This window comes from Trachypithecus francoisi, unplaced genomic scaffold, assembly GCF_009764315.1.
Source record: "Trachypithecus francoisi isolate TF-2019V2 unplaced genomic scaffold, Tfra_2.0 Lachesis_group12, whole genome shotgun sequence".
Classification (NCBI taxonomy): Eukaryota; Metazoa; Chordata; class Mammalia; order Primates; family Cercopithecidae; genus Trachypithecus; species Trachypithecus francoisi.
Window position 1 is genome coordinate 11874259 of NW_022681457.1, and position 59517 is coordinate 11933775.

The 59517-nt window shown below is 41.1% G+C and overlaps 2 protein-coding genes across 4 annotated transcripts; both read left to right on the forward strand.

Annotated features, from left to right (window-relative positions):
• The first annotated feature begins 4803 nt into the window (after positions 1 to 4803).
• ZNF471 (zinc finger protein 471) lies at positions 4804 to 28537 on the forward strand. Of its 2 annotated transcripts, XM_033224571.1 has the most exons (6): positions 4804 to 4978; positions 8684 to 8771; positions 14061 to 14187; positions 16287 to 16382; positions 22311 to 27736; positions 28057 to 28537. In XM_033224571.1, the coding sequence occupies exons 2-5, from the start codon at positions 8739 to 8741 to the stop codon at positions 23933 to 23935; spliced, it is 1881 nt and encodes a 626-aa protein (XP_033080462.1). In that variant the 5' UTR covers positions 4804 to 4978; positions 8684 to 8738; the 3' UTR covers positions 23936 to 27736; positions 28057 to 28537. The 2 variants fall into 2 exon arrangements, with proteins under 2 accessions (XP_033080462.1, XP_033080461.1); XM_033224570.1 differs by lacking the exons at positions 4804 to 4978; positions 8684 to 8771; positions 28057 to 28537 and having other exon boundaries at positions 13460 to 14187; positions 22311 to 24891.
• Positions 28538 to 37065: 8528 nt separating this feature from the next.
• ZFP28 (ZFP28 zinc finger protein) lies at positions 37066 to 53532 on the forward strand. Of its 2 annotated transcripts, XM_033224574.1 has the most exons (9): positions 37399 to 37424; positions 37823 to 37914; positions 44437 to 44570; positions 44817 to 44943; positions 45118 to 45213; positions 46266 to 46429; positions 47070 to 47184; positions 47836 to 47931; positions 51346 to 53532. In XM_033224574.1, exons 4-9 carry the CDS (start codon positions 44910 to 44912, stop codon positions 53052 to 53054), a joined length of 2214 nt encoding a protein of 737 aa, XP_033080465.1. In that variant the 5' UTR covers positions 37399 to 37424; positions 37823 to 37914; positions 44437 to 44570; positions 44817 to 44909; the 3' UTR covers positions 53055 to 53532. The 2 variants fall into 2 exon arrangements, with proteins under 2 accessions (XP_033080464.1, XP_033080465.1); XM_033224573.1 differs by lacking the exon at positions 44437 to 44570 and having other exon boundaries at positions 37066 to 37424.
• Positions 53533 to 59517: the final 5985 nt, after the last annotated feature.

Below are 59517 nucleotides of genomic sequence, written 5' to 3' on the forward strand. Positions count from 1 at the left end.
GTTGGTGGGTGCAGCAAACCACCATGGCACGTGTATACCTGTGTAACAAAACTGCACGTTCTGCACATGTAACCCAGAACTTAAAGTATAATAAAATAAATAAATTCATATGCTTTTAAAAACACACCTAACAAAAAATGATACACTTGAAAATGAACTTTTTAAGTTGTAATTGTACATTCTAACAAGATAAAGTTAGTTACATAAAGCTTTTTCCTTTTTTTGGCTGTAAAATATGGCTCAAACTTGGTAACTTTTTTACCCTATGATGGATAGGTTTGCTACAACTGCTATAATAAAGTACCACAGACTGGGTGGCTTAAATAGCAGAAATCTGTGGTCTCTTTCTGTCATTTTCCCCCATGCATGTCTGTGTGCAAATTTCACCTTAAAATTTTTTCCTTTTAATTTTTACAATTTTCTTATTTTTAATTTTTGTGGCTACATAGTTTAGGGGGTACATGAAATATTTTGAGAAGTTTCCCCTTTTTATAAGGATACCAGTTAGATTAGATTAGAGTCTACCCTAATGACCTCATTTTGATATAACTAATTATATCTGCAACAACCAAATAAGGTCACATTCGGAGGTGCAGGGTGTTAGGCTTTCAGCATAAGAATTTGTGGGGACACAGTTTATAACACATGAGAAAAGCTTTTCTAAATGTCTCCATTTTACATCTTCTTAATATAGTGTTGCTAAAGCATAATCCTATTTTATGTAGCATCAAATGTTAAACTTATGTTTTTTGGTTTATTTTTGGCTAAGACAGCTTCCATGTGAGGAGAGGCATTTTAAAACGTACCCTGGATTTTTAAAAATCAGGTATGGTAAGGTGACAGACATGGAGACAACTGCCTTTGCATGAAGAGTTTATTCCATTTCCCAGCAGAAGGGAGCATGCCACACCATACAGAGCCACATGGGGATGTCTCAAGATTTGGTCAGGAGGCAGAATGAGTGCCTAGGCAGAAGGGAAAAAGCCTAGACCCAGAGCCTTTATCATGTTTTCTCTAGAAAAGGCAAAACCAGGCAGGGGGCAGCAATTTAGGATTGTCTAGTTTGATAATGTCGCCAGGCTCTGGGCTATGGGGGTAGTCTCTAGTTGTCTGGTCCTCAGGTTGGTTTAGGGCAGGGGAAATAATGGTTGGTGTATGAGAGTTAGATGACGATGGTAATTGGGGTTATGGGCTTTGGGTTGGTTGGTTGCATATGAAGGGTATGTTTATGGACAAGTTGTTTACTGCCTTTAAGAATTAGCTAGCTGTAGGAGGGGCTCTCCCCAGCCAACTACAGCTAGCTCTCCAACCCTAATATGTTGGAGCATAATAAAATATAGAAAATAAAAACTGCTTATTTCTAGAATAAGCAGGCCCATAAATACAGAAAGTAGATTACTATCCGCTTTATGTTGAAGGAATGGGAGGTGAGGAAGGGGATGGCTAAAGGTTATGGGGTTTCTTCTTGACGTGACAAAAATGTCTAAAATTGACCATGGCGGTGATTACACATGTCTATGAATATACTAAAAGTTACTGATTTTTACATTTTATGTAGGTGAATTATATAGCTTATGACTATATTTCAATAGAGCTCTCATTTTTTTAAAGATACAGTGGTGGGGTCAGAAGTCAAATTGAAGTAGATGACATTTTTCTTCCATATTCAGGAATCAGTTGAATGATGAAGACCCTTAGTCTGATCTACTCCAAGAGAGATTTTAGCTGGGTCCCATCTGTTGCCATTTGGAATATTAAATAGTTTGCCAAGGATAGAAACTAAGTCTGTGCAAGAACGTATAGTCAGAATGGTCACGCTTCTACACCTCCTCCTCCCCACTCACTTCTTCCCCAAGTCATTCTTTGATTCCAAGGGCAAGGTGAGCTACCTGTGGAATGTAAGTATGGACTATTTTTTTGTCTGTCCTGAATGCCAGCACTTTAGGAGCAGTTAAAAGTAGATTCAGTAACATGAGAATATTAGAAAACCTGGTTGTAGGCTACAGTGTCATATACTAGACAATCTCCTTGGTGTTACCCTAGAGAATACCCAGTCTTCATTAGTTAAATACATCTCTGCTGCACTCACTGTGAAATACTGGACGTTGAGTTGCCCATGTGGGAAGCAGCTGAATTATAATCACTTACAATTCAGAGGGAATATGGATTTGATGCTTACTTTTTTTTTTTCCTTTTTTTTGTGAAATTTTGGTCATGATGGCCCATAAACAAAAATGTGGTATATATAAGGTAAAAATTAGATAAAGAAAACATTATATATGTAATGTAATGATAATTTAATACATAGTATGATAATGGAAATATCCCTTACTTCCTTGGTGGGATGAATGAGGACAGAAGAATCAAAATAACCTCTTGTTACTGGTTGAATTTTGGCTGCCCCAAATTTTGCATGTTGAAGTCCTAACTCCCAGTATCTCAGAATGTGACTGTATTTGGAGATAGGATTTTTACAGAGTTAATTAAGTTAAAGTGAGTTCGTTAGGGTGGGTCCTAATGCACTCTGACTAGTCTCCCCATGTCTCCATGGGTTTTCTCTGGGTACTCCAGATTCCTCCCACATCCCACAGATGTGCACAAGAAGTTAACTGGTAGGTCTAGGTTGTCCTAGTCTGAGTGAGTGTGGGTGTGTAGTAGGCTACACCATCTAGGTTTGTGTAAGTACACTCTGTGATGTTTGCACAACAAGCTTCTTAGGAAATTGCCTAAGAACCCATTTCTCAGAATGGATCTCCATCCTTTAGCAGTGTAGACTGTATTTTCTTTCTTTTTTTTTTTTTTGAGACAGAGTCTCACTCTGTTGCCCAGGCTGGAGTGCAGTGGCCGGATCTCAGCTCACTGCAAGCTCCGCCTCCCGGGTTTATGCCATTCTCCTGCCTCAGTCTCCCGAGTAGCTGGGACTACAGGCACCCGCCACCTCGCCTGGCTAGTTTTTTGTATTTTTTAGTAGAGACAGGGTTTCACCGTGTTAGCCAGGATCGTCTTTATCTCCTGACCTCATGATCCGCCCGTCTCGGCCTCCCAAAGTGCTGGGATTACAGGCTTGAGCCACCGCGCCCGGCCTAGACTGTATTTTCATACTGTAAATAGTCCCCTTGTGGTAGGTTTCAGTCTACCAGTATGACATCACTGAATGTGGAGTTAGAAAAAAAGGTACAGTTCGTGGCTTACAGTTCCTACAGCCCTTTTAATTTCCTAAATGACTACAGCAATAAAGTATCTTTTGTTAAAATATCTGGCCTTTTGTTGCTTGGTTCCTGAAAAAGCTCCAGAACAGCTCCAGAGCCATAAAGGTGAAAGACAGTATTTCAGCCACACATGAGTTTATGTTAATGAGGTGATTTTTAGAAACTCACAAGATAATCCCAATATATGGGGGGAGTGGTGGCTAGTTAATTGCCAGAGGAACCAGCCATGTACTCAGAGGGTTGGAACTCACAGCTCCACCCTCTACTTCTGGGAAAAGAGAGGCTGAAAATTGAGTTAATCGCCAGTGGCCAATAGATTTAATCAATCACATCTACATAATGAAACCTCCATAAAAACCGAAAAGGCCTGAGTTCAAGCAGCTTCCAAGAAGGTAGACAAAAACACATCCTCATGCTGGGAGGGTGGTGCACCCCAACTCCATGGGCACAGAAGCTCCTGCACTAGGGATTCTCTTGGACCTTGCCCTACATGTCTCTTCATCTGGCTATTTATTTGTATCCTTTAAAATATTTTTTATAATAAACCAGTAAACATAAATGTTTCCCTGAGTTCTGTGAGCCGCTCTACCAAATTAATGGAACCCAAGGAGCCGGTTGTGGGAGCCCCAATTTATAGCACATCTCTCTGAAACACAGGTACAACAATCTGGAGGTTGGAATTGGCATGGGAAGTGGGGGACAGTCTTGTGGGACTGAGCTGTCTAACCTGTAGGATCTGATGCTCTCCAGGTAGCGTCAGAATTGAATTGGAGTAGAGGTCACCTGGCTGGTGTCTGCTGCAGAAAGGTTGTTTTGAGATGGTAAGACATTATAAGAGACAATAGAAAAAATGTATACGATACAACCTTCTCTGTGTTATATTTCTCCATAGCCCTTTTTACTGTTCATCAGACTGTTTATCTAACTCATGAATTTGTGGCTTGTCTCTCTCCACCTCAAAGTAAATTATATAATAAGAGGGCAGGGATTTTTTTTTCTCTGCTGTATCCCCCTGAATTGCTTTACTTTATTTGTCTCACCTTCCCATACCAATTCTACAGTTTTCCTAGTAAGGGCTAGCCCCCTAAAACAGGGACCATTTCCATTCTGTTAAGGGGCGGAACGCGGTTCAATCCTAGCGGACTGGTTCCAAAAACTTCGTGTTATTCACTGCCTCTGAGCAGTGATATTCCCATTTTGCAGCTGAGAGAGGTATTAATTTGCTAGAGTCACAACACGGTAGGGGTTCCAAGTCGCTGTTCTTATTCCAAAATAAGCTTAGCACAGAAAGATAATCACATTCCCACGGACAGAAGGCCGCGCTCCGAATAACATCACGATCATAGAGGCACAGACAGCGTCACAAAGCCCCACACATGCTCACACCGAAGGCTCAGCCATCGCGCGCTTCACTCCCAGTCCCCAGAAACCGGTAACTAGGGACTCTTCTGGTCTCTAGGCGAAGGGGAGGGGTGAGGGAGAACGCAATCTTTGCGCCTGCGCACACTACAGCTCTTACCCGCCGGAAACCCTGGGTCACGCCCACCTGGCATAATCACGTACCGCGCAGGCACCGCCCGGTCCGTCTCTAAGGTCCCTCCCACTCCCACAGCAGCCCGAGGACAAGCCCCTCAACGCTAGGCCACGCCTCGTCTCCGCCCCACACGTCCGTCCCCTGGAGAGAAGTTGGCGCCTGCGCGATGGAGGTTCCGGCGTCGACTCAAGAAGTCCTTCGGATGAGAGCGTCTGGGTGCCAGACGAGGCCAGGGGTTTGTTTTGGGTGGTCTGGGAGTCCGAGCCCGAGGGCTGGGCCAGGAAGGGCAGGCGAGGCGGGCGGCTCAGACCCGGGTCGCGAAGGCCCAGCCGCGTCCTCTGTCCCCAAGACGACTACATTTCCCAGAGGCCAGCGCGGCGCGCGTACTCGAGTCTGCGGGGCGGAGGCCGCGGCTCGGGGCTGCTGGGCGTTCGGGGCGGCTTGGGGCGGCGGGACCACGGGAGTGAGCTGTGGGAGAGAGGGGGGTGTGCCTGTGTGTAAAAGATCAGTCAGCGTGTGAGGCTCCGTGAGAGGGTGCGGTTTCTGTGTGTGTGTGTGTGTGACAGACCGAGAGTCCAGAGTGTGAGACCAGGGTGTGTTCGTGTGACAGAGCGAGACGGGTCAGTGTGAGAGACCAGTGAGTGTGAGAGAGATGGGGGTGTGCCTGCATTTGAAAGAGAGCGTGTGAAGCTCACTGAGAAGATGCGGGATGTGTGGGTGTGTAAGTGTGTAACAGACCGGGTGTCCAGAGCGTGAGACCAGGATGTATTCGTGTGAGAGAGCGAGACGGGCTGGTGTGTGAGAGAACAGTGAGTGTGAGAGAGATGGACGTGTGTCTGTGTGTGAAAGACCAGTCGGTCGGTGTGTGTGTGAGAGAGAAGAATCACCACGTATGCGAGACTAGACCGTACGAGGCCAGAGTGTGAGACTGTGGTGTGTTAATGTGTGAAAGGGAGACCAGTGAGTGTGAGAGAGATGGGCGTGTGTGTGTGTGTGAAAGGCCGGTCGGTCGGTGAGGCTCAATGACAGGCCAGTGTGTGTGTGAGAGAGAGAGAGAGAAGAATCACCATGTATGCGAGACTAGACCGTGCGAGGCCAGAGTGTGAGACTGGTGTGTTAATGTGTGAAAGGGAGACCAGTGAGTGTGAGAAATGGGTGTTTTGGGTGAAAGACCCGTCAGTGTGTGAGGCCGTGGTTTGTATGTGTCTGACAGACTGAGAGAGACCAGAGTGTGAGACCAGAGTGTGTTCGTGTGTGTGAGTTTCTCTCTCACAGCATGAGTGTTCTCCACAGCCTGACACCAGTGAGTGTGAGAGAGATGAGCATGTGGCTGTGTGTGAAAGACCAGTCATGTGAGGCTCCTTGAGAGGCTGGCGTGTGTGTGAGAGAGAAAGACTAAACTGTGAGAGTCTAAAGAGTGAGACTATGGTATGTTGGTATTCGTTTGTGAGAGAGAGGGAGGCCATCAAAGTAGAGTGAGACTACGTACGGTATGTTGGTATTAGTTTGTGAGAGAGAGGGAGGTGATCAAAGTATGGGACAAAGTTATGTTTCCTGACATACAACTTCCAAGATCCTTGCAATCTCCAAAGTATTAAGTGTCTTTTTGCATGCTAATGATTGGTGGGCTGGCAGCCTGTAGGTAGATCATGGTAAGGGCTGGTCATCAGAACAACCTAGGCAGGATTAGGGGGTTGGGATTATCAGTCCCGTCCTCAATCTCCAGGGAGAGGAAATGGAGCCACGCGTTAAATTGATCACCAGTGGTCAGTGATTTAACCAGCCATGCCTAAGTAATGAAGCTTTCCTAAAAACCCAGAAGGACTGAGTTCATCAGACTTCCAGATAGCTGAACACTGGAGTCTCCTGTAGGATGCGCCCCTTCCTATATAACCTTTTCCTATGCATTTCTTCACCTGTATCTTTTGTAATATTCTTTATGATTATAAACGTGTTTCCCTAGGTTCTGTGAGCTGCCCTAGCAAATTAATTGAATGCAAGGAGAGGGTCATAGGAACCCCAATTTATAGGCAATCAGAAGCACACGTAAAACAACCTGGGGCTTGCAATTGGCATTGGAAGTGGGGAGCAATTTTGTAGGACTGAGCCCTCAATATATGGGATCTTATGCTACCTCCAGGTAAACAGTGTCAGAATCGGGTTGCCCTAGAGGTCACCCACCTGGTATTCATTGAAGAATTTATTGCTTGCCTGGTGTGTGTGTGTGTGTGTGTGTGTGTGTGTGAAGACCCCACACATCTGGTCTTAGAACTGTTTTGTGTTGTGAGAGTAGAGTAAGAGAAACAGTTTGTTTTTCATCTTTGTCAGCTGAGTGTGTTATCAGGGACTGGATTGTGAGAATCCAGAGTGCGAGACCAGGGTATATCAATGTGTGAGAGAAATAGATGTGCCTGTGTGAAAGATTAACAATATGAGGCTCCCTGGAGTCTGAGAAAGATCATGTGTGTGTCTGAGTAAAAGCAAGAGACTAGATTGGGAGAGAATGGGGTATGTTGGTGTGAGTGTGTGAGAGACTAGAGTATGTCTCTGTCTGGCCTGGTAGGTAGTGAGATGGTGTATCACAGTATGAAAAAGATTGGAGTGAGAGCGACCAGTATGTATTTTGTGTGCATGAGATAAAGCAGTTGGAATGTGAGAGATCAGAGTGTGTTTGTGTATCTGTGTGAGATACTGGTGTATTTGAGTAATTGAGGCCTCTTTGAAAGATACCATTGAATATGTATGTATGAGAGAACATCATGTTTGTATGTGTGAAAGGGGGACAGAGAGACTAGTGATGTGGTTGGGTGAGAACCATGGTATGTTATCCAAAAGGCTTTACAAATATAACCTCTGTGAGGCTGTGAAGCATGAATGTGTGAGTGAGACAGAGATAGGGGACAGTGAGCTGTGTGTGTGAGAGAAGTAAGATTAGGGGTATGTGTAAAGGTGTTGGTGAGTCACCGTGTGTGCTTATATTCATGTCCTCAGACAATGGAAATGTGACTGTATATGTGCTTGTTTTGGGGTGCTTGTGATTGTGTCCTCTGTGTGACCAGGAAACTTGTTAGTGTTTGTATGTCACCCTGTATACCTGTAATTGTGGCCCTGTATGACTGCTTTGTGTGGGGAGACTACTTGGAAGATTGATAGGATTGGATTGTTTATGAGTGTGGCTGTTTGGAATTGTGTGTTGCCGGGATAGGAAACATGGAATAGAATTCCTGTCCACAGTCCAAGAGTTTCAGTAAGAAGCAAAAGCTGGGGTGACTGAAACTCGTAACTGAAGCAGGAGACACCCTCAGTTCTGTGTGACAGGAGGGTAATCAAGGGGCTGGGACAGAGGTGAGAGTGAAAGTGGCAGAATTGAGTGCTAAAGGTTCCATCGTTTCAGGGTGAGGAAAGTGAAACATTGCCAGGGATCAGTGCAGGGGTGCAGTGGTGGGAGTTGAGTGAAGAAGGAGAATAACCCTGGCCTCTAGTGGCACTTGGGAGTCAGATTTTCCTTTTTCTTTTGTTTTTTCCCAAAAACCCCATCCATCTGGCCCAAAAAGGAGCCAGATTTTCAAAGAGTAGACTTTCAAAGCATGAAGCAGAGACCCAAGAAGAGAATGACTCCACCTTTACCTGTAAAAATAGAGGAAATGACTATTTTGTAGGATTATTTCAAAAATGAAGCGAGATAATCTAATCTACGCAGAGTACCTAATACATCTGAATGGGAAGGCAGGTCTTTGAAAAAGATTAAATTTAGGACCTCAAGCATGAAAAAAACAAAACAAAAAAAAACAGTTATGAGTTACAGCCCTTCAGTGGCCATAGGTTGCTCATACCCAGTTATGGGATCAACCAAAGCTGGGAAGAAGAAGACATTTTTAGGCTAGTGATTCTGGGAGTGCAGCAAAGGCCTCATCTCTCACTAACCTTTCCCTTCCTTCAGCCTTGCCTTCCCAAGACACTGCTCTTCAAGAGAAAGACCAGAAGAGAAGGCAAAAATGAGTGTTGAAGTAGTAAAAGTCATGCCCCAGGTTAGTTGATATTTTCTTTCTCTTCATGAAAGGCAGTCTTGCTGTTTAGTACTTTGCAATGCTTCTTTTGTTTTGAAAATTCCCTGATTAACAGTCCAAAAGCCTAGTTCCCACTTCTCTCAGAGGCCACTGTCTTTAACTCTAATTACCTAATGAGTGAGTAATAGCTTAGTATAAAAAGTCATGGAGGCGCCTGTGAGATTCCTCTTCCCACTTTGTGTACATTTTAGATTTGGTGCTGACTCTTGTGTAAAGACTTGATTTATGTTGTATGGAATATATCTGTGAATATCTTAGTACTAGTGAGTTGGGTTCCAGGTTAAATGCGCATCCAGTGCCTCCCTGTATAGAGAATGCATCTACCTGAATTTTTGTCCAAATCTCTGAGTATGTCCTTAAGATAAATTCTTTAAAAGATTTTCTTTACATTTTAAGTATGAATTACCAGCCTCATTTGTTCATCTGAAAAAATCTTATTCTACTTAATTTTTGCAAATTTTATACATTTAAATAGGTGAGATGTTCACATGGTACAAAATTTAAAAACAAATATCACCCTTACCTCCCAGTTCTTTTAAGAAGTTATTCTCAGCTTGTATCTCATTCACAGCTATGTTTTATGACTCTGTGTGCATACATAAATACTTTCTTCCCTTCAAAGTTAATGGTGTTTTGTGTCCTGTTGATAAAATTTTTGTCTACCTTTAGGTCCTATTTTTCTTCTAAGATTTGTTTTATCCTTCACAGTTAAGTTTCTGGTAAGCTTAGACTTGATTTTTGTGGTTTTCTATCATGGTAGGGCTGAAATTACATTCACTTTTTATGTTAAATTTAATTTACATTAAATTTTTACATTAAATGTATAATTTATAATAAGTGAGGCAGAGATTTATTTTTTCAAGTTGGCACAATGGCATTAATTGAATTATTCATCTCATTCTCACTAATTTGAAATGCCACCTATACCATGTACTAACCTCCTGTGTATATTTGGTTCTGTTGCTGTACTACACTCAGTTTTACTTGAATTTCTGCTTTTAATTTTTTAATTTTTAAATATTATATTGCACATGTATAAGGAACCATGTATACAAAAGGAACCCTTAATTCTCCCACTGTGAAATTCCCCTTCACATTTTTTCTAAGTGGAAAATGTGTTTTCATGACATACATGAGTGTCAGATGTCCATAATTAGTGCTTAATTAATTTAATTATATGCTTCATATCAAAAGTTACGTTAAATTAATTTTGAAACACTGCTTTTTTTTCTTGCGCTGTCAGAGTTCATGAGATATTAAAAAATATTTACATGGATTCTGGGCATCTGTGTCTTCCTCAGCATTAAAACCATTTTGTGAATTATCTAACATAATTTTCCAAAGATACAGACCTTTTATGGTTTGTGTGCCTGATGTTGTCATTAAAATTCTACCTGAAGTCACAGGCACCATTTAACACAACAGAATTATTCCCCTCCCATTTGCCCTCTAGAAGTAAGTTGGTATCTCCACAATACTACTTACTGTCTTTAGTTTTGATATTTAACCTCATACTCCTGAATAATGTTCCATACACTGTTCCATACACTATTTCTTGATTATTTTAGTTTTTTTTTTTTTTTTTTTTTTTGAGACGGAGTCTCGCTCTGTCACCCAGGCTGGAGTGCTGTGGCCGGATCTCAGCTCACTGCAAGCTCCATCTCCCGGGTTCACGCCATTCTCCTGCCTCCGCCTCCTGGGTAGCTGGGACTACAGGCGCCGCCACGTCACCCGGCTAGTTTTTTGTAGTTTTTAGTAGAGACGGGGTTTCACCGTGTTAGCCAGGATGGTCTCGATCTCCTGACCTCATGATCCGCCCGTCTCGGCCTTCCAAAGTGCTGGGATTACAGGCTTGAGCCACCGCGCCCGGTGATTATTTTAGTTTTATAAATTTAGTAACCTACTACTATAGATGATAAAGATGCAGTCCATTAACCCCATCACCTGAAATGCACACACACATGCTGATTTGATAGACTGAACATTATTCACTATTTTTGTTTTAAGTCAGTGTTCAGGGTAGCTTGGTGTCTTTCATCAATTTGGAAATTTTTCAACCACTGTCTTTTTAAATATTCTGAAACTTTCCTGTTTCTAAGATTACAATTATATACATGTTAATTATTTTTCACACTGTTTTACATGTCATTTATGCTTTAATTCTCTCTTTAACTCTCTAATCTCCTGTTAAGCCCATAATGGAATTTTTAACTTCTGTTATAGAATACTTAGTTCTAGAATTTCTATTTAATTTGTAAGTTTCTATTTTCTTCCTGAATTCACTACCTTTCCTTTTAATTCCTTAAAAATATTATCATAATATTTTGATAGCCTTGTTGGATAATTCCATTATCTGAATCTCTTATGTGTTTCCATTTTCTGATTTTTTGAAAATTATCTTGATTTTTGTCTTAAATGCCTCATTTTGGGTTTAGTGCTAGACTTTATATATTTTTAAAAGATAATTTGAAATTTTGATGTCCTCCTCTTGAGAAGGTTTACTTAAAAGATAAATTTTAATTTTTAGAATAGTTTTATATTTGTAGAAAAATTGCGGAGGTAGTATAGAGAAATCTTATACCACACTAAGCTTCCCGTATTAACATTTTACATTACTGTGGTACTGTTGTTAAAATTAATGAACCAATATTGATACGTTATTAGTAACTAAAGTACTTAGTTTAGATTTTCTTTCATTGTTTCAACTTTTTAATTTTTGTTTTCTTTTTTTTGAGACACAGTTTCACTCTGTTACCCAGGCTGGAGTGCAGTGGCAGGATCATAGCTCACTATAACCTACCTCTCCAGTTCAAGCAATTCTCATGCCTCAGCCACTTGAGTAGCTGGGATTATAGGCATGCACCACTGTGCACAGCCAATTTTTGTATTTTTGGTAGGGATGGGGTTTTGCCATATTGTCCTTGCCATGCTATGTAAGCTGGTTTTGAGCTCTTAGCCTCAAGTGATCCACCAACCTTGGCCTCCCAAAGTGCTGGGATCATAAGTGTGAGCCACTGCACCTGGCCAGGTTTTATCTAATGTCTTTTTTCTGTTCCAGGATACTATCTAGGAAATTACATTACATTTAGTAGCCATATTTCCTAAGACTCCTCTTAGCTGTGATAGTTTTTCATACTTTGCTCATTGATGACCTTGTCAACTTTGAGGAATACTCGGTTATTTTGTAGAATGTCTCAAATATGATGTTTTTTCATGATTAGAATAGGGTACTGTGTTTTGGGGAGGAAGATTGCAGAAGTAAATTTCCTTTTTCATCACATCAAATCAGGGGTGCACACTGTCAACATGATTTATTACTGTTGATGTTAATCGATGTTAATTAACTTTGAGGTAGTGTTTGTCAGATTTCTCTATAATAAGGTGACTCTTTTTTCCCTCACTTTTCTGTACTGTACTGTTTGTAAGGAAGTCACTATGCACAATCTACACTCCAGGAGTGGGAAATTATGTTCTACCTCCTTAAGGGCAAACATAAATCATTTGAAAATCTCCTGAATGAGATATTTGCTTATTTTTCTCATTTATTTTATTTAGTCTTAATTAATTTAGTCACTTATTCAGTCTTAATCCTCCTGGAAATTTCATAAATTATCTGATACCTTGCAATAAATGATTTTTTCCTTAAAAAGAAAAAAAGAATTACAAGCTCTTCAGATACTATCCATTGGGATTTACTTCATTGGTTATAGCATTATCAGTTAAAAACATCACTACATATACGTGTGTGTATATATATATAAAGTTATTTCATCGATATTGGTAAAATTCTGGTGGTATATATACCAGATTATTAACCATGAGTACCAGGATCAAAAGCAATCAGTTTTTTTTTTTTTCCTGTGGGAACAGCCAAAGCTCCTCTGTCCTTAATAGTCACCAAAATTATCCTACATATTGGAAAGAATGTGAGCACCTTTTGCTTGCATTGAGAAATTCATCTCATTTATAGGAATATGTGAAATGATGGTTCTTAGTTCTCAACTTACTAGAAAGTGAAAACTAGAATTCAGGAAAACTGAGAGTTCACAGAGAAACTTAAACAATTTTGTAATTCTTTTATATGAAAAATTTATTAAACATTTTTCTAAAGGTATGTATATCTTCTGAAGTCCCCTACATTGAATATCTGTTTAAAATTTGCTTTTAAACACTAATCTTTAGAACAAAGACGTGATACAGAGATTACTGTTTAAAGCAAATTAAAATGTTGTGCTCCTAACCTTGTCTTTATTTAGTTATATTTTTGATAACTTTGCAAATCAGGCACTAAGATTAAGAAGATTTTCGGCCGGGCGCGGTGGCTCAAGCCTGTAATCCCAGCACTTTGGGAGGCCGAGACGGGCGGATCACAAGGTCAGGAGATCAAGACCATCCTGACTAACACGGTGAAACCCCGTCTCTACTAAAAAATACAAAAAAAAACTAGCCGGGCGAAGTGGTGGGCGCCTGTAGTCCCAGCTACTCGGGAGGCTGAGGCAGGAGAATGGCGTAAACCCGGGAGGTGGAGCTTGCAGTGAGCTGAGATCCGGCCACTGCACTCTAGCCTGGGCGACAGAGCGAGACTCCGTCTCAAAAAAAAAAAAAAAAAAAAAAGAAGATTTTCATTTTCAGTGGAAATAAATCTGAAGGTGAAAAATGCCCACAATAACTTTTAAAATTTCTTACAACCTGCTGGTGATTATAACTGGTCATTAATTTTTCTCTAAGAACATTTAAAAGTTATAACTTCAATTTCATTTTGTTCTGCAAGTGTGGGTTTACCAACCGTTGGTGGAAAACACAGTATTCACTGATGCAGACATAAGAAAATTGCATTCTTAAAGATATTTTTATTATTTAAGAAAAAAAAATCAGCCACATTAGTTCAATGCCTTTCTCCTGTCCCTGCCAATAAAACTTGGATCCCATGGAGTATCATTTGAAAAATATCAATTTAGATATTCCTTTTATGCTTTTGAAGATTCAATACAGGTATGTGTTCTTCCTTGAAGCCCTCTTCACTGCCTTGTAGTTATGCACCCACATTTCCCTATGTTCGGAATTGGTTGGCACCATTGTACCCAATGCAGTTAAACACTTCCATAAGTACTATTTTGACTTGGATCTTCATATTTTTGTTTTTTCTCTTCTATGAGTTATTTCTCACATAAAGTAGAGACATCTTGGATCAACTCAGAGTTATCTTTGGACATGAGTATTGGTCGGTTAAGAATATATTTGTCACTTCAGGACTTAGTGACATTCAAGGATGTGGCAATAGATTTTTCCCAGGAAGAATGGCAATGGATGAACCCTGCTCAGAAGCATTTATACAGGAGTATGATGTTGGAGAACTATCAGAGCCTGGTATCACTTGGTGAGGATCTTTTCCCTCCTGCATAATCTACCTTTAAGGAACTTTTATGTTTTTGTATATCATTAAATTTGTTTTTATTATATGTAGGTCAGAATGGAATCTGGGAATGGAATCTGAGAAACAGAGGATATTGAGGGACTGAAGAAAACTTGAGATTTAGAGTTAGTGAATTTGGTGAATATCAGATATTCCATGCGTACACCCTTAAGGCAATTGGGAACACAGGACACAATGTGAATCTCACCAGTCTCCTGGCTTCCTTGTTCTCTCTCTCCTGCAGAATTATTATCACCGCTAGACAACAACAAGGTTCACAAAGAATATATAGCTAGATTACTATAAATTCAGAATATCACTTTTAAAGTGATATTTTTAAGTGATATAGAATATCACTTTTAAAATCTGTATCTTTATATTAACTTGTGATAAGTAACAAACTGAAAACACAAACTGAAAATGGCTTCAGATCGCTTATAGTTAGGGAAATTCATATGGCCCTTTCTTCTAAGCACTGGGGCCACCTCATTGGCTAGATTAGCTTTCTGTTCTCTAGAAGCCCTTTTGATTATGCTTGTGGTTCATTGAGCTTCTTGAAACTAAATTTATGTCTTAAACCAAATTTAAGAAATTTTTAGCCATTATTTCTTCAAATCTTTTTTTCTGTTCTTTTCTGTTTTGGGACTTCAGTTACACCTATGTTAGATTGTTTGATATTGTGCCCTAGGTAACTAAGGATTGTTTCACTTTTAAAAATCTTTGTTCTCTGTTTTAATTTCTCTCTCTCTCTCTTTTTTTTTTTTTTAAGACAGTCTTTCTCTGTTGTGCAGGCTGGAGTGCAGTGGTGCAATCTTGGCCCACCACTTCCCAGGTTCAAGCAATTCTCCTGCCTTAGCCTCCCACGTAGCTAGGATTACAGGCGCCCACCACCATACCCAGCTCTTTTTTTTTTTTTTGAGACAGAGTCTCACTCTGTCGCCCAGGCTGGAGTGCAGTGGCTCCATCTCAGCTCACTGCAAGTTTTGCCTGCCGGGTTCACACCATTCTTCTGCCTCAGCCTCCCGAGTAGCTGGGACTACAGGTGCCTGCCACCATGCCCAGCTAAATTTTTTGTATTTTTTTAGTAGAGATAGGGTTTCACTATGTTAGCCAGGATGGTCTTGATCTCCTGACCTCGTGATCCACCTGCTTCAGCCTTCCAAAGTGCTGGGATTACAGGTGTGAGCCACTGTGCCCGGCCTGATTTTTTTATTTTTAACAGAGACAGGGTTTCACCATGTTGCCCAGGTTGGTCTCGGACTCCTGACCTCAGGTGATCCGCCCACCTCAGCCTTCAAAGTGCTGGGATTACAGGCACCAGCCACTGTGTCCAGCTCAGATTGGATAATTTCTGTTGATTCATAGTCGAATTCCCTGACTCTATCCTTACCCTCAGTGTTTGGTTAGGTGCATCTAGTGAATTTTTAAGTTTCAGATGTTATATTTTTTAAATTATATAATATTTATTTGGTTCTTCTTATAGTTTCTTTTCTGAGATTTCCTGTGTGTGCATTCATTACAAGTATATTTGCCTTTATATTCTTAAGTATTGATATAATAATAGCTGTTTTAAGATCGTATGCTATTTCTTCTTTGTTATTGCAGTGTGAGCGTCTGTTGCTTTTTCTAATGGGCATGATTCATTTTTTCCTTACGTCAAGTAATTTTGAATTTTTTCATGTGTACTGTAAATAAAACATTGTAGCCTCTGGATTCTGTCATATTCCCCTAAAGAGTATTTTTTTCTAAAGCAGGCAATTATCTCAAAACTTCAAACTCTTTTTAAGGACCTTTTAAAATACCTCATTTACTACTGTGTGATAATATTCAGAAAATATTGGGCTAAATTTCTGCCCTCAAGCCCCTTATAAAATAGTTCTCAGAGTTAACTGTTAGCAGTCTTACTAGGCTATTCCAGAGTTTTATGTAGTCTGTCCTTCAGATGTGCTTTATCTCTTACCTAGTATTCCTACTATATCATTCCACCAGAATTAAGGAACTGGCTTACAGTTCTGAAATAACCCAAAACATGACCAATTTTCATGTCTCTTTTTTTTATGTAGGTCTTTGTATTTCTAAGCCGTATGTAATCTCCTTATTGGAGCAAGGGAGAGAGCCTTGGGAAATGACGAGTGAGATGACAAGAAGCCCATTCTCAGGTGAGTGTGGAAGAACCAGAGAGGGGAATCTTTTTGACATCATGGCTCAGCCATTTTTAGAGGTGATACCTTCTCACTTACGCATCTCAGAAACTCTACATCAGCCTTACAGGCCTGGGGAGAAAACTGAAACTTTATGCTTAACATGGGCCCCTCAAATATCTTCTACTTGACTGTTTTCTCTCTAAGAACTAAGATTCTCTAGAGATTAGAGAATCTTAAATCTCTTAAGATTTTTGTCTTGCAAAAATCTTTATCTAGCTCCTTACCATCCCTTTTCGCTTTGCCATACAGACTTATATAAACTGTGTTTCTTAAATCTTTTCTTAACTCTTGAATTAGGTACTGCTTACAAATTATAATGTACCCTTCTGTTCTTTCATTCCTTTCCTGTAGCAGATAAGAAAAATCTAAACCCTGTTAGCCTCTTCCTGATCAGCTCCCTCCTACTTCTATAAACTCATTCTTTATTACTTTTTAGCTTTTTCATTATACTTTAGTCCAGAGTTTGCTAAATTATGTGAGATACCGAGGGTATGTTTCAATTGAGTTACAGGTATACCAAGCTACTGAGTCTCTCAAGAGCCTTGGGAGACTAGCTGGGTCCAGAGGTAATTCCAAATCTGATTGCCTCTGAGTCACAGGAAGTATCATTCTTTTGCCTGCTCCACCTGTGTTTTACAGATGTCATATTGAATGAGTATTCATCTAGCCCATGGGTCAACTTTTCTGAACTCATGAAGCTTTTTACTGACTCAGGCATTTGCATTTCCAGTTTCCTCTACCCAGAATGTTCCTCTCTTGGGTCTGTCTATCCTGAATATCAAGTCAGAGCTAAAAAATCATCTCATCAGAGGCCTTCCCTAACCACTTTATGTAATGAACATTTCCCCATCCCAACCCATAACTGTCCAACAAGCCACTGTTTATTTTCTTCCTAATACTCAGGAAAGCCTGCAATTAACTTGTTTATTGCTCAATGCTTATATTCTGCCTCTCCCATTGAAATTAAAGTTCCAAAAGACAAGGGCATATCAATATATGCCCTTACAATTATACCTTTAAACATTATCCTTTCCCTTATGTAACAGTGTTTGATCTTTACATTTTGGAATAATTTGGATCCTAAACAGTCTGTGTCCTCCAAATACAATAGTCCCCCTGTTAAAGGTTTTGCCTTCTGCAGTTTGTTACCCACAGTCCACCACTGTCCAAAAATATTAAATGGAAAATTCCAGAAATAAATAATTTATATGTTTTAAATTGTGCACCATTCTGAGTTGTATGATGAAGTCTTGCACCTTTCTGTTCTGTCCTGCCCAAATCATGAATCATCCCTTTGTCTAGCACATCCGTGCTGTATGCCCTACCTGCCTGTTAGTCTCTTAGTCTCATCTAGCTTTTCAGATCTGTTGTGTGTAGTAAATATAGGGTTCAGTACCATTCCAGATTTCAGGCATCCACTGGGTCTTGAAATTTATCCACTGTGGATAAGGAGGGATGACTATACCCACACATCAGAAGGGAAATAGACCCTGCTTGGATGCACTTTATACTTTGGTTTTTATGAAGATTCCATCTGCCTTAAATAGAGAAACAGAAAAGAACTTTCCTAATAATTGGCCCTGTGAAGAACAAGTAGAAGAAGGGAAAAGGAAGAAGCTATAAGTCTGGTGGGATGCTGAGTCAATGTGTAGATATAAGTATTATTGTATGCATAAGATATCTTAGTGTCTGTTTAAAAAGGCCAGAAAATTAGGAACAACCATGGCTCTCTGTAGGAAATTGGAGTTGAAGACAATCTTCATGTGACAAAAAAGTAAAATGTGAGAAAACAGTAGATGATGGACTCAGCTTTCTGTGTCATTTTCTAGTATTGTTATCTTCAGTCTATCTATGTAGGAAAAATTATAGGTGGTAGTTCATTAACCCCACATTGCCTCAAGTCTTGAAGCATGGATCTGAATGTTTGTGTGCCCCTGAAATTCATGTTGAAATTATCTTCTCTAGAGTGATAGTGGTAGGTGGGGACCTTGGGAGGTGATTAGGTCATGACGGCTCATGAATGGGATTATTACCTTTATCAAAGGCCCAAAGGAGCTTCCTTGACCCTTCCACTGTGTGGGGAAACAGGAAGAAGGGACCATCTGTGAGAAAGCCAGCCCATGCCAAATCTGCCTGGGCTTTGATCTTGGATTTCCCAGTCTGCAGATCTGTGAGAAATAAATTAGCCATGCCCAGCTAATTTTTTATAAGTATATTAGTCTGTTTAGTTATAAGTGTTGTTTGTAAGTGTATTAGTCTGTTCTCAAGCTGCTAATAAAGACATACCTGAGACTGGGTAGTTTATAAAGGAAAGAGTCTTAATTGACTTATAGTGCCACATGGCTGGGGAGTTCTGACAGTCATGGCAGAAAGCAAAGGAGGAGCAAAGTCACTTCTTACATGGTGGCAGTCAGGAGGGAGCTTGTGCAGGGGAACTCCCATTTACAAAACCATCAGATCTTGTGAGACTTATTCACTACTACAAGAATAGTATGGGGGAAACTGCCCCTATGATTGAATTATCTCCACCTGGCCCCACCCTTGACATGTGGATATTACTACAATTCAAGGTGAGATTTGTGTGGGGACACAGCCAAACCACATCTCAATAAGCTACCCAGTATATGGTACAGTCATGGGCCACATAAACAATGTATCTATCCATTATGGACTGCACATTAAGACAGTCATAAGATTATGATGGAGCTGCCCTATACAGGTGTAACTTTAAAAAAATCTCTTCTGGCTGGGTGTGGTGGCTCACGTCCATAATCCCAGCACTTTGGGAGGCCGAGACAGGCGGATCACGAGGTCAGGAGATCGAGACCATCCTGGCTAACACGGTGAAACCCCATCTCTACTAAAAAATACAAAAAACTAGCTGGGCGAGGTGGCGGGCGCCTGTAGTCCCAGCTACTCGGGAGGCTGAGGCAGGAGAATGGCATAGACCCGGGAGGTGGAGCTTGCAGTGAGCTGAGATCCGGCCACTGCACTCCAGCCTGGACGACGGAGCGAGACTCTGTCTCAAAATAAATAAATAAATAAATACAAAAAAATTAGCCAGGTGTGGTGGCGGGTGCCTGTAGTCCCAGATACTCGGGAGGCTGAGGCAGGAGAATGGCATGAACCCGGGAGGTGGAACTTGCAGTGAGCCGAGATCATGCCACTGCACTCCAGCCTGGGCAACAGAGTGAGACTCCGTCTCAAAAAAAAAAAAATCTCTTCTATTGCTTGGCATGGTGGCTCATGCCTATAATCGCAGTACTTTGAGAGGCTGAGGTGGGAGGATTGCCTCAACAGGAGTTCCAGACCAGCCTGGACAACAGCAAGACCTCATCTCTACTAAAACTAAAATATTAGCTGGGCATGGTGGCATACACTTGGTACTCCCAGCCACTCAGGAAGCTAGGCAGGAGGATCACTTGAACCCAGGAGTTTGAGGATGCAGTGAGCCATGATCATACCATTGTATACCAGCCTGGTGACAGAGGGGACCCTGTCTGAAAAAATATATATCTAAAATGTCCTCATATCATACTTTACCTTCTTTATGTTTGTATATGTTTAGATACAAAAATACCATTGTGCTTCAATTGCCTGTAGTATTCAGTACGGTAACATGTTGCACAGGCTTGTAGACCAGGAGCAGTAGGCCATATAGGCTAAGTATGCAGTAGGCTACATCATCAAGATTTGTGTAAGTATGCTCTGTAATTGCCCATCCGTAATGATGCATTTCTCAGAGCATGTCCCCATCATTAAGCGACACAACACTATTTTGTTATAGCAACCCAAGTTATTCAGGACACTGGATATTCCTGATACCATGAAGACCTGGACTACAAAGCTTGTTAATACCTCAAAACCTTTCTTAACTGCTCTAGTGGATTTGATCTCTCCCATCTCTGAACTTTTATAACAATTTAATCTTTATCACATGGGCTCACACTTGATTATGTTTTATATTATCTTAAATTACTTTTTTTTTGTTGGTCTTGTCTTCCTAATTTCTAAACTTTTCAAGAACAATTCCTTCATTACTTTGATATCACAAATGCTTAGTGCATAATGTATAATTGCTTAGGAAATATTGGATTAGTCAATGATTTCCTATGGATGACATAGAAAAGGAAAGTACTTCCTTTGCCTTTTTTTGAAACCACCTTTTCCCTCAGGTTTTCTCTCAGTATCACCTCTTCAATATAAATTTCTTTATATTTTACTGATAACTTTTTATATATGCCCAGATTTCTTCTATGGTAAGTGATGTAGCAATATTTTTTTCTTTTTTTCTTTTTTTCTTTTTTTTTGTTTGAGATGGAGTTTCATTGTTGTTGCCCAGGCTGGAGAGCAATGGTGCAGTCTCAGTTCACTGCAACCTATGCCTCCTGGATTCAAGTGATTCTCCTGCTTTAGCCTTCCAGGTAGCTGGGATTACAGGCAGGTGACACCATGTCCCGCTAATTTTGTGATTTTACTAGAGATGGGGTTACACCACATTGGCCAGGCTGGTCTTTAACTTCTGACCTCAGGTGATATGCCTGCCTTAGCCTCCCAAAGTTCTGGGATTACAGGCATGAGCCATTGTGCCTGGCCAATGTTGCAATAATTTTTAAAGGACATTTATTCCTTCTCTAAACTTATATTCTAGGTCAGCAGTTAAGAAAGTTACTCATGGTAGTAAATAAGAATGTGATTAATAGTGATATCAACCTACATATCATTATAAAATTTATTTCTTCAAAAGGGGAAATGATAAAACCGTGTTAAGCAGTGGCTTAAGGTGCTGGGTGCAGTGGCTAACACCTGTAATCCTAGCTACTCGAAAGAAGGTGGGAAGATTGCTTAAGCCCAGGAATTAGTGAGCTATGGTCATGCCACTGCATTCCAGCCCAGACAACTGAGTGAAACCCTCTCTCTCTCTCTCTCTTTTTTTTTTTTTTAAATAAAAAGGTGGTCTAAGAAGTGATAATTTTACCAGGCTGTTGAAAGTAAGATGAATGGAAAAAATCTCTTAATATGCAGATTAAAGTTCAGGGAACTCTGAGAATTGAAAAGTTCACTTTATCAAAACATGTAGATGATTTCATTGGAACACCATTTTCTGATTATGAAAAGATAACCATAGGATTTCACCTAAATCCTAAGATAATCACAAACCATAGGGTATGTGGTTACTGGAGATCTCTAGAGTTTTCAGCAGTGGTAGTGATACGATATTGGTATTTAAACAAAGTTAACATTACTGTATATGAAAACCAATAACAAGTGGAAGACAGTAGATGAAGAGAGCTTAATTTATAGTCTGTTAGGTCAATACAGGCATGAAATATTACCATAGCAGACTACTTCTGCAGGATTTCATCCTACATTGAAGTTTTTGTTTTTTGTTTTTGTTTTTGTTTTGAGATAGGGTCTCGCTCTGCCTAGGCTGGAGTGCAGTAGGGCAATCGTGACTCACTGCAACCTCAACTTCCTGGGCTCAAGTGATCCTTTGACCTCAGCCTCCTGAGTAACTGGGACTACAGGCATGTACCACCATGCTTGACTAATTTTTGTACTTTTTGCAGAGATGGTGTTTTGCCATGTTGCCCAGGCTGGTCTTGAACTCCTGGGCTCAAGTAATCCACCTCAGCCTCCCAAAGTGCTGGGGATTATAGGCCTGAACCACTACACCTAGCCCATTTAGTTTTCTTAATCACCCTTTCCATGTTCCTTCATGAGCTGTCTTTCGTGGGGTCTCCCTGCATGTTTTCCAGTTGACATGCCTGTACATAACAGGTTTTGTGAGATTTATTAAATATTTTTAAATTACCTTTTTCACAATGTCTCCTTTGATGTAGCCATGATAAAGGAAACATTCACTTTTTTTATATCTTTCAGATTGGGAATCTATATATGAGACACAGGAATTACCTCTGAAGCAGTTCATGTATGATGATGCATGCATGGAGGGAATTACAAGCTATGGACTTGAGTGTTCCACTTTTGAAGAAAATTGGAAATGGGAAGACCTTTTTGAGAAGCAGATGGGAAGTCACAATATGTTTAGCAAGAAAGAAACAATCACTCATCCAGAAACCCTCACTAAGGAAACAGAATTCAAATATACTAAATTTGGGAAATGTATCCATCTGGAAAACATAGAAGAGAATATTTATAATCACACATCAGATAAAAAAAGCTTCTCCAAAAATTCTATGGTAATAAAACACAAGAAAGTCTATGTAGGAAAGAAGCTTTTTAAATGTAATGAATGTGACAAAACCTTCACCCATAGCTCATCCCTTACTGTTCATTTTAGAATTCATACTGGTGAAAAACCATATGAATGTGAGGAATGTGGAAAAGCCTTCAAGCAAAGGCAACACCTTGCTCAACATCACAGAACACATACTGGAGAGAAACTCTTTGAATGTAAAGAATGTAGGAAAGCCTTCAAACAAAGTGAACACCTTATTCAACATCAAAGAATTCATACTGGAGAAAAGCCATATAAATGTAAGGAATGTAGAAAAGCCTTCAGACAGCCTGCACACCTTGCTCAGCATCAGAGAATTCATACTGGAGAGAAACCCTATGAATGTAAAGAATGTGGCAAAGCCTTCAGTGATGGCTCATCTTTTGCTCGCCATCAGAGATGTCACACTGGGAAAAGACCCTATGAATGTATTGAGTGTGGGAAGGCTTTTAGGTATAACACATCTTTTATTCGTCACTGGAGGAGTTATCATACTGGAGAGAAGCCTTTTAATTGCATTGATTGTGGGAAAGCCTTCAGTGTTCACATAGGACTTATTCTGCATAGGAGAATTCATACAGGAGAGAAACCTTACAAATGTGATGTGTGTGGGAAAACCTTCAGCTCTGGTTCATCCCGTACTGTACATCAGAGAATTCACACAGGAGAGAAACCTTATGAATGTGATATATGTGGGAAAGATTTTAGCCATCATGCATCACTCACTCAGCATCAAAGAGTACATTCTGGAGAGAAACCTTATGAATGCAAGGAATGTGGGAAAGCCTTTAGGCAGAATGTACACCTTGTTAGTCATTTGAGAATTCATACTGGTGAAAAACCCTATGAATGTAAAGAATGTGGTAAAGCTTTTAGAATCAGTTCACAGCTGGCTACTCATCAGAGAATTCATACTGGAGAGAAGCCTTATGAATGTATTGAATGTGGAAATGCTTTCAAACAGAGATCACACCTTGCCCAACATCAGAAAACTCATACAGGAGAGAAACCTTATGAGTGTAATGCATGCGGGAAAGCCTTCAGCCAAACTTCCAATCTTACTCAACATCAAAGAATTCATACTGGAGAGAAACCCTATAAATGTACTGAATGTGGAAAGGCTTTTAGTGATAGCTCATCCTGTGCTCAACATCAAAGACTCCACACTGGCCAAAGGCCCTATCAGTGTTTTGAATGTGGGAAGGCATTCAGAAGAAAGTTATCCTTAATTTATCATCAAAGAGGTCATACTGGAGAAGAATCTTAAGATTGTAGTGCATGTGGCCAAGCCTTTAGTTATCATCAATCCCTTACTGTTAATCAGAGATGTCCCACTGGTTGAAAAACATACAAATGTAAGAAATGTAGAAAAACCTTCAGCCAGAGGCTGGCAAGATGGCCGAATAGGAACAGCTCTGGTCTGTAGTTCCCAGTGAGATCAACACAGAAGGTGGGTGATTTCTGTATTTCCAACTGAGGTGCCTGGCTCATCTCATTGGGACTGGTTAGTGGGTGCAGCCCATGGAGGGCGAGCCGAAGCAGGGTGGGGCGTAACCTCACCTGGGAAGTGCAAGGAGTTGGGGATCTCCCTCCCCTAGCCAAGGGAAGCCATGAGGGACTGTGCCATGAGGAATGGTGCACTCTGGCGCAGATACTAAGCTTTTCGCATGGTCTTTGCAACCCATAGGCTGGGAGATTCCCTTAGGTGCCTCTGCCACCAAGGTCCTGGGTTTAAGCACAAAACTGGGTGGCCATTTGGGCAGACACCAAGCTAGCTGCAGGAGTGTTTTTTGATACCTCAGTGGCACCCAGAACGCCAGTGAAACAGAACCACTTACTCCCTTGTTAAGGGGGCTGAAGCTGGGGAGCCAAGTGATCGAGCTAAGTGGGCTCATGCCCACTGAGCCCAGCAAGCTAAGATCCACTGTCTTGAAATTCTCACTGCCAGCACAGCAGTCTGAAGTCGACCTGGGATGCTCAAGCTTGGTGGGGGGGGGAGGGGCATCTGCCATTACCGAAGCTTGAATAGGTGGTTTCCCCCTCACAGCATAAACAAAGTCGCGGGGAAGTTCCAGCTAGGCAGAGTCCTCCACAGCTCAGCAAATCCTCTGTAGCCAGACTGCCTCTCTAGATTCCTCCTCTCTGTGCAGGGCATCTCTGAAAAAAGTTCAGATAAAACCCCCCATCTCCCTGGGACAGAGCACGTGGGGGAAAGGGGTGGCTGTGGGCACAGCTTCAACAGACTTAAACGTTCCTGCCTGCCAGCTCTGAAGAGGGCAGCAGTTCTCCCAGCACAGCGCTCGAGCTCTGCTAAGGGACAGACTGCCTCCTCAAGTGGGTCCCTGACTCCCATGCCTCCTGATGGGGAGACACCTCCCAGCAGGGGCCCACAGACACCTCATACCAGAGAGCTCCAGCTGGCATCTGGTGGGTGCCCCTGTGGGACAAAACTTCCAGAGGAAGGAACAGGCAGCAATCTTTGCTGTTCTGCAGCCTCCACTGGTGATACCCAGGCAAACAGGGTCTTGAGTGAACCTCTAGCAAACTCCAGCAGACCTGCAGTGGAGGGGTCTGACTGTTAGAAGGAAAACTAACAGAAAGGAATATCATCAACATCAACAAAAGGACATCCACACAGAAACCCCATCTGAAGGTTGCCAGCATCAAAGACCAAAGGTAGCTAAATTCACGAAGATGGGGAGAAACCAGTGCAAAAAGGCTGAAAATTCCAAAAACCAGAATGCCTCTTCTCCAAAGGATCACAATTCCTCACCAGCAAGAGAACAAAACTGGATAATGAGTTTGACAAATTGACAGAAGTAGGCTTCAGAAGGTGGGTAACAACAAACTCCTGTGAGCTAAAGGAGCATGTTCTAACCCAATGCAAGGAAGCTAAGAACCTTGAAAAAAGGTTAGAGGAATTGCTAACTAGAATAACCAGTTTAGAGAGGAACATATGACCTGATGGAACTGAAAAACACATCATGAGAACTTCGTGAAGCATACATAAAAACCTTCAGCCAGACTGAATGCTTTACATGGAGGAATTCATACTGCAAAGAGGTCTTAACAATGTAAAGAATGTGCAAATGTCTTCAGACAAAATGCACACCTTGCTCATCAGTGAGTTCATTTCAGGCATCCAGCTCTCCCTCACCCACTGCATCACCAAGTCCTGTGGATATATCTGCTAAATGCTTTTGGAATTTATCCACTTCTTTTCGTTCCCCAGTTCAAAACACAGTCATTTCACCTTGACTCTCAGTCATTACACAGGTGTCCAACATTTTGTCTTCCCTGGGCCACATTGGAAGAAGAAAAATTGTCTTGTGCCACACATATGATACAGTAACATTAACAATAGCTGATGAGCTAAGAAAAAAAAAAAAGTCCATGCATAATTTTAGTGATACACCACCTCAAATAAGCATAAAAGTCCTCACATTCAATGGGTTGAATACCTGTGAATTCTAAAACTTCATCCTCTTTTGTCCCTTTGGAGTTAACATTACAGCCACAGTGACCTTTGAAAAATGCAAATTAAATTACTCTCTTAAAACTCTAGTTAAAATACTTGATGTACATAGGGTGCTTAGCAAAATGATCAACTCATACTAAGTGCTTGGTAAATGTTAGATAAGTATTCTTCAGAGTTGATGTAAGTTATTTTTAAACAATGTATTCTTGAAAGCAGTTTGGCAATCGTAAAAATTTTGGAACCAAAACAATATCTTTTTTTAAACTAAAAAAAAGTTTTAAATGGGGTCTTGCTATGTTGCCCAGGGTGGTCTCAAACTCCTATGCTCAAGTGATCCTCCCACCTCATTCTCAAGTGGCTGGAATTACAGGCAACCAGCCTAACTTAAAACAGTACCTTAAGGTAGATGGTGATTAGCACAGGTAGTATGCTTAACATTTAATATTATAATAAAACATCACAGTGGCTCTCTCATGATTAAGGCTGTGTTCCCTTGTTGGTGAGGAAATTAATTATGATTTGATGCACAGAACATGTTTTAAGAAGTGGCTATATAGCTCTGGATAAAACAAACAAAAGAATTAGAATTCCTGGGGAGAATATATAAAAGACTGTATTTAGTCAAGCAAAAAAAAAAAAAAAAAAACTAATGTTTAACTGAAGAAAGAGAAATTGAATAATACAGTTCTATTTCAACATGTGGGTTCACAGATTTAATCTAACCTTTCAAGGATCCACTAGTAAACTTGTTCTGGAGTATATTTAAAAAAAAAAAAAAACACTTAAAATGTTCCACTTCTTTCATGAGGCTAAGTCAACTCTGATATCAAACCAAGGGGGAAAAAAATGAAAGTATAGATGAGTTTACTTAGTTATATACAAAAAGAAATTGTTAGCCTCTACTGATGGAGAACAGAGGCTCTGAATAAATGGAGATCCATAACATGATCCTAGATGAATATTTCAATATTATAATCCTGTAGGTTACTTTTACATTGACAGTTCTGAAATTCATGTTGAGTGTTAATTAGGGAGCTATCAGAAAGGAGGTTTTGTAGAAGGTCATATCCCATGGGTTTTTTATATTGCAGAAGTGTTTTCAATGTATCATTGGGGGAGATTTAATGTCTTTGACAGTTAACCAACTGGAAATAAAGTCAGCATCCCATTTCATTCCTTACACAGAAGTTTATTCTATACCGGTTACAGACGTAAGAGGAAATACTGTTACGATGGTACAGGAGAATGTAGAGTATTTCTGTGCCTTTAGGTTCAGGAAGTCTTTGGGAAGCAGGACATGGTCCAGAAGCCATGAAGAGAGAATGATAGGACTATGTAGAAGATTTAAACCTTTTTCATGGCATAAGATACTGTATGCAAAGTTAAAAGGCATATGACAGGCTGAGAGATATCTTAAACATACATTAGAAAGGATATAGCCCTTGAAAAAGGACTGTTGGAAAGCAGCAAGGATAAGGTACACAGTCTTGCAGAGCACGTCAACAAAATTTATTGGATGAAGAAATTAAAATGGTTAAATAGAAGAAGTCCTCAACTTCACTAATGATCAGATAAATGCAGACTGTGAAAGTCCTCATTACCGGCCGGGCGCGGTGGCTCAAGCCTGTAATCCCAGCACTTTGGGAGGCCGAGACGGGCGGATCACGAGGTCAGGAGATCGAGACCATCCTGGCTAATACGGTGAAACCCCGTTTCTACTAAAAAATACAAAAAACTAGCCGGGCGACGAGGCGGGCGCCTGTAGTCCCAGCTACTCGGGAGGCTGAGACAGGAGAATGGCGTGAACCCGGGAGGCGGAGCTTGCAGTGAGCTGAGAGCCGGCCACTGCACTCCAGTCTGGGCGGCAGAGCAAGACTCCGTCTCAAAAAAAAAAAAAAAAAAAAAAAAAGAAAGTCCTCATTACCACCAACACAAACCAGCAGAAATTTTACGTGAATGTAAAGTTTGGATAATATCCAGTATTGTTGCAGATGTGAGAAACCATATTTTCATATATTGACGGTAAATTAGAGGAAAGCCATTTTAGAGGGCAATGTGGTGTTACCTGTCAGCATTTTGGATAAAATTACCCTTTGCCACAATTCTACACCTAGTTATTTATGTTCTCAAAAAGCACAAGTGCAGAAATACATATGCACAAGCAAATACGTTGTAGAATTGTGAAAAACTTGGAAAAAATGTTTAGAACTAGTAAAGTTATGGGTTACTTAAGTTACAGAAAATCAGTTTAGTAGATCAGTATGTAGTTACAGAAAATGAGATGGATCTCTATGTACTCAAAGTTGTCTTGCAGTTTATGAACAAATGTAATTTCATAACTAAAACGATGACATCGTTATTAACTACATAAACTTCATAAAGCTTAAAAAATGCATTCAGAGTATCTGTTATTTGTAGTTTTTGTTTACAATACAAATAGAAACCATGCACACACAGATACAAGAACTCCTTCCCTGTTTTTGTTTTTGTTTTGTTTTTGGTAGTGGGCGGGGTGAACTGCTCTCATGTTACTCCATGAGCTTTTTTTGTGTGTTGCTGGTTGTGCATGGTTCATTTTATTTTTTGAGATGGAGTCTTGCTCTGTTGTCAGGCTGGAGTGCAGTGGTGCGATCTCGGCTCACTGCAACCTCCACCTCCCGGGTTCAAGTGATTCTCCTGTCTCAGCCTCCCGAGTAGCTAGGACTACAGGATAGTCTCGATCTCTTGACTCATGATATGCCCACCTTGGCCTCCCAAAGTGCTGGGATTATAGGCATAAATCACCGCATCCCGCCTGTACACAGTTCATTTAAATCAAATTAGATACTCCTTGAGACATGGGTGAAGTTGAATATGAGTTATCCTTTGGCCGTGACTTAAAGATAGTATATGAGTTTCTGCTACTCTGCCCCCTAGACCTGACCCGATTCATGCTTCTGCCAGGTTGTAAAGATGTTTTGTCCTGCTGAATTGGCAGAGTAGCCCCAAAAGAACTGTGACTAAGGTATGCACATACTGAAGAAAGGAATATAACCAGTATTTCTGGGAGAGCTCTAAGGAAGGTAGACTTCTGTTGCAGTCATTCAGAAGAATTATGGGTGGTGATTCTTGCACAAGCCCAGCTCATACATCTAGACTAGAAGTTGCTTAGATATTTTTATTAGTGCCTGGGGATGTTTTAAGGCCTCTGGTTGGGTTTAAGCCTGCTGGGAAAAACCTTGGCTCAAAACGACTGAAAAGCTTATCCTGAACCTGTGCTCGAGAGCAGCATTTTACCTCTAGGGAGTGCTTTACTCACCACCCATAGGATACTAGGCACATTTCAAAGAAGGGCTGTTTTAAGAAAGTGGTTTCTTATCTCTTAAATTTATTGAGGCTCATTTTCTGGCCTATAATATGGTCTATCTTGGAGAAAGTCCCATGCGCTCTTGAATAGAATGTGTATTCTGTGGTTGTTGGATGAAATGTTCTGTATATATCTGTTAAGTCCATTTTTTCCAAGGTATAGCTTAATTCCATTGTTTCTTTGTTGACTTTCTTTTTTAAAAAATTTGAGATGGAGTTTCACCCTTGTTACCCCAGCTGGAGTACAATGGCATGATCTCAACTCACTGCAACCTCTGCCTCCCGGGTTCAAGTGATTCTTCTGCTTCACCCTCCCGAGTAGCTGGGATTACAGGTGCCTGCCACCACACCCAGCTAAGTTTTGTGTTTTTAGTAGAGACAGGGTTTCGCCATGTTGGCCAGGCTGCTCTTGAACTCCTCACCTCAGGTGATCTACCCGCCTCAGCCTTCTCAAGTGCTGGGATTACAGGTATGAGCCACTGTGCCAGACCTCTTTGTTGACTTTGTGTCTTGATGACCTGTCTAGTGCTGTCAATGGAGTATTGAAGTCCCGCAGTATTATTGTGTTGATCTCTATCTCATTTCTTAGGTCTATTAGTAATTGTTTTGCAAATTTGGGAGCTCCAGTGTTAGTTGCATATATGTTTAGGATTGTGATATTTTCCTGTTGAAAAAGGCCTTTTACCATTATATAATGTCCCTCTGTCTCTTTTAACTGCTGTTGCTTTAAAGTTTGGTTTGTCTGATATAAGAATAGCTACCCTTGCTTCTTTTTGGTGTCAATTCACATGAAATGCCTTTTTCCACTCCTTTACTTTATGTGAAGTCCTTATGGGTTAGGTGAGTCTCATGAAGGCAGCAAATAGCTGGTTAGTGAGTTCTTATCCTTTCCACAGTTCTGTGTCTTTTAAGTGGATCATTTAAGCCATTTGCATTCAATGTTAGTATTGAGATGTGAGGTACTGCTGCATTCATCATGCTCTTTGTTGCCTGTGTACCTTGGTTTCTTTGTTTTTGCTATTTTATTTTTTTTTATATTATAGGTCCTGTGTGATTTATGCTTTAAAGAGGTTCTGTTTTGATATGTTGCAGGATTTGTTTCAAGATTTAGAGCTCCTTTCAGCAGTTCTTTTAGTGGGTGGCTTGGTAGTGGTGAGTTCTCTCAGCATTTGTTTGTCTGCACAAGACTGTAGCTTTCCTTCATATATAATGCTTAGTTTCATTAGATACAAAATTCTTGGCTGATAATTGTTTTGTTTGAGGAGGCCGAAGATAGGGACTCAATCCCTTCTAGCTTGTAGGGTTTTTGCTGACAAATCTGCTGTTAATCTGATAGGTTTTCCTTGCTTGGTGCTTCTGTCTCACAGCTCTTAACATTCTTTCCTTTGTCTTAACTTTAGATAACCTGATGACAATGTGCCTAAGTGATTATCTTTTTGTGGTGAATTTCCCAGGTGTTCGTTGTGCTTCTTGTATTTGGATGTCTAGATCTTTAGCAAGGCTGGGGATGTTTTCCTTGATTATTCCCCCAAATATGTTTTCCAAACTTTTAGATTTCTTTTCTTCCTCAGGAACACTGATTATTCTTGGGTTTGTCATGTAACATAATCCCTGACTTCTTGGAGGCTTTGCTCATATTTTCTTATTCCTTTTTCTTTGTCTTTGTTGGATTGGGTTAATTTAAGATCTTGTCTTCAAGCTCTGAATTTCTTTCTTCTTCTTGTTCAGTTCTACTGCTGAGACTTTACAGAGCATTTTACATTTCTGTAAGTATACAATGTTTCTTGAATTTTTTATTTTTTTCTTTATTCTATCTATTTCCTTGATTATTTCTCCCTTCACTTCTTGTATCACTTTTTGGATTTCCTTGCATTGGGCTTCACTTTTCTCTGATTAGCTTAATAACTAACCTTTTTCAGGTAAATCAGGGATTTCTTCTTGGTTTGGATCCATTGCTGGTGAACTACTGTGATTTTGGGGGGTGTTAAAGAGCCTTGTTTTGTCATATTACCAGAGTTGGTTTTCTGATTCCTTCTCATTTGGATAAGCTCTGTCATAGGGAAGGTATAGGGCTGAAGGCTGTTGTTCAGATTCTTTTCTACCATTCTCTTTATATTCCCTTGATATAGTACTCTCCCCCCTTTTCCTATGGACATGGCTTCATGTGAGCCAAACTGCCGTGATTGTTGTCTCTCTTCTGGGTCTGGCCACCCAGAAAGTCTGCCTGGCTCTGGGCTGGTACTGGTGGTTGTCTGCACAGAGTCCTGAGATGTGAACTACCTAGGGGTCGCTCAGCCATTGATACCAACATCTGTTCTGGTGGAAGTGGCAGTGGGGTGAAATCAACTCTGTGATGGTTCTTAGCTTTGGTGGTTTAATGCTCTATTTTTGTGCTGGTTGGCCTCCTGCTAGGAGGTGGTACTTTCCAAAGAGCATCAGATGTGGCATTTGGAGAGGAACCATTGGTGGGTGGGGGCCTAGAACTCCCAAGATTATAAGCCCTTTGTCTTCAGCTACCAGGGTGGGTAGGGAAGGAACATCAGGTTGGGGCAGGGCTAGGTATGTCTGAGCTCACACTCTCCTTGGGCAGGTCTTGCTAGGGCTGCTGTGAGGGATGGGGGTGAGGTTCCCAGATGAATGGAGTTGTGTACCTAGGAGCATTATGGCTGCCTCTGTTGAGTCATGCTGGTTGTCAGGGAAGTGGGGGGAAGCTGGCAGTCACAGGCCTCACCCAGCTCCCACATGAACCAAAGAGCTGGTCTCACTCCCACTGTGACCCCCCAACAGACCTGAGTCTGTTTCCAGCCAGTGGATGCACCAGGCTTGAGAACTTGCCCCAGGCTACCCGCCTCCCAACTGCAAAAGAAAAGGGCTTGGTTCTTTCCCCACTTGGGAAGTCTGCACACCTGATCCGTGCCCTTCCCCAAGTTCTGACCAGGAGGCTTCTCACCCAGTTCAAAGTGCTACAAAGTGCAGCTGGAGAGTTCCTTCTCCCTTTGGTGTTTTTCCCCTCTCCCCTGGGTGCCTTCCCAATAGATCCCTGTGGTGCCAGGCAGGAATGGCCTGCCTAGGGCCCAGCGAGCTCCCAGGGTCTTTCCGACTGCTTCCTCTACCCCTGTTATTTTGCTCAGCTCTCTAAATTGACTCAGCTCCAGGAAATGTCAGAAACTTCACCCACAAACAGACCTTCAGTTTCTCCAGCTGAGGTGGGGTATGTTTGGGAGAGGAGGATCTCCCTTTCCCATTTCCGAAGTTGGGGCACTCACAGTATTTGGGGTGTCTCTTCCTTCACAGGGTCTGTGGGTACTCTTGGGATTTCTGGTTTGTTCTTGCAGTTGATCTGGAGCTAAAATTCGTAATCAGAAATGGTATTGTATTTTGAATTTTAGTTACTGCTTGTTCATTGCTCTGAAGCAGTGTTTTTCCCTCCAACTTTTTTCCTCTGTGCTTCAGATTGGATAATTGCCATCAATCTCTCTTCAAGTTCACTTAGTCTTACTTCTTTTGTTTCCATTCTGCTTTTAAGCCCAGTGAATTCTTTATTTCACATGTTGTGTATCTCGGTTTGATGAAGGCCAACTTATCACTTTATTGCTTTTAAAGTAGGCTCTAAAAATCTAACCTAAGTGAGATTTCACCTCTTGGTCTGAGGCTTTGTCTTCCATTTTCCAATTAATAGTTATGAGTAAATATTATTTACAATAAAAGACAAAGTCTATGCCGCTGCTTTCCATTTTCAGAACTACCTATGGAAACCTTTTCTTTCCAGTCTGATGTTGACAGACCATTTTAACCAAAGCTGAATGAAAGCATTTGGGGTTTATAATAATTTTATTCCATCTTCTTATCAAGTAAGGAAGCTCTCCACCATGCCTAGTTTGCTGAGCCTTTTTCTATTTAAAATCACAGATGTGAGCTGCATTTTATCTCAATCATCTATTGAGATGATTCAAGGAACTGTTACATCCTTATTTATTAATAGTGGTGAATGATATTAACAGGCTCCCCACCCTGGCACTCCTGTGATAAATTCTTGGCAGTATAAACTGTCGGTTACCTGCTTGGCATCCAGTCTCCTTTTTGTCTTTTCTAACAAAACTCAACTTGTGCTCAGGTGTCTCTTCCACCCTCAGATGATTCATTGAAAGCTGACCGAATTCCCATGACAGGAGTAGACTGCCACTTCGCCTTAGCCAGATATCACAAGGCTTTTCCTGAGTGACTAAGGAAAGACTTATGTCCCATGATGTGGTAAGGCCCTATGGACATACAACATAAAATACCTCTCCAGAGAAAAATATAAAATCAGAAATTATGATCTTACAGAAAACTCATATTTTTAATCAGTAGATTCCCTGGATAACTAAATTCATTGGACTAAGTATTATTTCCCAAATCAAGTGTCATTATGTTGTACATTCTGTTTGTTAAATATCTGACACTTGAGCATATGGCATCCTTTCTTTGTGCTATAAATATTCTTTTTGCCTATTGTGAGTACATATTATTCTTTATACTGGATTTAAAAAAATTAATAAAAGAATTTATAAATATGGCAAATGTGAAGATAGGCAGTAGTTCATAAGTTGTATCAGCTTAATCTAAATGATTCAGCAGGGAGATTATTCATCTTGTTGGTTTTTGTTTTTCAAAAAGTTATAGTTTTGGGTTTATAAAAAAGCACAGTGTAACTCGTGGTGGTTAAGGTGAGAAATTTTGTCATCTTCTTGCTGCATCAGGACTTAATAATGAAATGATTCTTGTAGCTCTCTAAAAATTTGGATATATCGAGAATTTTTTCTTCGTAATTCTTTAGTGTGTTTCTGTTGCTTCTCTGCTAAATATGAATAAGGACACATATAGCTCCATATAATAGGAAAATAGCATATAGCCGTCATATGAGAATAAGTGACTGCTACAATAAAAGTATTGTCAACTCTGTCAATAAAGAAGATAGATTTTATTGCCTTCTCAAGTAACAGCTTCCCATGTAGGTAGGTGGCAGGTCATGGCAAGAAGACAGCTCTGCTCCATGATGTCATCAAAGGACCTGGTTCCTTCTATGCCATTTCTCCATCAACTCAGGATGCTGTCTTTATCCACATAGGTGATGTCTCTATGTTCCAGAACATGAAAGTATTCTGACATATCTTCCTTGGACATGACATATTTTTCTAGGTATTGCTGGACTTTGTTTATTTCACTTTAGGTAGGATTTTAATGTGTATGTTGTCATTGAAGATTGGCAATTCTTTCCCTATTTAAATTCTTTCCCTACTGTTCTTGTCCAGTTTTGGTATCAAGGGTGTCTAGTTTTTAAATTCTCCAGTGTAGTTTTATAGGATAGGGATTATCTATTGCTTTGGTATTCACGGAAAAGCCTCAGAACTTATTTAATGATTTTCCATTTCTTCTTGAGTCAGTTTTGGTACTTATAATTTTCTCTGCATGTTTTAAATATATTGAGATAAGGCGATCATAGTATTTGTAAAATTCTAAAAATTTCTGTGATTATGTTCACTTTTTCATTTCTACTACCATTTATTTGGTTCTTTATTTCTTTTTTTTTTTCCTGCTAAGCCATCTTTAGCATAACTGTCATCCTCATGATGTCAAGGTGGCTGTTTGTGGTGGACTCTATCCCTGTTGGACTGACCAAAGGATGACAAACATAGGAATAAAGACAAAGACAAAAGAGTATATTTGGAAGAAGGGATATGGGAGCTCCTTGCTTCTAGTGAACAAGGGCCCTGAGCTTTTACAGCCCTTCATATTTATTAGGTAGAGTGAATAGGGCGGGTGGTTGTCGGTTGGTAGCTTGATTTACAGCAGGCTTGCAAGACTGCATTCTTCAAACAATAGGCTCTAGATGTCCCATTAGATAACCTCAAGGAGCATGGTGCCAGGAAGTGATTCCCTTCAGCAAACCTTCTGGCGGCAGGCACAGAAGCAAGTTTGCCCATATTCTGCATTCATGATAAACAGCTTGCTGTTTGATCATATAGCCTCCAGTGGAATGTTGAGTTGGTCACAATCCCTTTGCCAGGTCTCTACAGCTGTTCTCCCTGTTGACATCCTGTGTCATACCCAAGCAGGAAGAAGGTTGTGTGAGATGACAACAGGCCAGAGTTACATGCCAGCTGTGTCTCTCCACACACCCACCAAACCCCCAGCAAATCTGTACTTAAATTTCACTGGTTACAGAGCCACTACTCCTTACAAGGAGACTGGGGAGATGAGCATTATAAGCCAGACAGATGGCCAGTTGAAGAGCATCAGTGTTCTGCTGTGGAAGGAGTGCAAAATAGACACTGGAGAAACCACTAGCAGTGTCTGCCACAGCTATTACATGGCTAGGTCCACCTGACTTGGAAACTAAGCCTTTTCTATGAGACTGAAGTGCTTTGAAGAGAAATGCTGGGCTTGTCCTTTCTGCTGCTTGTGGCTTTCAGTCACCCTTGGATTCAGAGATAGAAGTCATCTTAATTCCATCACTGAGGCCAGGAAAGCTGATGGAAATCAATTCAAGAGTAAGGAGACCAGGCGTCCAGTGTGACTGGGCGTCCAGGGGTCAGTGCATCTGTGATGACTGGTAACAGCATCACTGCCTGTGAGCCAACAAGGCCCTTGGCTCCCAGGATGAATCTCTCCGGCTCTGATAAGGCCCCTGGGGGAGAGACCTGTCCTTAACATGTACAAGAACAAATCCATCAGCTAACTTCAGATCGTGATTCACACAAGAAGGGAACTTCAAGAGGTCGCCAGGGCTGGTATTTTTGAAACGTTAGGCAGCCCTCTCTGAGGTGATGACAAGTGAATGGCATAAAGGAGCCAGCCCTGACGAAAATTTGGGGTTAGACTATTCCGACCCAGGACGTGCAAATACATAGGTTACAAAATGGAAAATGGTATTTTGGAGGATAGGAGGCCCGTGTAGCCAGAGAGAATGGGAGAAGGTGAGGGCGCACCCAAAACAAATCCCTCAAGCTCTCTACATCTCTTCCTAGCCCACGCACATGCCCCATCAGAGTCATCCTCCGGACTCCGGAGGCACCCAGGATTGCCCTTCCCTTCCCCGTCGGCAGTGACGCTCCAGCAAGGAGCTGACGCCCAGACCCTCACACCTGTCACAGCCAAGCACCCTTTTTCTCCACAGGCCCCTCCTCACCCGGCCTGCGGCTGCGCCTACGCGACTCCCAAAAGCCTTTGGGGCGTGGGTGTGTAGTCAGGGCGGCCTCTGCTTCCGGTCACACCGAGGCCCGGCGTTGGCGACCAACCACTTGTGCGGCGCTGCGGTCCAGGGACAAGTGGGAGCGACCCGCAGAGGGCAGGACCGACGGGCGTTAAGTAGGCCCGGGGCCAAACTGTATCTTGCAACACGAGCTCTGAGCACGGCGGCTTCTGTCCCTGCTTGGGACTACGCTTCCCAGCGGGCGTTGCGCGGAGGTCCCGCCCACTTCCGGCGGCGCTGGCTGCGCACTGGGAGCGGGTCGGGCAGGGCTGCGCTTGGCGGCGGGGAGGGGCGGGGCGGCGGGGAGGGATAGGGAGGGGTAGGGAGGGGCGGGGCGCGGCAGGGGGTGTGGTGGCTCCGCGGCGCGGCCCCGTGGATGCTGGGGCTTGGGGGAGCGCGCGCGGTTCTGTGCGCTGGGCGTGGCGGGCGGGTGTGGCCATGGGTGTGGGTCTGTGAGGGACCGGCCGGGAGGGCGTCGCGCGGCCTCGGGTGACATGCGGGGGGCGGCGAGCGCGGGTGCTCGCGAGCCGACGCAGCTCCGGGGTAGAGGCGCCCCCCGCACAAAGCCCCAGGCGGGTCGAGGCCCGACGACAGGGACTCCAGCCACCTTGGCCCTCCCTGCCCGGGGAAGGCCGCGCTCAAGGAATGGCCTCGCAACCAAAGGCCAGCGAGGAGCGGCCACTACGGGGTCTGGGCACAGAGGTGAGAGTGACAGGTGTTTGGGGCCGGGCGGACAGGGACGAATTCATCTCGGGATGAGATCTGGGAGGGGGCTGGGCTCTCGGGGACCAGTTGCTGGAGAACTGTGTCCCTGGTCTTTGAAGCTGGTGGAGCAGAGGAATCTGAAGATTTGGAAGCTCAAGTGACTCAGAGCGCCAAGCCGCGGTAAAAGGGTGTTGACTTTCCCCGGGTGACTCTAACTAGACACTTTTCCTGTTTTCGTGCTCTCAGGGAGAAAAAAAAAACTATCTCTATGTTGTGGCAGTTCCTAGGAATGGGGTAATGACCTGATCCCACCTGCTCATGCAGGAAGGGACGTTTCTAGGCTGGTGATTTGGGACTGTGTAGACCTGGTCTCTAGCTACTCCCTTCTCTTCCAGCTCTGCCTTCCAGGGACACTGCTCTTCCCAAGGAGAGAAACCAGAAGCTGGAGGCTGCGGGGACAGGAATTGAACCTAAAGCCATGCCCCAGGTAAGTTGGCATTTCATCTTTCCTCTCTGAAATGCAGTCTTGCTTTTCGGGACTTAATGTTGTTTATTTCCTTGAAAGTTTTCAGTTTAAGAGACCTGTTTGGGTGCGGGTTTCTATTTCTTCACATTCTAGTGAAGTGATGGGCTACAGGGAAAAGCTTAAGCTGCCCAGGGCCTCCATGCCTGCTTCTTCATTCCAGTCAGCCTTCATTCTTGATTGATGAACTGAGTCAGTCTCTCCCTTGTACCGCGTTTCTCAGAGGCACTCTGATGAAGGAAGTGTGCTCCTTGAGGAACACGGCAGACCCTTCTGCTATACGTGGTTTGTTCGGTGACCACTTTGTGCCAGCCACTGGACAAATCAATAGCTAAGCCCCATTCCCTGCTCTGGAGCTCACAGCCTGTTGACCCAATGTCAAGGAAACAAGCAAGATTCTAGAATATGATCATCCTTGGGCCAAGTATTATGAGCGAGGACTACAAGGGGCTCCTGGCTTCCAGCCTCTTGTCGCGGAAGGGTAGGCGTATTTACCAAGGAGGTGAGTTTTGAGCCTGGCCTTGAAGGGAGAGAAGATGTTTGGGAGGCACAGTAAAGACAACATTTTAGGGAGAGGAGATGCAATATGAAAGGCTTTCTTTTTCCCACTTGACTTTGTGGCTTTAAAAAATGCCAATAAATAGTTGTGTTTGTTTCTGTTGGCTGTGTCCCATAAATATCCTAGCTAGCTCATTAATAGATGAACCATTTCACTTCCACTGGGGCATCAAAAAATGTATGTACAGATGATTCCGCTTCCGGCTGACCTGCCCAAACTGCTCTTAAGCGGGTTACTGTGATCTTCACATTACCAGATGCAGTGCTCAATTCTTAGTCTTTTTTGACCATCATTGGGATTTGAAATAGCTCAGAGGTTGGCAAACTTGTGCTGGATGAGGGCACAGCAGAAAGTATGTTAGGCTTTGAAAGTCTCTGCTGTGCCTACTCCTTTCTGCTCTGATAGAGCTCAAGTAGCCAAAGAATGAATGGTTGGGCTGTGTTTCAGTAAAACTTTATTTACAAAAACAGGTGGCTGCCAATCCCTCAAATAGTTCATCCCTGTCCTTCAATAGGCTCCCTTTTTCCTTCCCTTGGCTACTAGGATCCCACACTCATCTGACTTTCATCTTCCTGACTTCTCAGTTTTTGCCACAGTTCTTACTCACCTCCCTGACCTGGAACAGAGTGTGCCTCAGCACTCTGCTCCTGGCCCTTCCTTTGTTGTCTGCATGCTGTCTCCTGGGGATATTAGCCTGTTCCTTGTCTGTAAAACCTACTCACATAGTGCTCAAATTCACATTGTGAGCCCAAACCTCTCCTCTGAGCTGCGGGCCTGTGTATCCTGCTCCACTCCTCTGCCTGGGTGTCTAATAGGTAACTCAAGCCAGCCTGTCCAGACCTGAAGTCCTGAGAGTCTCCCATAAACCAGCTCCTCCCGCAGCTTGAGTCCTAGTCAGTGGCCGTTTCATCCTCTCAGTTACTCAGTCCAAAAACCTGTCATTATTGTCTCATTTCTTTCCGTCTCCTTCCGTATTTGGTCCTATTGCAAATCCTGTCAGTTCTTTTTGCAAATTATGTGCAGAATCTGGCAGTTTTCATCTTATCTGTCACCACCAGCAGGTCCAAGTCCTCCTATCTCTTACTGTCGGCTTCTTGACTGTGCTTCTGTGACCTCCTGCTTCTGCTCATGCTCCCCACAGCCCCTTCCCTATGAGCAGCCAGAAGGGTCTATTCAAACATGTCACCTTGTGTCACGCTTCGTAGGCAAGGATTTGGGGCAGTTTTGCCCCAATGTTTGATACAGAAAATATTTGGTGGATGAATGTTTGAATATAGTCTTAAAGTTCTCTTGTGGCCAGTGTTTTGGTATTTAGTGTAGTGTTAGAATAGTCATTTTTATACCTGAAAATGTGCTTCGTCTCTGATTTTTTTTTTTTTTTGCTTTTTGCTTTTTGCTTTTAGAGACAGGGTCTCACTCTGTTACCCACTCTGTCACACAGTCATAGCTAATCGCAGCCTCAAACTCCGGGCCTCAAGCAATCTTCCCATCTTGGCCTCCCAAGGAGCTGGAATTGTGGGTGTGAGCCACCATGCCCAGCCCCTGATTATTTTGTGTGAATACATTCCTAGAAGTTTTTCTTTCCTCATGGATTAAGGTTTCCTAAGCTTATGTGAAATCAGAATACTTCTAAAATTATTATTTTGGATAGAACAGCAGTGGTGCCTCAAAAGCTATAATTCATGCTTTGAAAAATGCATGCTTTGAAAAAATGTACACTTCATCAGGAAAAATAGTTATTACCAAATAAATGTTTATTCATATGTTTTAAAAGTTAACTGAATTGAATTGAAACAAATCTTTTTAGCGTATTTTTTCCAGAAAGTACTTCCTATTCATTCTTTTCTGTGAAATTTCAACAGAAATATTTTTCTGAAAGTGTAAAGTTGCTTTTATTTTTTGTTGGTTTGTATTCTTTTAATGTCTCTGTCTTCGTGTGTGTGTCTGTGTGCGTGTGTTTATATATTATATATAATTATATATGTATATATGTATGTATATATTATGTAATATATGTATATGTAATACAGAATCTATGTAATGTGTTTACATATATCATATATAATTATATATAATAGTTTATGTATAAACACATGCATACACATTATATATAATGTATATATACATATAAATTATAAATATATATGTATTAAATTACATCTATAAAATATTACATATATTATATACATATATTATATGTATATGTAGATATACTTTTATATATGTATATGTATATATAATTTTTTTTTAAGGGATGGGAGTCTGGCTGTTTTTTCCCAACTGGAGTATATTGGCTATTTTCAGCACAATTATAGTGTGCTACAGCCTCAAACTCCTGGGCTCAAGGAATTCTCCTGCCTCAACCTTCTGAGTAGCTGGACCTGTAGGCATGTGCCACCATACCCAGTTCATATGTATACTGAGTTAACTTACATCAGATGCCTACATCAGGAGTAGATTCTATGCCTGTGTAATGTTTTCTCTGTGGTATAGTGTAAAAATGTGAAACCCGTTTTGAAGTCTGCATATTTATGTTGCAGCAACAGGAATTAACAGGACCTGCACATTTGACAATGTTTTGTCTCCATCTAAATTAAGTAGGTTGATGAAGACATCAGTTAGGGAAAGTTCGTTTTATTTTTATCTGAAAACGTGTTTTCTACTGGAACTTGTTTCACTGTCAGGGTGAATGGATACTAAGTGTTACTGCTATTATCAGAGTGGAAAGTTCTAATAGAAGTAGAATGGCAAAGTGGTCAAAGGTCATGGACTAGGTTCACATGCTAGCTCTAGCATCTAATCACTGCATAACCTTCAGGCAACTCAAATGACCACATTTTCTTCATCTATAAAATGAGGAAAATAATTAGACCTGCCTCAAGCAGTTCTTGTAAGGATTAAGTTGTGTATAGTGCCTGAAACAAGGTACGTGGCACACAGTAAGGACTTACTAGTGTTAGCTGGCAGCATCCTCATGTCATCATGACGGTTTTAGAAATTTACAGGCAAGACACTTAGATGGCATACTTTAAAAAAAAAAAGTGTGTAATATAGGACAGAACTGGGCAAATTATGGCCTACGGGCCAAATCCAGCCCACCACCACCTCCTTTTATGTGGCCCACAAGCTACAAATGAGTTTTACATTTTTCAGTGGTTGAAAAAAATCAAAAGAATAGGTGAAAATTAAATGAAAGTCACATTTGGGTGTGCATAAAGAAAATTGTATTGTAGCACAACATACTTGTTTGTTTATATATTACCTGTGATTGCTTTTGTGCTACCATGGCAAAATTGAAGAGTTGTGGCCGAGGCCATGTGGCCCACAAAGCCTAAAATATTTACTTTCTGGCTCTTTACAGAAACACTTTGCTGACACCTGAAGTGGAGGTTAAGAGCATGGACTGTGGAGTCAGACTCCTGGGTTCAAAACCCAGCTCTACAGTTGACTGACTGTGATCCTGGGCACGTTACAGCTCAGTATTTCCTCATCTGTAAAATGGGAATAGTAATAGTACTGACTATTAGGATTGTTGTGAGGATTAAATAAGCTAATATATAAGTATATAGAATAGTGTCTAAAGTGTTGTAAGTGCTTTCAGCTATTGTTATTGCTGTTATTTACAGGAAAAGACATTTTTAAAACAAAAGTCATTGATTCTGTACATAAAGAGCTGTCCGAAAAAACAGAAAATGTCTTAGGAGGATGTATGTATGTTGCTAAAGTTGGGTTCCTCTACGTGATTAAATTGAAGGCATGTAACAAACCAGTGATACAAAAGCAGATCACTAATGCATAAACAGGATCAGCCTGGGAAACTAGGATTGATTCTTCTTGGCAAGTAAATAAGTTCCTCTTCTTTTATGCCAAGATGCTTCAACTTGCAAAATTATTGCTGAGAGCTGACCAGCATTTGTTTTAGACTAGCTTGCTCAGGTAGCCATATTAGTCTGTCTTTTGCTCAAGGACATTAAGCAGTTCTTGGCTGTTTCCTGCAAGTATTACCTCATGGTTTACACTGCAGGGGGCCTTTCAGTCCCCAGCTTAGGAGATTTCTCCATCATGAGTTTACCATCGAGAGTATAGCTCTGCAGTTGACTGATTCAACTACTTCTGCAGTTGATCTTCACTCAAATCAGGATATCACTTACAAAACCCTTTTGACCTATCTTTACACAATTCAGTTAAAAATGTCCTTCAAGTTTGGTAGCAGGTTGAAGAACATGTGATTGTATATTATTCAGCAGAAATTAACACCTCAAAGGGACTTTTGTTTCTAGTAGAATAATGTGAATCTTTAAAAGGTTCAGCTCTTGGTTGGTGTTGTGGTTTGTTAAGTGAGGTATTTAAATTAGGTTATGTGTAGTCAGATGCAGCACGGTGAGGAACACTCAGAGCAGAATGGCAAAAAGATTGTGTATTACTCACAGATTCCAGAGAACGGCACGGCCACCAGCACACCTTGCGGGGCTTCCTGGAGGGCCCCAGAGACATTCAAGACACATGTGCCCAGCCAAAGGGTGGGGACCAAGAGAGAGGGAGGGACCTGTGGGCTGGAGCCTTTATTGGGGTCCAGGGCATTATCTAGGTGTGTTTCCCAAGACAGGGTTGGCTTCGATACTTTGAAGGGACCTCAAGGCTCAGTAAGGGAACTTGAAGGTTACATTATCAGGTTCACCACGCTTCATGCAGACGTACAGTGGTCAGTTCATAGTATGGGGCCTTTTCTATCTAGAACATACAAATGGGGACTGGGCGAGGACTGCCTGAACACATATAGGTCAAGGGTGACAAGCACAGGGAGCATCCCTATGAATGAGAGTTATGACAGTCAGCATCATCATAAGTCATGTTCACTGCATGCTTCCATTGTGCCTTGCACGTTCTAAGTGCTGTGTATGTATTGCCTCATTTAATCCAAAACGTAATCTATAAGGTTGGTATCATTGCCTTTTCCATTTTATAGCTGGGGAACCGAGGCACAGAGGCATTAGGTAGCCAAGTGAGGTTTCGTAATTCAGCTTTTGGGGTAGTCCAACTGTTTTGCATGTTCATTTCAGTTTAGACTTGGAAAATCCCACAGCTGCTAGTCATTTAAATCTGCCTTCTGTTAGCCACAGGTTCCTGGGATTAGAGTTGCAACTGAATAAATGTTTAAACTACATTGGAACGTATCAGAGTTGTAGGCTGAAACTGTAAAACTACGCTGCATAAAAATCTGCCAGCAGGAGCTGAGCAGCCCATCTTGCCCGTCGGTCAGGAAAGTCCTGCTCATGCCGAGCTGTTAGCAAATGTGCTCCTGATAGCTCCTCGTAATGTCGAGCTTCTCCAGCACGGCACCTTGGTTCTTAAAGGCATTTCATTAATTTAAAACATTATAGTGTTTTTCATTCTTATTACATATTCATTTTAGAAAAAGAATATTGCTAGATTTTTTTAAATGAACCTCTACTGAACACTAACAGTAAAAATAGATATTCTTAGAACCTAGTTTAGTCATGAATATTGATGCTTTGAGGTTCATCTTAAGTTTATTGCCCCATTCTTACACTGCTTCAGGCCACTCAAATGTCCCCATGTTGGATAGTGCTGTAGTACCTATTGTGCATAGAACAAGTTAGTCTTCGTTATTTATAGTTTTGAATTGCTATCAGGGGTTTTTCTTGCGGCTGCCTCCTTTCACCTCCACAAAACTGCAGGTTCTCCAAAGGCAGGGACTGTCTCCATATTTTTCTCTTTTCCCTGGAGTTTAAGAGAGAATGAGGTAGCTGTATAATACCTAACTAGATCTCCAGAGTACTGAGTTTATAGTCTCTTACTCAAAATGAAGACAAGGACTCTTTAGATCCCTATATTAGTTTGTTAGGGCTGCCAGAACAAATACCACAGAGTGGGTGTCTTAAACAACAGAAATTTCTTTTCCCAAGGTTCTGGAGGCTGGAAGTCCAAGATCAAGGTGCCTGCAGGTTTGGTTTCTCCTGAAGCCTCTCTCCTTGGCTTGCAGACGGCCGTCTTCTCCCTGTGTCCTCACGTGGCCTTTTCCCTGTGCCTGCACACCGTGGTATCTCTTCCTCTTTTAATAAGGACACCAGTCAGATTGGGTTAGGGCCCCACCCATATGACCTCATTTAACCCTAATTACCTCTTTGAAGGCCCTGTCTCTAAATACAGTCACATCCAAAAGTACTGGGGAATAGGACTTTAACGTAGGAGTTTTGTCGGGGGACACATTTCTTTCTATAACAGCCCCCCAGTCATGTCGGGGCATGAGCACTGGTTGAGCAAGAACATGGTTATATCATTTCAGGGCCTGGTGACATTTGGGGATGTGGCCGTAGATTTCTCCCAAGAGGAGTGGGAGTGGCTGAACCCCCATCAGAGGAACTTGTACAGGAAGGTGATGTTGGAGAACTACAGGAACCTGGCATCGCTGGGTAAGGGCTCCCACCCCTTTTTCCACCCCTCACCCTACCCACTTCCTTGACTAAGAAGCCTTTCATGCCTTTATCACCAAGACCTGCACTGCCCTCTCGCGTCAAGCCAAGGGGACTGCACCTCAGTCTGGACAGCCACACAGTATGTGACCAGGTTGTTTTTCATGTGTCTAGGACTCTGTGTTTCTAAGCCCGGTGTGATCTCCTCATTGGAACAAGGAAAAGAGCCTTGGACAGTGAAGAGAAAAATGACAAGAGCCTGGTGCCCAGGTGAGTGTGGGAGAACCAAGTAGGGTGAGGCCACTGCTGGTCACAGTTCAGCTGCCTCAGACACACAGCATCTTCAGCAGACTCTTCCTAAGCCTCTTGCAGTATCTGTTATTTATACTATTTGGGAATACAGAAATTTCAACTACAGCTTTATTTCCAGAACAGCAAATTATCAAGTAAGATAAGGAATTAGAATTATAGATTTCTTTCAGAGGTTTTATCCTAATAGGAAATGGTAACAGTTTCTAAAGAACTGAGAATCTTACAAGGTTTCTTTGTTCAATTCACATTTAAAGGAAACGCTTGCATTGACACCAGGACAAGTTACTGACAGTTATAAATTAAAGTGACTCATATGGGTCATCATATCGCATCAGAGAACAAGAATGTTTGTGTGAAGTTTCCAATTTAACATCATATGAAATCACATACTTCAAGCTAGTTTAATGACTTAAAACTGTTTTTTCTTCCTGCAGATCCTTCATCTCTTGTTGAGACTAGTTAATTATGAAGACTTACATTTTTAAGTCTAGGATCTGGACTTTTATTAGTTAGCATTGTAATAAAAAAAAGGAGGTATGTAGAGATAGAGATGAAATTTTTGCTAGATGAAATGGAGAGTGAAAAACAGTTGACTTAAAGCTGAAATAAGGATCATATAGCAATTTTTTTCTATAGCCTCCACTTTCTCTTTATATTAGACATTTTATCGTACTTTTTTTTGTGTGTGAGCTCCCTTATCTCTTGATTTTTAATTGCTTTTTCCAGTCTTCTGCTAAAAACATAATGTGAACTCTTGTTCAACTTTTAGGTGGGAAAGGTCTTATTGTGTCCTTTAGGACTATGGCTACACAAATTTAGGAATGTAGGGTTGGTTGAATATTGCTAGTAATACAAGAAAGCTTTCAAAACGATTTGCTTTTCATTTTCTTCCGTAAAAATAAGTGACTATCATATGCTTTTTTGTGGCTTTTAATTTAATGGTTACATTTTGGAATTTTTCTTCATACTAACACGATAAAAGATATATTTGCCTTCTTTATATCTTTCAGACTTGAAGACTGTGCGGAAGATCAAAGAGTTACCTCTCAAGAAGGACTTCTGTGAAGGAAAGCTATCCCAGGCAGTGATAACAGAGAGACTCACAAGCTATAATCTGGAGTACTCTCTGTTAGGGGAACACTGGGATTATGATGCTCTGTTTGACACACAGCCGGTAAGTCAGAAGACACATTTCAGGCAAGGGGAAGTATCCTTCATGAGGAAACTCTTCGTGAGGGAAGAGACCATGACTACAATAACTATAGAAGTTTTCATTTGAATACACTACTTCTTATAGACAGATTATCCCCTCAGAACAGAGTGGGCCTAATCTCAATACACATAAGAACAGTGGAGGGGGAAACTGAGTTGTAATGAATTACAAACAAATCTGTCAAGGTCAGAAATGTTTGACTTGCGATGAATGTAAGAAAGCTTTGAGTAGAATATCGACCCCTCCTTTTCATCAAAGATTTCATACAAGAGAAAAACTCTGTGGACTTGTTGAATAATTTGTATGAATATGGGAAAGCCTTCCGTCTGTGTTAAAAGGTTCATACTGTGTGTAAGTTCATACTGTATGTAAGTATGACAAATTCTCCATAGCAGAAAGTTTCTCCTATTTTTCTGTGCTTTTTCCCAAACATATGCTATAACTAAGCCCTATCATTATGTGACCTGGTGTACCAGAACTTAAGTTGCAGTTCTTGGTATGGAGTTCCTTTTTTGCAGTGTGTGGACACAGTCCATCCCACTGGGACCAGGTGGGTTCATGAACATGGTTTGATTTTAAAAACGTGCTTTTACCATTGCAGGGCTTGGTGGCTATCAAAAACCTGGCTGTTGACTTCCCCCAGCAGCTACACCCAGCTCAGAAGAATTTCTGTAAGAATGGGATATGGGAGAACCATAGTGACCTGGGATCAGCAGGTAAGGATGTCCTTCTCCCATATCTGAATCTATCATCGGGTACCTCCATTTTCAAACCAGTTTTGAATTATGGAGGAGGGAGGGAGTGTCTTCTGACGTGCTGGCCTGAATTTTTGTTGTGGATTCCTAAGACAAGAATTTGGCATTTGTAGAGGTGAAAGATGGTGTCTTTGTTATGCTTAAAGTGTTATCTTCTGTGTCTTTCAGATCCTACTCACCTGTTTTTCTGCTTTTTTTTTTTTTTTTTTTTTTTTTTTTTTTTGAGACAGAGTCTCGCTCTGTCACCCAGGCTGGACTGCAGTGGCCGGATCTCAGCTCACTGCAACCTCCGCCTCCCGGTTCACGCCATTCTCCTGCCTCAGCCTCCGGAGTAGCTGGGACTACAGGCGCCCACCACCTCGCCCGGCTAGTTTTTTTGTACTTTTTTAGTAGAGACGGGGTTTCACCGTGTTAGCCAGGATGGTCTCGATCTCCTGACCTCGTGATCCGCCCGTCTCGGCCTCCCAAAGTGCTGGGATTACAGGCTTGAGCCACCGCGCCCGGCCTTTTCTGCTTCTTTCAGCAGTAACACTCTTCTATCAAAAAGGAGTGGTTCTCAATTTTAGGATGCCAAGACTATTGGCCAAACCTCCTGTCTTTTCACTTTTGCAGGACATTGTGTGGCTAAGCCAGATTTAGTCTCTTTACTACAGCAAGAAAAAGAGCCCTGGATGGTGAAGCGAGAACTGACAGGAAGCCTGTTATCAGGTGAGTGCAGGAGAGCCTAGTGTGGAAAAGTCACTGTAAGAGAGAGCAGGGCTTTTATTAAAAAGACTGCATCCTCACTAATATACAGTAGGAAACTTTACCAGGCTCTCCGGGTCTGGAAAGAAAATTGAACTCCAGGATTTCCAAATAATTCTTTCCTTCTCCTTTGCCCCCTTCTCCCCAGTAACTCCCATTTCCCTGCAGTTCCTTTTTTTCTTGACCACTGGGACATGTATCATCCACTCACTTCCTTAAATGAGGAACTGGGACGTGTATCATCCACTCACTTCCTTTTCCGGACCCTGATGCACTTTTGAGCTGACTTCCAAAGGTTTTCTCTTCTGTGGTTAAATAGCCTATTGTTTTCATCATGCATCCATTCCTGTGAGAACCACAAATTGAAAGTTATGTGACTGAGCCACTCTGCTGAGTATTGGCAGGCGATTGGAAACAGAGAATTACACATAAATGTAAACCGTCAGTGAATTACTGTAATGGAAAGGATAAGACATGTTTATGGATAGCTTGCATGAAGTCGAGTTTGCAGAATTTCAAATAGGGTAATACAGAGACAAAGGAGATGTTGTTCCCAATGGCTTCTATGTTTTAGTAGGACAGGTGGGCAGAAGTTGAATTGCAAGAAGGCAGAAGTAAAGGATCTTTTCCTCTTGATACACAAGGGAAAGAAAGGAAACTTCCATAGAAATAATGGTTTGTAGAAAATGTAACTGTTTAGTTTGGCAAAAGAATAGAAAACCATTACCTTATCACAACATACACCTTAGACCCATTTAAGTTAGGATAAACACATTTTTCACATAGTAGAAATTATAGTGTATATTCAGTTATGCATTCACATGTTTTTCATGTGGATTCCACATTGTATATGTCATTGCTCAGTTAGGTTGCTTTACATTTCTTAGTGTTAAAGATAGAATAGATTTTTCAAGTTAAGTGAAAACTACATATTTTGGGGATTGCTGTATTCCTGGATATGAGCACCTGCTGGGCCCTGAGAGTTGTTTGTTTTTGGTGACTAGCAACAATTACAACAATTAGATGGATGAGTTTAATTGCATCTTGAAAGCATTGGTTATTTACATGAAAACTTGTGCTCATTATTTGTTGAAAGATTATACACTAAAATTATTCTTTTTTTATGGAAGAAATTGAACTTTTTTTGTAAATTTGGTTTTTCTCTTATCTTTTTGTAAAATGTCTGTCATTCGTACCCAGTTCTCTTGTGTATTTTCTTAACAGTCTCAGTGATTGCTATGTACATAAGCATACTAATTCTGTGATATATTGTCTCAAACTATTTTTCATCTATGGCAATAAGAGTTTTTATTTTAATTAGGTCTTTTAAAATTATGGCATGTAAAATTTTTCAGTTTTTATATAGTCCAGTGTTATTATTTCTAATGTGATTTATCCTATTTGTGTGCCTAACAACTTAACACATATAGTTCTACTTCATTTTTAATGACTATTTAGCCAGGCGCGGTGGCTCAAGCCTGTAATCCCAGCACTTTGGGAGGCCGAGACGGGCGGATCACGAGGTCAGGAGATCGAGACCATCCTGGCTAACACGGTGAAACCCCGTCTCTACTAAAAATACAAAAAACTAGCTGGGCGAGGTGGCGGGCGCCTGTAGTCCCAGCTGCTCAGGAGGCTGAGGCAGGAGAATGGCGTGAACCCGGGAGGCGGAGGTTGCAGTGAGCTGAGATCCGGCCACTGCACTCCAGTCCGGGTGACAGAGCGAGACACCGCCTCAAAAAAAAAAAAAAAAAGACTATTTAGTATTATAACATACGAATATACATAATTTATTTAAGTTATTTACTGTTGAGGATATTTAAACATTTAGGAGGTCTTCTCCAGTTTTTACCTATAATCAACAGTGGTTCAGTTTGTACATATCTTCTTGCTTACATGTCAGAATATTTCTTGAAGATATATGCTTGGAAATGAATTTGCATGGTCAAAGCATACATATTTTTAAAGTGTCACAGATATTTTGCTGTACCATTGGTAAAGAATATATGAGAATACTGTTTCTAGACATCATCACCAATATGGCTATTTTGTAGTTTAAAAAAAATTTTGCCAAGCTGCTAGATGAAAAATGTTTTATTTAATTTGCATTTCCCCAACTACTTATGATGTTGAGAGTATGTGCACTTAAATCTATTTAGAGTTTATACTCATTACTCACATTTCCATTGGTTGTATATTTTCCTGTATTTATGCAACATTGATATGAATGCTTTTTTTTTTATAAGTTTGATAAAATTTTCCCCCAATTTTCTGTGGTCTAGAAGTTTGCATATGGTATTTCTTACTATATAGTAGCTTAACTTGGGAGTTATCTTCATTGATAGAAGCATGTACTTTGTTGATTTTTTCATTTGTTTCTCTCCTAGATTTAAAAAAATGAATAGATGTCCCATTTGAATAATATAATACATTTATTTGACCTTCTGTAACTTATTATTTCTCTCTCCTGTATCCCCTTCCTTCCTTTTCTTTCTTTCCTTCTCATTTTTCCCTTCTTTCCTTACCTTTCTCTTATCTTCTGTATTTTGCTGTGTGGTCTGTTTTATTTTACATATTTTTTACATGTTTGTTTTATTTTACATATTTTTTACATTTGTTTTATTTACACATTTTTATTATAAAAAAGGACACATAAAATTTAAACCATTTTAAAGTGTACAATTCAGTGACAGTATATTATGTGAGGTGATATGTTAATTAGCTTGATTGTGGTAAACATTTCACCATGTATATCAAAACATTTTATACCTTAAATATATGCAATTTTTATTTGTCAACTGTGCCTCAATAAAGCTGGAAAAATATTTATTGCCAAAAAAAGAGAAAATGGAAGGCTTCATTGTGGAATGGCCAGAGAACTGAGGATGTTTTCAGGCTTGTGGAAGTAACCAGGAAAATGTGAAAATTATTATTGTTTTTTGAGTCAGAGACTGGCTCTGCTGCCCAGGCTGGAGTGCAGTGGCCTGATCATAGTTTACTGCCACGTCAATCTCCTAGGCTCAAGCAATCCTCCTGCCTTTACCTCCTGAGTAGCTGGGACTACAAGCACATACTACCATGCCTGGCTAATTTTTTAAAAAGTTTTTTAGAGATAGGGTCTTGCTATGTTGTGGAGGCTGGTCTTGAACTCCTGGCCTCAAGTGATCTGCCTCAAGTGATCTGCCTCAGCCTCCCAAAGCACGGGGATTACGGGTGTAAACCACTGTGCCTGGCCCTAAATGTAATAGTTTTTAGAGGTGTAAAATGTATGTTGATGAATTCACCAATCAGTGAATTAATTCACTAGTTTTCCTTTTGGCAGATTCCTTTTTCCTAGCACATGAAAAAGGAAATGTGTGTTTTGTTGGTATCTTTCAGGCCAGCTATCTGTACGTGAGACCCAGGAATTATTTCCAAAGCAAGATTCATATGCTGAAGGAGAAACAGACAGAACCTCAAACACTAAACTTGAGTGTTCCAGTTTCAGAGAAAATTGGGATTCTGACTGTGTGTTTGGAAGGAAGCTTGCAGTAGGTCAAGAGACACAATTCAGGGAAGAGCCAATTACTCATAACAAAACCCTCTCTAAGGAAAGAGAACATACGTATAACAAATCTGGAAGATGGTTCCATTTGGACGTTTCAGAAGAGAAAGTTCATAATCGTGATTCAATTAAAAATTTTCAAAAAAGTTCAGTGGTAATAAAACAGACAGGCATCTATGCAGGAAAAAAGCTTTTCAAGTGTAATGAATGTAAGAAAACTTTTACTCAGAGCTCATCTCTTACTGTTCATCAGAGAATTCATACAGGAGAGAAACCTTATAAATGTAATGAGTGTGGAAAGGCCTTTAGTGATGGCTCGTCCTTTGCCCGACACCAGAGATGTCACACTGGCAAGAAGCCCTATGAGTGCATTGAGTGTGGGAAAGCTTTCATCCAGAACACATCCCTTATCCGTCACTGGAGATACTATCACACTGGGGAGAAACCCTTTGATTGCATCGATTGTGGGAAAGCCTTCAGTGACCACATAGGGCTTAATCAACACAGGAGAATTCATACTGGAGAGAAACCTTACAAATGTGATGTATGTCACAAATCTTTCAGGTATGGGTCCTCCCTTACTGTACATCAAAGGATTCATACTGGAGAAAAACCATATGAATGTGATGTTTGCAGAAAAGCCTTCAGCCATCATGCATCACTCACTCAACATCAAAGAGTACATTCTGGAGAAAAGCCTTTTAAGTGTAAAGAGTGCGGAAAAGCTTTTAGGCAGAATATACACCTTGCCAGTCATTTAAGGATTCATACTGGGGAGAAGCCTTTTGAATGTGGGGAGTGTGGAAAATCCTTCAGCATCAGTTCTCAGCTTGCCACTCATCAGAGAATCCATACTGGAGAGAAGCCCTATGAATGTAAGGTTTGTAGTAAAGCGTTCACCCAGAAGGCTCACCTTGCACAGCATCAGAAAACCCATACAGGAGAGAAACCATATGAGTGCAAGGAATGCGGTAAAGCCTTCAGCCAGACCACACACCTCATTCAACATCAGAGAGTTCACACTGGTGAGAAACCCTATAAATGTATAGAATGTGGGAAGGCCTTTGGTGATAACTCATCCTGTACTCAACATCAAAGACTGCACACTGGCCAAAGACCTTATGAATGTATTGAGTGTGGAAAGGCATTCAAGACAAAATCCTCCCTTATTTGTCATCGCAGAAGTCATACTGGAGAAAAACCTTATGAATGTAGTGCGTGTGGCAAAGCCTTTAGTCATCGTCAATCCCTTAGTGTACATCAGAGAATTCATTCTGGAAAGAAACCATATGAATGTAAGGAATGTAGGAAAACCTTCATCCAAATTGGACACCTTAATCAACATAAGAGGGTTCATACTGGAGAGAGATCTTATAACTATAAGAAAAGCAGAAAAGTCTTCAGGCAAACTGCACACTTAGCTCATCATCAGCGAATTCATACTGGAGAGTCGTCAACATGCCCCTCCTTACCTTCCACGTCAAATCCTGTGGATCTGTTTCCCAAATTTCTCTGGAATCCATCCTCCCTCCCATCACCATAGCCTCAAGACATCATTTCTGTTTGAGTACTCCAGCAGTTTAAAACCCCATCTCCCTGCCCTTTTGTTTTCTTTTTGTCCCTTATTAGTTTGTTCTTCACATAAGTGTAAATGTAACTTATTCACTCTTGTAAAACTTATAGTTTCTTTAATTGGTTAACACGTGAGATGTGCTCAGCACAATGTCTGGTCCATATTAAGTGCTCAGTAAACTTAGCTCTTTTAAAAACTTTGTATTTGAACATTGAAAAGTTACAGTAGTCAGCTCTGACAAAAAACGATGCAGTAGGATGAGGGTAGGAAAAAGCACATTTTAGATCAGGAACAGCGTTCTCCAGTAGTGGGTGAGGTTTTGCCTTTGTTGGTTTAAAACTTGATTCTATAATGTCGAGTTAGTTTTGTGGCTTTCCATCTGACCCTGTGTGAATGTAAGGTGATGTGACCTTGTTGGTGAGAAAATTAAACTTTACATTTGACTTGATTTGTTTTAGAAAGTCTAGGGACCATGAATGAATAAGCCACCTGGGACAAATGAATTTAAAAAATCAGAAAAAAATGCAAGATTTATATGCATAAAGTTAAAACAACTGACATGTTACTCAAGAATTAGAAAACTTTGCAAGATTTGACCTGTTTAAAAATCACATTTATAATTTGAACTGTATTAAAACTTTTTTTTTTTTTTTTTTTTTTTTTTTTTTGAGACGGAGTCTCGCTGTGTCGCCCAGGCTGGAGTGCAGTGGCGCGATCTCGGCTCACTGCAAGCTCCGCCTCCCGGGTTCCCGCCATTCTCCCGCCTCAGCCTCCGAGTAGCTGGGACTACAGGCGCCCGCCACCGCGCCCGGCTAGTTTTTTGTATTTTTAGTAGAGACGAGGTTTCACCGTGTTAGCCAGGAGGGTCTCGATCTCCTGACCTCGTGATCCGCCCGCCTCGGCCTCCCAAAGTGCTGGGATTACAGGCTTGAGCCACCGCGCCCGGCCGTATTAAAACTTTTAAGGAACCATTCATTGTGAGGTAAACTGATCCAGAGTAGGGGTCAGCAAACTATGACTCATGGCCACAGTCTCACTGACTGTTTTTGTATGGTCTGTGATCTAGAATTTTAAAAAAATTTAAAGGGTTGAAAAAAGTGAAAAGAATATTTTCAACATGAAAATTATATGAAATTTAAGACTTGGCGTTTGTAAATAAAGTTTGGTTGGCTTCGGCCACACATTGATTTATACCTTGACCTTTGTACTAGGCTACATACAGCAGCAGAGTTGAGCAGTTGTGACAGGAGACCATGTGGCCTGCAGAGCCCAAATATCTACTGTCTGATCCTACACCGAAAATGTATGTGATCCCTGCTATGGAGCAGAGGTTATCAAACTAAAGCTCATGGGCCAAATCCTGTCTGCTGCTTTAAATAAGAGTTTTATCAAACCACAGCCATGCTTACTTGTTTAACTATTGACTATGGCTGATTTAGACAACTGTGACAGACTATATCGCTTGCAAAACTTCAAATATTTCCTATCCTTTAATGGGAAGTTTGCCAACCTCTGCTCTAGAGAAAAATGTATAAAAGATTCTAATTTTATGAGGGTAATACAACTGTCACATCAAAAACAAGAAAACAAATGATAAAGAAACTCATTTATCAATAGAGGTGAAAGGAAATTATTAAACTATATTGAAAAATAAAGATGTCAATAAAAGGAGAAATGATATTTTTCTAGAAAAAAAATATTGCTCAAATGTTTGTAAATTATAATTCAGTCCCAGTAAGATGTTTTTACTTTGACGGTAACAGGGAAGCATAATTAGGCAAGAATAGCAATAATTTTTTTTTTTTGAGATGAGTTTCACTGTGTTGCCCAGGCTGGAGTGCCAGTGGCACAATCTCAGCTCATTGCAACCTCCGCTTCCTAGGTTCAAGCAGTTCTCTGCCTCAGCCTCCGAGTAGCTGGGATTACAGGCACCTGCCACCATGCCCGGCTAATTTTTGTATTTTTAGTAGAGACGGGGTTTCACCACTTTGGCCAGGCTGGTCTTGAACTCCTGACCTCGTGATCCACCCTCCTTGGCCTCCCAAAGTGCTGAGATTACAGGTGTGAGCCACCATGCTCGGCCAAGAATTTTTTTTTAAGAGATGGAGGCCTCACTCTATCATCCAGGCTGGAGTGGAGCGCAGTGCTAAGATCCTAGCTCACTGTAACCTTAAAATTTTTTTTTTGTATGGAGTGTGTGTCGTTTTGTTGCCCAGGCTGGTCTTGGGCTCCTTGCCTCAAGTGATTCTCCTGCCTCAGCCTTCCCTAAAATTTTTGAAATAGATTTCTTTGCATATGAGATTTTGGTATATAATAGCAGTATTATTTCAATGTCGGGGAAATGATGTTTTGACAATTTTATCCACCCTCTCCAAGAAAAAAGCAGCACATTTACACCTTACAGAGAAATATGCCTATCATATTTGACATATCTAATCATAAAATAACATGTTAGAGGCAAATGTAGAAAAAGGGAACCTTTTATCAAGTAGGACATGGAGTCCTAGAAGCCATAAAGAAATCTGAGAACAAGTTGGGCTATGCAACGATCTAAAACTTCAGCATGGTGAAAGGCACCAAAAACTTGTAAAAGACAATTAAAGGCAAATGTATGCAATTTAGAGAAAACAACAGAATGCTGTTATATATACGGAGCAGTGGGGAACAACTGGCCATACACACTGGTAGGCAAATCACCCTGAAGAATCCAAATGAATAAAGAAAATCTGTGAAATTCTTAACCTCATTAATCAGAAGAATATTAATGAAACCACATTTTCCTGGCTCTTAGGTAGATTACAATACAAAATTTGGATAATATCCAGGAATGGTGTTACTGTGGGAAAACAGGTCCTTGATCATTATTAGCAGTGTCACTTCATCCCCTATCTCCTTGGATAGCATGACCTACCAACATTATAAACGTGAATTTTTTTGAAACAGTAATTCCAGATCTAGGAAGTTTATCTTATTGGAATAGATAGGTAGATACAAATAATGTTTTCTTGTAGAATTGTCTTAATTATGACAAATAGGAATTCAGTGCCCTGCCAAGTGGATTGATTAAACTGTAGTTATTCAGTACTGTGTTGTGCAGTTAGTAGAAAGCAGTTAAGCTCTACATATACTTCTGTGGAATGGCATCTACAACATATTTAATGAAATATGTGGTTTACAGAACCTTACATATAAAATGATCTAGTCATAGAGTCAAAATTAATACTGAATATATATGTGTGTATGAACATACATACATATGCACAGCCTCAGTATATATGTTGAAATCTGGTTTTGTCTTTAACACACAGACTTTTCCTAGCATTTTGTGGGCCCTTTCCCTTTCTTCCTTCTGTATTGTTCTGGTGAACTGTCAGTGACATATGTTCCAATTAAGCCAACCAGATTCATTCTCTGTATTTTGATTGAAAGACACAGGGACAGGAACAGGGGCAATATTCAGCTTTATGAACCAGTATGGCCAAAATGGATGTTCTGTTTTAGTCAATATCCATTTTGATTGGTGGGACATTTTTGTACCTGCTGTGAAGTATGTGGGATATGACTCCTAGGCTGGAATTCATTTGAATTAAGTCATCCTTCAGCAGCAACCTAAGGATTCCTCCACCTGTCACTGAGATCCATTGGGATGATTCCTGCTTTCTCACATCCTGGATTTGAGTTCAGTTCTTTGAATCTGTGAACTACCTGGTATTCTAATATTTCTAATTTTAAGTTAGAGTCAAGTTCTTTGGTTCTCAAGCAAAGAGAGCTAGCCAATACAGAAATTTATACTACAGAATGATTACTAGGCTGTAGAGAAGCAGAGTGTTCAAGATGGATGTCGAGTGAGACAGATCAAAGCACAGGTAAATTCCTAATCCGATTTTGTGCTGTGAAAGGATATTCACGATATAGCAGAATCCTAAGCCCATTGTGCACTAGGGGCTGGATAGCTCCTACCAAAAACAAAGGTATTGAGGAATACTACTCCCAAAAGTATATATGATACCTATTTATAATAAAATTGGGTAATTACAATTTCAAGGCTACTTGAAATTCTGGCCTTAAAGAATTGAATCAGTACCTGTATGTGTTGGCAAGAATCTCATACTCCTTCTAAGCATGGGGCTGCATTTGCTAAAAATCAAAGGCAGCCGTAGATGCAGTTATTTGCTCAATGATGATGCTGACTGAATTCACAACCTTGTCACTTCTGTTAAGCAATTAGGGAAATATTGGAATGTGGATTATTGGGATGAGACTAACAAGAAGGATTCAAGGATCTTAGAAAACATCGATCCTCTCTTGACTTTCCCTCTCAACCCTTAAGCAACCTCCCCAGTGATTCTACTTTCCATGTTTCCCTTGTGACTGGAAACTTCTTTCTGTCCCTCCCTTCTTCCCTCCCTCCCTTCCTTCCCTCTCTTCTTTTCTCTCTTTTCTTTTCTTTATTTTTCTTTCTCAGGGTCTTGCTACCCCCAAGCTAGAGGGCAGTGATGTAATCATGGCTTGCTGCCGCCTTTACCTCCTGGGCTCCAGCGTTCCTCCCACCTCAGCCTCTTGGAGTAGCTGGGACTATAGGCGTGTGCCACCACACCCAGAATTTTTAAATTTTTTGTGGATAGATGGTTGTGCCATGTTGCCCAGGCTGGTCTTGAACTCCTGGGCACAAGTGATCTGCCTGCCTCGGCCTTCTGAAGTGCTGGGATTACAGGTGTGAGACACCATACCCAGCCTGTGACTGAAAACTTGATTGTTCCTTTTCTCACATGGTCACCATTATTGCTTGGCTGGTAACCAAAATCAGAGCTTAATATGACCTGTAGTTTGAAACACAGGAAGTTAGGAAGGAGATTAACCTCACCCAGTAATATTTAATTTCCTTCATTATTGTTATAACATCAAAAATCTAGGGAACATTGTTGGAAGTGTATTTTGAGGGTTAGAAATTACTTTGCATAATATATATGGACTGAAAGAATTCAGAAGTTCATAATGCTGGATTGGATCATTTATGTCCATGCCCTTCACTCATCTGCAAGTTCCCCTATCAGGGCCCAATGGCCTTCCCTCTATTTCCTCCTTTAGGTGTGGAGCGTTTTCATGAGTGATTACATTTGAAAAGGGTATCCGATTTCTGTAGAACTGTGGCATTTGTAGAGGCTGGATTACGGGGCAATCATTAACTATGAGAAGAAAGCAAAAAGGTTGTAACAAACCTCAGAACTCTAAGAGTGTTCTGATTTCTGATATTTCCACTGTAATTAATAATTGATCCCCAGCATTGAAACTGCACTAAGGTTTTATTTTAATTAAAAACACTCCATGGCATGGCATCCAAATCTCACACTGATTTAAATCAGTGGCAGGGGACTGGGTACTCCTGAATGACTGTAAAATTTTTATGAACAATTCCATGGGGATTTGAAAAAGACTTGCATTTATGCAGAGTAAGGGCTTATGGAAGAATTCCTATATAAGCGTAGCTTAGAACAAGGTCTATTGAGACCACAAATGCACACTGTGGCTATTTTCCCAGGTCCTGGGTGTGCATTTGTTAATGATATCTATGATGTGAGATGTGACCAGATGACACCAAAAGTTTGTGTCTTTTCTGTTGTCTGGAATTGATCCTGGGATGTGTCTGCCCAGGCACCTTTGCTTCCAGTTTTGTCTATCAGATGAATTTTCTTCAGTATGGTGTGAATAGAAGCAATATGCCACTTGGGGCTTGGTTTTTAAGAAAGGGATGTTCTGTCCAGATGGAAGAATCATCTTAATCATATGGAATGGCAAAGCTGAAAGACAGAACTCTGTGTCCCTAAATCACTATTTGGAGGAAAGCTCCCCAGTCATCGAGGAACACCAGCAATGGATTATTATATGAGTGAGAAATAAACTTATACTGTGTTAAGGTAATATTTGGATTTCAATTGTAATAGCAGCTACTTTAATTCTGATCAATATAATACCTTTGACTAATGATAGAATTCCTATTTTCCCTCACTGAGTCATAGAGTAGGAACTGTGATGGTGTGTTAATTGCTTCTTGTTATAACAAATTATCCCCAAAGCTTAGTGGCTGAAAACAGATACATGTTCATTACATCAATTTCTTTGAGTAAGGAATCCAGGCACAGCTTAGTTGGGTGCCTGTGGCTTAAGGTCTCTCAGAAGGCTACAGTCTAGCTGTTGGCCAGTGCTGCAGTCATCTGAAGATTTCGTTAGAGGATAATCAGTTTTCAAGCTCAAGTAAGTGGGCAGGGCTCAGTTCCCCACAGGCTTTGGCTAGACATGTTTGTTCCTTTCCATGTGGGCCTCTCTGTAGGGCAGCTTACAATATGGCAAGTGGCTTCCTTGAAAGTGAGTGAGCAGGAGAGGATGCCCAAGATAGAAGATGAAGTCCTTTTGTAACCTAATATTAGAAGTGATA

Coding starts and splice junctions, on each gene's coding strand:
- ZNF471 (XM_033224570.1), top strand. CDS start 13,962: ATGAGTTATTTCTCACATAAAGTAGAGACATCTTGGATCAACTCAGAG. Junction 14,188..16,286: donor TCAGAGCCTGGTATCACTTG/GTGAGGATCTTT, acceptor TTTTTTATGTAG/GTCTTTGTATTTCTAAGCCG. Junction 16,383..22,310: donor GACAAGAAGCCCATTCTCAG/GTGAGTGTGGAA, acceptor TATATCTTTCAG/ATTGGGAATCTATATATGAG.
- ZFP28 (XM_033224573.1), top strand. CDS start 37,217: ATGCGGGGGGCGGCGAGCGCGGGTGCTCGCGAGCCGACGCAGCTCCGG. Junction 44,944..45,117: donor CAGGAACCTGGCATCGCTGG/GTAAGGGCTCCC, acceptor TCATGTGTCTAG/GACTCTGTGTTTCTAAGCCC. Junction 45,214..46,265: donor GACAAGAGCCTGGTGCCCAG/GTGAGTGTGGGA, acceptor TATATCTTTCAG/ACTTGAAGACTGTGCGGAAG.